The sequence below is a fragment of the Clarias gariepinus genome, chromosome 19 (genome assembly GCF_024256425.1).
Source record: "Clarias gariepinus isolate MV-2021 ecotype Netherlands chromosome 19, CGAR_prim_01v2, whole genome shotgun sequence".
Classification (NCBI taxonomy): Eukaryota; Metazoa; Chordata; class Actinopteri; order Siluriformes; family Clariidae; genus Clarias; species Clarias gariepinus.
The window spans coordinates 3849342-3909811 of record NC_071118.1 but is presented as its reverse complement, the minus strand read 5'-3'; the positions used below and the strand labels follow the sequence as shown (position 1 = coordinate 3909811).

At 38.4% G+C, this 60470-nt stretch overlaps 5 protein-coding genes across 7 annotated transcripts; 2 read left to right on the top strand and 3 right to left on the bottom strand.

Annotated features, from left to right (window-relative positions):
* Positions 1–1604: 1604 nt before the first annotated feature.
* On the top strand, positions 1605–7382 carry pcyt1bb (phosphate cytidylyltransferase 1B, choline b). Its single transcript, XM_053478649.1, has 8 exons — positions 1605–1738; positions 4510–4609; positions 4714–4830; positions 5701–5852; positions 5977–6055; positions 6148–6290; positions 6385–6573; positions 6680–7382. The coding sequence occupies exons 1-8, from the start codon at positions 1661–1663 to the stop codon at positions 6797–6799; spliced, it is 978 nt and encodes a 325-aa protein (XP_053334624.1). The 5' UTR covers positions 1605–1660; the 3' UTR covers positions 6800–7382.
* A 16-nt stretch (positions 7383–7398) lies between these two features.
* On the bottom strand, positions 7399–19859 carry pdk3b (pyruvate dehydrogenase kinase, isozyme 3b). 3 transcript variants are annotated; one of them, XM_053478645.1, is made up of 11 exons: positions 19667–19859; positions 16854–16995; positions 15668–15739; positions 14851–15035; positions 14410–14499; positions 14187–14294; positions 12841–12917; positions 12669–12770; positions 12206–12319; positions 11997–12110; positions 7399–9717 (listed from the first exon to the last, which is right to left on the bottom strand). In XM_053478645.1, exons 1-11 carry the CDS (start codon positions 19767–19769, stop codon positions 9571–9573), a joined length of 1254 nt encoding a protein of 417 aa, XP_053334620.1. In that variant the 5' UTR covers positions 19770–19859; the 3' UTR covers positions 7399–9570. The 3 variants fall into 3 exon arrangements, with proteins under 3 accessions (XP_053334620.1, XP_053334621.1, XP_053334622.1); XM_053478646.1 differs by having other exon boundaries at positions 14217–14294; XM_053478647.1 differs by having other exon boundaries at positions 16854–16991; positions 19667–19787.
* Positions 19860–21869: 2010 nt separating this feature from the next.
* Positions 21870–25915, bottom strand: LOC128507611 (organic solute transporter subunit alpha-like). The gene is made up of 8 exons (XM_053478648.1): positions 25522–25915; positions 24647–24798; positions 24439–24512; positions 24117–24275; positions 23897–24008; positions 22857–23003; positions 22537–22642; positions 21870–22313 (listed from the first exon to the last, which is right to left on the bottom strand). Exons 1-8 carry the CDS (start codon positions 25592–25594, stop codon positions 22144–22146), a joined length of 993 nt encoding a protein of 330 aa, XP_053334623.1. The 5' UTR covers positions 25595–25915; the 3' UTR covers positions 21870–22143.
* A 3579-nt stretch (positions 25916–29494) lies between these two features.
* On the top strand, positions 29495–56732 carry taok1b (TAO kinase 1b). Its single transcript, XM_053478136.1, has 20 exons — positions 29495–30036; positions 41904–42132; positions 43447–43518; positions 44326–44427; positions 44536–44581; positions 44729–44825; positions 45941–46054; positions 46151–46242; positions 46329–46422; positions 46538–46619; positions 47415–47582; positions 47685–47888; positions 48017–48154; positions 48318–48554; positions 48649–48777; positions 50200–50403; positions 50508–50747; positions 50945–51157; positions 52289–52471; positions 52550–56732. The coding sequence occupies exons 2-20, from the start codon at positions 42001–42003 to the stop codon at positions 53063–53065; spliced, it is 3063 nt and encodes a 1020-aa protein (XP_053334111.1). The 5' UTR covers positions 29495–30036; positions 41904–42000; the 3' UTR covers positions 53066–56732.
* A 743-nt stretch (positions 56733–57475) lies between these two features.
* LOC128507344 (protein ABHD15) lies at positions 57476–60194 on the bottom strand. Its single transcript, XM_053478137.1, has 2 exons — positions 58901–60194; positions 57476–58602 (listed from the first exon to the last, which is right to left on the bottom strand). The coding sequence occupies exons 1-2, from the start codon at positions 59800–59802 to the stop codon at positions 57945–57947; spliced, it is 1560 nt and encodes a 519-aa protein (XP_053334112.1). The 5' UTR covers positions 59803–60194; the 3' UTR covers positions 57476–57944.
* Positions 60195–60470: the final 276 nt, after the last annotated feature.

Genomic DNA, 60470 nt, shown 5'->3' with positions numbered 1-60470 from the left:
TATCTACTGTAATGTAAATGTAATTATTATTATTTTTTTATTTTTTTAACCTTTTTAACTTTAAAAATCATCATAAATGCTTAAAACCAATGATGCTAACTGAAACTGAGGTAAATAAACTAATTACATGTAAGTAGCTTAAATTAGCTCGTTTAATTAGCTGGCTAGTTGTGTACAGTAGATTAGCCTATTGAATTAGCTAGCTAAGGTTTGTTTTCATTGGTAATCTGCTATGGTTTAACTGAATTGTGTTTAGTCCTTTTGTTAGGTTAAAACCCTTGCCTTTTGTATTTCTTGTGGAATTCTTAAGTATGTTCAAATGTAGGATTTCTTTTTCTGTAAAGAGAAGAATAATTTATATCTTTTTGAAATCTAGTTATTATATGCACCTCATTAAATACTCATTTAATTAAATATGCATTTGTTTCAATACAAACACAACAGGTTTTGCTTAGCCCTATTTTTTATATACTTTCTTAAGATATTGTCAATAAAAAAAGTACCCAAGAAGAAAAGTATTAAAATAAATGAGTGAAATTAATTAAGTCTCCTATTTACTACTAAGAAAGTAGTAAATAAGCATCGTCCTATGTTATTATATTGTAAATGCTTTTTTATCTGAGTTGCAGTACAGGAGGAGAAGGAACCGAAAGCTTTAAAGCTTTTGAAACTTTCATTGTGTTAAATGAGCAGGACAAGAACTTTTAATAATAATAATAATAATAATAATAAACAGCCCTCAAATGTCCCGTTCTTTGTCTGCAGCATTTAGAAAGCAAACAGTGCTAAAGGTAAGTTCACCATCTCAAACAGCTTTGTTGATCCACTCCACACCATCAGCCAGGATATTGCTCTCCCCACCAAAAAGCACATCTAGAAGTAATCAGTTTCCTCTGTGGACTTGAACCTGATTGCTGACTGCTAGATGGATGATGAGAAGCCATCAGTGTTCTTAAAATCAGCATGGTATGTGAATCAGTATTTTAGGAATGCAGAGGAGACCATGGCTGCTAAAAGGAGAGAGAAGAATAATGCATTACAAATGATGGGTCAGACCTCAACTTATAGAGTAAGACGTGACCGGTATGCTTTCAAACATATTACTCTGTTATAAAATATTACTTTGGAATTATCTGTCAGGAATCAGCAGAGAAAACAGAAAATTATGGATTTATGGAAAACAAATAAAATGGAATAAAAATACTTGGAATTACAAAGTGAAAGGTCACAGATGTGACCCGATTAGAAAGAAAAAGGAAGAAAAGTTTGAAATGGCAGAAGAAAACAAAAAGATAAAGTGATTGTACCAAAACTAGGCCAAACAAGCTCTATCATCTATCTGCATGTGCTGTGTGAAGAAAACAAAATGCTAAGGTTTACATTCTATGTACAGTATGGGATATAATATTTGAATATGAAAGGAGAATTCTGTATGCTTGCTTATTAAAATTTAGGAAGATTTTTGCATAAATTAAAAAAAAAGGTATTATTTTAGATAGGCCATACTAGACTGCTTGCTCCAGAATCTGTATTGAAAGTGCACTTTGAACTTTGTACATTTGTTCCAATACATGGATCACTCTAACTCTTCTTGCACGTCTGTTTGAGTTTAGTGGTACGTCGTAGCCGTGGAGGTGCCCGGCCTGGAGAGAGCCTCAGTATGGCAAAAAAGAGACGCAACGGAACCCGTGGCCAGCAGGCTCATGGACAAAAGAGACGCAGACATCCAACACTCAAGGTACCGTGAGTGCAACTTACTGTAGCTATAGACTATAGTCATGTTGGGCTTTGCTGCTTAAAATATAGGCAGTTGAAAGTGAAACACATCCTGTATATAGATGTTTGAGCAAAAGTGAAAATATGTGCAGTCGTAATAGAGTGGAAAATAAATAGATCTTAGGGTAAAAGGTTAAATATATAGAGAGAGGTGTTGGGTAAAAAGTGAAAAATAAACATCTGTTTTGGTAAACATTAGTAAACAACTAATTTATATACTTTCAATGTTAATTCAGACAGCTGTATATACTTTCATTGATAACTCAAACATCTATATATGCTTGCACTGGTACCTTAAACAGTTGTATATATTTCACTTTAAATCAAACAGCTGCAAATTCTTTTAATGTTAACTCAAACAGCTTTATGTACTTTCACTTTTAACTCAAACAACTTACATATTTCACTTTTAACTTAACTGAACAACTACCATTACCTCAAACGGCTGTGTATCTTTCAGTTTGAACTCGAATAGCTCTACTGTATTTTCACTGTTATTTTGGCTTCATATCATTTTACTTTTAAATCAAACTGCTGTATACTTTGTAATCTTAAACAGCAGTACTGTATATACATACATTTTAACTCAAATTGCTGTATAGATTTCACTTTTAACTCTAACAGCTATTTTATACATAATCTGGAACAAAGACAACTTTTTGCTCTCATGTAAAAAAAATTAACTTGTGAAATGCCTTTAAATTCTCATAAGTTGCCTACACTGCTTCCGTTTGACACATTTGTACCCTCTTGCACCTTTTTACACACCCACACTAAGTACACAGTGTTCTTGACAGCTTGTTAGTGTGTGCTGGAAAATCGGACATTGCATAATTGAGCATCTATAGATTGGTTTTGGAAATACTGCTTCCAGAACATCTCTAATCTGATGAACCTGTAAAACATATATTTTGATGTATTGACAGCTTGCAGCTGTAATAATGTACATATTGAAACCAGTCAGTGTTTGTATGCATACAATATGCATTTTATTATATGCAAACTATCCATAAATATTTGTTTTATGAAAGTACAGTGCAAATTGTATATACCATGCTTGTAACTTGATGTACATATTTTAAAAGGAAAGTAAAGTATATAATCGGTGTGTAGTTTAAAATGCATATACTAACTGATACTGGTACATTACTTTAAGTTTCGTTGGGTTTTATCTGTATGCTGTAAAGATTATGTAATTCCTTTTGTTTCTTGTGCTTGATTGGCAGCTTTAAGAGTGTACTCCAAACAGCTGATGGTCCAAGGGCCACTGACAACATCACATATCAGTTAGATTGCATGCACATATTCTTTTCATTTATTATGCATGTCTGTAGCAATTATGATTACAGTTTCTTATCAAAATTCCCAATAGGACAAGGATTATGTAAGGAAAGGCCGTATGTAAGACTGAAGTGGCACATACTACATGAAAATTGATGACACAAATTAATTAAGACATTACACAGTAAACCTACGTGTTCTGCTAGAAAATTAATCAATTCACATGATGAACTAATAACTACTATGAACTATATTGTTTGATTACACAAAGATAATATGTACAGTATATATTATATACAGAGTGTTTATTGTCATGACAATGGGATCTTATTTCCCATTGTTCTAAACAAAATTGATTTCTCCCATAATTAAATTTTAATACTACCAAATGCTATTTTAGTATTATTTATTATTATTTTTGTATTATTATTTTATTGAATGACTAATAGTAACTAACAGTTACTATTAGTTGAGCATCTGTTTTGTATTTACAGATGTAAAAAAATAAGTCTTTATAGCCTTTAAAGCTCAGAACATATTAGCCATTATTTGTTTTGTTGTTTTTTTAAATAAACACAAACACACAAACGTATATACTGTATTTGTTTATAACATATAGGGTTCAGAAATGTGCAGTATGTGTCACCTTCTTGATATTGTTAATAATAACTGTTTCAAACCTTTTTTGGAAAACAATAAAATAAAGGCCCTGATTTTGCCTAAAAATGCTGAGATTTTAATACCTTGTTTATAGAGATTGATGCTCCTCCCTCAAGTTGATGGATATGAAATCCCTGGATGCAATGATATTTATTCTCTAGAGTGAGTGGGAGTGAGAGAATATTGTTTTGGATGTGAAAGTAATTAAAAAGGTTTTGACTGCAAAACAAGGCAAATCCATTTGCCAATTTTGTTTTAAGACACAAAAAGTATTGCAAATTGATAGTGACTACTTTGTGCATGATTTCTTTGACTCACGAAAGCACAGGTTTTAGTCATTTCACCGTGAATTTATAGATGCATAGTTTAGCAAAACGCTATAAATCACCTTCCACCATTAATAAATAAATAATAAATGTGACTGTGTTTGTGGCAATGGCAATATGCAACTTGATGGAAATAATATATTGTTTGTGTTTTTGCAGTGAGTCAAACTGGCAGTAAATTAGATCATAAAAAAAAATTCAGTGTCATGTTTACCAAAATCTAACTCCAGAGCTTTGAAATGTAGGATATTTTGTGGTTTTCAAATTACAAGTTTTGTTTTAAACAAAATTTGCAGTTTTATGGTCAAAATATTTTTCAAAAGACAGTTTGTTTAAATTTGTTTTGAAAAAAACTACTGTAATATTTTCAACAAATAATTTCATCTGTCCTCTTAAAGGATGCCAAAAAATCCTATGTACAATAAGAATGCATCTTTTAATGTAAACTTATGTGTCTCTTTTACAGACTCTGAGGGAACCAGCAGTCTTTGCAAAAGGTCCATACACTGATACTGATGTCCCCCATGACAAAGTGACTTTAGCCCAGGCCCGGCGTGGCACTCCTGGTACAACATTTTTCTTCTTTTTTCTCCACAATATACTGTTCTTGCTGGTCCTGAACTCTCTTAGAGAATTAAAGAACAGAAGCCCTCTTTATGTTCTTCCAAAGCTCAGCGGCCTGTGAGGGTTTATGCCGATGGAATTTTCGACCTCTTCCACTCTGGCCACGCCCGTGCCCTTATGCAGGCCAAGAATCTTTTCCCCAACACATGGCTGATTGTTGGAGGTGAGCTTTAGACGCATGAGTATGCACTCACACACACACTGACCACTGAAAAGAGAATATCCATCCTCCGCATCTCACATACATCATATTACTTACCAGAGCAGCAGCTTGGGGCAAGACTCTGAAACTTTATTATGGAAGGATTGAATAAGGAAGAACAGGAAAAGAAGAAAAACACAGAAATAGATTTCCGATACAATATTTTAATCAAATCTGGTCAAGTTTTACCCCCAACCATGATACACAGTAGCTTGGGAAAGAAGGTGGACCGACATGGCATGAAGTTTGTGTACAGGGAGATGATGTTCGAAGTTATTACAAATTTTTATTTATATATTAAATTATTAATAATACTAATATTACCAATTATATGTACTGTAATATGGTGTGATGAGACTGGATGCAAGCCTGTACACTCAGCAATCAAGCATGGATCTCCACACAACAACAAAAAATATATGTTGAAGAACAATCAACGTTTCTAAATCTAAGTCTAAGCACGAAAACTAGAAAACTTTACTAAGAAACAATGCGCAAAACAACATGACTTAATTGGCAAGAACAAGAATAGAACAGAAAACTTCATGGTGGCTTAGCGGTTAGCATTGTCACCTTGCACCTACAGGTTCTGGGTTCGATTCCTACCTCTGTGTGTGGGTCTGTGTACATGGAGCTTGCATGTTCTCCCTGTGCTTGATGGGTTTCCCCCCACAGTCCAAAAACATGCAGATTAGACTGATTGGTGTTCCCAAATTGTCCGTAGTGTGCAAATGTGCATGTGTGTGCCCCCCCATTTTAAAAAGATTTTTAAATTCCATCATGCACCAGGCTTAACAGGCGAAACACAGTTTGTATGCATGTGTTTTTCAGTTTGCAGTGACAAGCTGACGCACCAATATAAAGGCTACACGGTAATGACGGAAGCCGAGCGTTATGAAGCTCTCATACACTGCCGCTACGTAGACGAGGTGGTCCGTGATGCCCCGTGGACCCTCACGCCCAAATTCCTGAAGAAACACAGGGTTGGTAGAGTGTGACACTTACCATTATATTGCAGATTAAATTCAAATGATCTCCTTGTGAACTCTGCTTGGTTTAAAAGTCCTTGCTGTAATTAAGACCTTTAATAATAACTTTGTTATACAGATTGACTTTGTGGCCCATGATGATATCCCTTACACTTCTGCAGGATCAGAAGATGTATATAAACATATCAAAGCAGCAGGTGGGGCCAAGCACAACACTGTACAAAGCTATTACTTAGCAGAATCTATTATGTAAAATATGAAGGAGCGTGTGGGTTTATTTTTCTTTTAGGAATGTTTGTAGCAACACAAAGGACGGAAGGCATTTCTACCTCAGATCTCATCACACGCATTGTCCGAGACTATGACGTCTACGTGCGGAGAAACCTGCAAAGAGGCTACACGGCCCGAGACCTCAACGTTGGTTTTATCAATGTAAGAAAAACTGTAAGAATTCTTTGAAAGATGTTGTCTAAGCCATTTTTTTAAGTATATTTAAACTCCACAATGTGTCACTTTCTGTCTACAGGAGAACAAGTATCGTCTGCAGAACCAGGTGGATAAAATGAAAGAGACGGTGAAAACGGTGGAAGAGAAGTCGAAACACTTGGTTCACCGTGTTGAAGAGAAAAGTCATGACCTCATCCTGAAATGGGAAGAGAAATCTCGGGAGTTTATTGGAAACTTCCTGGAGCTCTTTCGCCCTGATGGACCATGGGTGAGTGTCTGAATCATTCAGAATATAATCCTGTATGCCATCATATAAAATATGATCGATTAATAAATCCTATATAAATAAACACAGACTATTCGTTCTTCAACAGCATATGATCCAGGAGCGGAGCGGCCGTGTGCTCCAGGCCCTGTCGCCGTACCAGTCGCCCCGCACCTCACCCAGCAGCAGCCCAACGAGAGGGCGCTCTCTCTCACCTCCAGGCCTCTAAACAGGCCTACCATACCTCTACAGCTATCCATCAGCTGAAAAAGGGAATGTAGTGATGAGCAAATTTGAAATTACCATAATGTACAACTCACATTCTAACACAACAAAAACTCAAATCCAACAAACACCTACTCTATATGGACAAAAGTATTTGGCCAAACCTTGCACCTCCGAGGGTTTGATTCCTGGCCGGACTCGATTCCTGTCTCTGTGTGCATAAAGTTTGCCTGCCCTCCCCATACACACCCACCCCCACCCCCACCCCCACCCCCCATGCTTGGTGGGTTTCCTCCGGGTACTCCAGTTCCCTCCCACTATCCAAAGATATGCACAAACTATAAAAATATAGTTTGATGAGTTTGGTATGGAAGAAGTGGCTTGACTGGCCCTAACACAAAGCTCTGACTTCAACCCCATCGAGCACCTTTGGGATGAACTAGAATGGAGACTGGGGACCAGCTGGCCTTCTTGTCCAACATCAGTGTCTGACCTCATAAATGCTCTACACAATGAATAGGAACGAATTCCCACAGAAACACTTCCTGTGGAGAACCTTCCAAGAAGAGTGGAAACTGTTATAGCTGCAAAAGCTATATATTTGAATATAATGTCATTGCAGGTTTGGCCAAATACTTTTGTCCATATAGAGTATTTACAACAACTTGTCAAAGCCTGTCTGCTAAATTCCAGATTTTTATTTTTTCGCTGGCTCATTACAAATGAATCAATGTATTTGCATTTCATATTAAAGTTATACACATTACATTTTACATATAATAATTTATATTATTAAATAACAATCTGATCTGTATTTCCTGATTTTCTCAGAGATGCCATTATTTTATTTTACAATTATTTATTTCTAAAAAGAATTACTTAAATACATTTTTACACAGTATTAAGGTGTAATATAATGTTTGTGAATTTAAATTAATTGTATTTTCCTTTTCCTAGCGCCCCTTATAAACAATCTGGTGCCACTGTGCACAGCAATATAAATAACTTTAATGTAGTTCTCTCGCATTACTTACGACACTCGATTATATCGATTCCTGCATGATATACTAAATAATATGAGTTATTGAGTAGGTCATGCAGGAATCAGTACAATTGTTCATGGCCACCAGACAAACTTACATATCTCATTAAAAAAATAAATAAATAAAACACTGCTGAAAAACTTAGTTTTTTTTTTAAACTAAAACAAATTTCTCTTTTGCATTTATCTCAATTACATTTGTGATTCACAAATAAAGAAAAAGATAAGTAGAACGCATTACACGTTGTTGATATACAAATGCTATTTATTGATTTCACTTATCTAATCTATAATAAACTATTTGAGAAATATTATCATTTTTATATATAGTACTATGCAAAAGTCTTGAGCCATCCTTAATTTCTTTATAATTTATTTGTACAAAAAGTCAGAAGTTCTTGTATTATTTACTGTAGTCTTGAGAAATAATTCTCTAGGCTTCCTGAACGACTCGTTTGTCTCTTATTTTCAGTCCAGTTCCTGTACCTGACCAGTTGCAGAACAGTGTTTTTTTGTTTTTGTTTTTTTAAAGCACATGGTGACATATAAATCATTCAAGCATTAAAAAACACCCAATTTAAGGCATTAACAGGTAAAGTAACAGGCGCAGATGATGACAAATGATCAGGCCGGTGATTGGTATACTGGTGATGCTAAATGCTGAGTGGTTGGAACAGATGAGAGGGGAAATGAGATTGCTGCCGAGGTTGTTAAAAAAATAAACTATTATTGTATCTTTAGGCACTTTGCAGCCTGTTGCAGGAAAACATTTGCTCCCATTTCTTTAATGCAATCTATATAATTTAATTTAATAAGAAATGAGGGCTGGCTCAAGACTTTACAGACTATACTGTATATGGTCTATATTTATAGCCTAAAGTCAATTTTATGACCAAGTTTGTCAAACTAGCAGCTTATCTACTTAATGTAAGCTTTTCCAGAATTTCAGCAACATCTGAAAAGTTTTCCCAGATCACCACACACACACAATTATACGTCTTATGTTACTAATATTATAACCCTATTACAGAATCACACAGTACACGATCATGTCTACAACCAGTAGTTTTTACATTATTTTATATACTGTATATATTAATATTAAAATATAAGAAAGGGATCTGAATGAGTTTGATTCAACCCTAAACCCATTCCTTACTAGAAAACGATAAAATACAAACAAATCCACAATTTCTTTAAATTCTGCTAAATTCTGTGCTATAACAAGCAATGTTTTTAGCGACAGTATGAAATTGCTTTAGCATTTTAAGGATCATTGCACACAGTCCTTCTTGATAAGAGGCTCCATGAGCTATAAACATTGATAAACTCCATAAAAAAATCTGTAAATGATTGAAGTATTAAGTTTATCAGCAGGTGATTATCAGGTGGTATTATGGTGTAGCAGGCAGCTCCGAAGTTCCAGGGTTCGAGTCAAACTGAGTTTCCTCGAGTTTGTCTATGCTGTGTGTGAGGTCATATTTGCATGTTCTCCCGAGATAAACTGGAACCCCATTCTCATTATTCTTACCTTCGCACTGGTGTTCCTTACACTGGTTTTAGTTCCACCATTGCCCTGATAAACATACAGTACCTGAGAAACTAAAGATAAGCGAATAAAGATTGAAAAATGTGTCATGTAAAATCATGTAACAGCATTTTCAGCATCTGCTGTCTAATGTTCATCCTGAGCATACACTCACGAGATGGCAGTCAGAGATAAACAGGAAAGGTTAGTCTTCGTTTGGTTTGTATGCAGAGGCATCACGAGGGCCGCTGCTGGGGTTGCTCCAGTCATCCGCCTCTGGCCCTAACTGGTAATGTCTCCATGCTGACTTGTTGAAGATGGGGAGTCGCTCAAAAGACTCGCTGGACAAAGCCTGTGGATTGCAGTTTAGGCACGATCTTAACAGGAGTATTTCTCTTAATGTGAACTGACCCTCAGAATTACATAGTAAGTGTAAATCTGTGTTTAGAAAATAGATACAGTGGAACCCCGGATCACGAGTAACCCAATTTGCAAGCGTTTCGCAAGACGAGCAAAATTTTTAAATAAATTTTAACTTGAAAAACGAGCGTGCCTTGATTTACGAGCACTAGGTATAATCGAGTATTATGTGGCATGCATGCGCTTCTTGTTTTGACACTGATCGTCACATGATCAGGGGTCAGGGGTAGCTCAGTGGTTAAGGCATTGGACTACGGTTCGGAAGATCCCAGGTTCAAACCCCACAACCACCAAGTTGCCACTGTTGGGCCCTTGAGCAAGGCCCTTAACCCTCAACTGCTCATATGTGTAATTAGATAAAAATGTAAGTCGCTCTGAATAAGAGCGTCTGGCAAATGACTAAATGTAAGATCACAACTGAGCCAATGGTTCTTCTCTCAATCGTGTGCGCATAAAGAGTCTTTTATTTTGTGTTTGTATATGTGTGTAATTATAACAGGTGTGTGCACGCATAAAGCAAAAGCAGGTTTCATTAGAGAAGTTAAAGACTCATTTTTTTCTCTCTCTGTCAGCCTGCACTAATTCCGTTACACACACACACACACTCTAATGGAAACACTGCTCTGTTGAGATTCTTTTCAAAAGGTAAAGTGCAGGTTAATTTGCTTTATTTTTACTTTACAGCAGTGATTCTGTTAGTATGTGCACGCACTCGGGTGTCATTAGAGAGATTTCTTGTTTATTCTCCCAATAAAAGTGTTTCCGTTAGTGTGTGTATGCGTGTGTGTGTGTGAATAATAAATAATAATCCTTAATCCCTAAGGCCACCAGCACCGATCGGTGCATAGGGCAACGAGAGTTCTCTATTGTAGAGGACTTTTTTTCCAGGGCGGGTTGCTAGCCCAACGCCCAACCCTTCTCCTTTCTCATCCGGCACTTGGGAACCGGCAACGGTGGAGCTCTAGACCTTCGGAAACCGAACCGAGCAGTTTACCACTGCGCCACTCAGAGGCCCTTAATAAATAATTATAATAATTAATTATAAATAATTAAATTTACAATTAAAAAATAAATAATATATCATATATTAATAAAAAAATTATTATAATATTAATATTAAATAAGAGAGGATCGAGGGGGATCATTCCTCCTCTTGTCTTACTTTAGCTTCAAACATGCCCACACAGTGTGTGCGTGCACAAACACACATATATATATATATATATATATATATATATATATATATATACACACACACTTACCTGTCTGGATTTATTTTTTATTTGATTTTTTAAGTTTAAGTTAAGGTTACAGGTTAATTTGTTATATTTTTACTTTATGTTTTGTATTAATTATTTTTTTTTAAAAAAAATTTCGGGGGTTTATTACTTCTTATGGGGAAAATGTGCTTTGATTTATGAGTGTTTTGATATACAAGCACGCTTCTGAAACGAATTATACTTGTAGTCCAATGTTCCACTGTATATGTTCTTGTAATATTACATTTAAATATTTAGCAGACAGCCTTATACAGAGCGACTTACATTTTTAACGCAATACAAATCTGACCACTTGAGGGTTAAGGACCTTGTTCAAGGGCTTCACTAGTGCTTGGATACCATTAAGGTAGAACATTTTCTCAGTACACCAGAGCTATAATTAGACTGACTTCTTCACGTCTGAAACGCTGGCCTTCCAGGAACACCTTTAATGGCCCAAACATGTGGAATTGACTTAGACCGAGGTCAGGATTGTACTGAGACACCTTAGTGGGATCATCATCCATAGACATAGGGCTGTTTGCATGATTAAAATATCTTACAGAGTCTAAGAGTCTTATCCCCGTAATGTTCTTTATATCTATTAGTGTCAATCGGTTTTATCCCTTCATTCATGAAAAATTACATCACAAGTCCCTGTTTGACTTGAACGTCCATGGTCGAATTAACTATTCACAAACATATCTTTATATATTTATTTCATGAAGAAACTCCTTTTTTAAAATTTTTTTTGCTTTTTTGTTCAAACAAGAGTTTGGTTTACTGTGCAACTGTTTTATATGATTGTATATAAGCTGTCTTGTTTTACGATGTCACACACATAATAATCATTAAATCATAACCTCCCCCCGATCTTGATTGAACCCATACAAAACCAAGAACCATGAAGCTTGAATTCGTAGTGTAAAACGGAACATGTAAAACAACACACCTTTAGGTAGATGACTGCATGAGTTCCTAATCCCTCTATAGAGTAAAGGCATAGGTCTCCCTGGAAGTACCGTGCATACAGTCTGGAGATTGGCAACCCGTAGCCAAAACCAGCCTGCATTGGGAAAAAGTCTAATAAATCAACATAAAATTGCCTTTCTATCACACATTCTCACAAACAGCAATACACTGCGCGGTGGGTGGCGTTACCAGCGGTGCAGCATTCTGCGACTCGTTTAAGACGGGTGTCGGCGCTGTGGAGTACATATAGTTGAAAAGGCGCTCGATCTTCCTCAAAGGTACGCCTCCTCCGAAATCACTAATCTGAAGAGGATGAAAAAAGTATAGACAATATACGAGAACCACTCCAAAGGCTCTTTTACACAGATATCACGTTATAAAAAACAAACACCAAATGAAGAGCTCTGCTCAGAGTTTGCTGTCTCTCCAATATATTGCCATTGCCCACTAATATGATGCTTAATTGGAACTTCCTCGAAATTCCTGCCTCGACACCCAGCTGTGTGAAAAGTGCATTAAAGACCCCAAAGATGTCTTGTATTTAGACTTGAACAACTAAATGCCTTTATTAATGAATATTAAAAAAGCAAACAATACTATAAATACTCTAAAGTGGTGCTGTTGTGGAAGTGGCCTTCCTTATGTTACATACTTTTATGGAGAGATCTTCATTTCCCAGAGTCACAAGAGCTGTCACAGGGGGAAGTCCTTCTTTGTCGCTCTCATGAAGCTCCACTGTAGCTCGCATGGAATTCTACAAATTAGGGTGGCATTTATATACAAACACAGGGGAGCGCTACACCATGTAAGCTGAACACACTTGCCTTGAAGAGCTCGAACAGCATGTGGAACAAATGGGATGGCACGTAGACCACCTGGATGGGTTTGTCAGGGTTCTGGCCTAGAATGTTTTACATCAGCGAAACACATGGATCAGTATTTGACAGAACTATCTAGCATTTTCAAGATTTTCATGGAAAGAATTAGATATAACAGGGATATAGGTGGTCTTTATATACATATACATATACGCATATATGGTTTTCAATAGGTGTAAGCCATAATCAGCAAAAAAAATAAATGCTTGAAATATATGTCTGTGTGTAATGAATCTATGAGTTTCACTTTTTGAATTTAATTACTGAAATAAATAGACTTTTTGCTAATATTCTAATTTATTGAGATACATCTGTAAAACAGTTTGGACACACTTTCGTATTAAAAGTTATTTTTTTATTTTTATTGGGGGTTTTTTTCTCCCCGTCACTAGGGGGCTCCCACATTTAGGCTATTACTACCACTCAGTTGGGAGGGCCGAAGATTATCACGCGTTTCCTCCGAACCACGTGATGCCAGCCGACCGCATCTTTTCGAACTGCTCGCTAACGCACCGTTGGGGGCGGCGTAACACACTCGGAGAACAGTGCTATTCGCTCCTTCCGCCTGTGTGAGCCCGCAGACGCCCCTGATTGGCTGTAGAGCTGTGATTAATGTGGGACACATTAAGTACCCACAAAGTACCTCTGGTTCTTACCCTCTGAAAGAGCTCGGCCAATCAACTCTTTCTAGACCTCCGGCTGCGAAAGGTTACAGCATCACCCGGGAATCGAAGCAGCGCCACTCGGAGGCCCCTATTTTTATTGTTTTTAACATTGAAATTACGACAGTGCAAATATGGAATTATGTACTCAGCAAAAATGTGTTAAAGAAATCCAGAATATCTTTTAGATTTTTGATTCTTCACAGTAGCCACTATTGGCATTCACGTTTTTTGTTCAGTACATAATTAAAAACAAGTTATTTCATACTTTGCATGTCTTCAGTATTATGTACAATGTTGGCATTAATAAAAATACTATAAAAAATAAAAATAAGGCATGTCCGAACTTTTGACTGGTACTTTATATACATTATAGTTAATATACTGTATATAGTATAATGTATAAAAAAATGTCAACATGTTATATTGTGAGCCACCACACAAAAATGGACTCATCACGTTTAAGTTGTAGCTGTGTCCTGGCAATAAGATTGAGATAAGATCACTGTTGTCATTCCACAATGATATACTATATGGGCTAAAGACAAGTGAAAAAAGCAGACCAGAGCTTCGCTTATTATAACTACTTATTTCCTATCAGATAAATATTAATAAAATAGAATAATACACCAAAAATACTGCAATGTTTCACAAGCTCACAGTTGAATTCCTGGACCTTTAGATCAGGTGCCGTCATGTAATATTGTTCGCAAAGCATCTTTGCAGTCTCGTATGCATCTGAAAACATGAACAAACAGTTTGGAATGAGAAGTCATACAATAACCACAATTGTGCATTGAGACTGAAATAGTACAGGGGATGTTCATGTTCACGTGGTATAAGTTAGATGTACCTCTCACGACCTCTACTACATTGCAGGAGGGGTCGATGCTTCCGATGTGTTTGGGATGGGCGTGGTTGATGCCGTCACTGAAAAGAAGAGCTGCAATGGAATGCATTCAAATTTAACTGTGGAAGAACTAATTGCGTGATGGGTCAGTATACAGTATATGTCCTCACACTGGCGACTTTATAAGGAACATCTGAACACCTGGTTGTTTAAGTAGCCAATCATGTTGCAGCAGTGCATAACACCATGCACACACAGGTCAAGAGCTCCAGGGAATGTTAGTGTCAAAAATACAAATGTGATCTAAATGACCTATTAAAGTGGCCGAAAGGGAAGGTTTTAAAACAATGCTTCATTACACTAACGATAGATTTATTAATCGCATATTATTTCAGTTACTGAATGACCATGAGGTTTTCAACTTCTGGGTATAAAAGCACGCACTATGCTGGTTGATGAGCATGCGGAAGGAGATGCGACTGGTGTAGAATCGATCCAGGAAGTACTGCACGTTGCTGCTGATGTACGGGTCGAACCCAAACTTCTCCTTGTACTCGATCACTCCCTGGGCCATGGTGGGAACCACATCGTTGTGTCTGTTCCGGATCTGGATGAGGTCTCCTAAAAAACTGACAGTTTAAACATGTAAGGAAAAAAAACCTATTTAATCCAATCAGCTTTAGGAAAAGACGATCCACTATCATATAAGTTGTGGGTTTTAAGGCATTTCAAACACAGCAAAAATCTCAAAATCTCCAAAAACAGTTATATCTAATGCGTACAGTATTGTGTTACCACATGTGTGATGTTTTTTATTTAATACCACTAATGATGCAGTAAAACAATTAAAAACAACTTCAATTGCTAAAAAAAAGCCCAGATTTTAAGAAATTAAAAAACAAATTTTAAACATTTTATGTAGTCGGTGAACTTAAAATACGTTAGTTACCAAAATCTATAACTTATACAGACATAAATATATAGAGGTCCTCATTGTCTGATTGTGATATACAGTAGGGGCTTGTGAGCTTTGGTGGACCTCAGGGATCTGTTACCAAGAGGTACTGTAATTGCTGAGGTGAGACAAAGTGTAACCATAAAGACCCAGATTAAGGGTGCAAAAAAAAGAGTGCACTGCCCAAATTAGAGTTAATGGGAACCAGGCTTTTAACCGGGTTTTCCCTGTTGGCATCGCCAGAAAAAAAAACATCACAAGCCTTATACTGAAGATCTCTGTTTGGGTGCAAACAGTAATACTCACTCATGAAGGGTGCGAGGATCCTCTGGGATTCGGTCCTCATAATCTAACAGCTCTTTAAAGCTCTGACTGTACCTGTGGGATCAAACGAATGCTTTTTTTTTTCCCTGAGAGCTTTAAGGACATGATAAATGTACAAATAAAAATATTACTCAGTTATATACTGCATAGCAAATAATAGTCTTGTTTTAAAACGTTTAAATTACTGGCCTGCATCAAGCAAAGAAAACGACCAAGAAGATTGCTGAAAATGAATGGAATTGAGTTATCCAACAGATTATTAAAACCAGAAAGGATAGTCCTGAATCTTCAACATGTGATGGAGATAAATGATTTTTATCACACAATGTGATGAGAAGTCACAGGATTTGGACTAAACAGCTGTGTGTCCATAAGAAAACCACTCGTTAGTGAGACGGATCAGAAAAAAAAAGTTTTCGGTTTGCTAGGGAGCATAACGATTAGACTTTTTTCCATTGGAGCAATGGAAATAGGTCACCTGGTTGAATGAGTTCAGATTGACTCTAATCCAGAGCAATGGGTGCATCAGGGTAAAGAGGGAAGTGATGTACCAATCATGCCCACTCTACAAGCCTCTGGAGGCGGTCTTATGATCTGGATTTGCTCCAGTTTTTTAGGTCTAGGCTCAGCAATGTTATGTGGCAATAAAATGAAGTCAGCTGATGTACTGAATGTACTGAATGACCAGAAGGTGATGGAACCAAATATTATAGTGTGACATCTTATATTTGGGCCATGCAGTCAACTATGCTTATAAATAATCATAGTTTTTTTTATTTTTTTTTTTTTTTATAAATCTCTGAATCTTCATTTGGAATGAGGGGAGGAGGGGGCAGTAGAATTACAGTACAAGGAGAAAAAAAAAACACTGTAAAATAAAAGTGATACCTAAGATAAGTGCTGCCACTGAAATAGTACCCACCTCTAGGTGGTGCCCAAGGAATTTAGACATGCTGACATGCATTATAAACCCTATACAATACTGTATGTTTTTATTCCAACTGAGTTTTTAATCCAATTTTAGGAATATTGTTAAAAAAAATTTTAAAATCCAATTAATCGCTGATATTCCATCTTACAATCTCCAAAGCTTTCTACTGCACTACTCAAGTGTAAACTACTGTAAGTGAACTTCAACATCCTGCCTTTATTAAACTCCGCCTCTCACCAGCTCTGGACCAGCTGGACAGACGGCTGGTTTAGCAGTTTTGCAGGTAACAGAGTGACTTCTCTCATGGTATTGGCCAACCGAACAGGCAGTTCTTTCCTCAGGAACATATATGAGGTCTTTTCACAGGCATTCTCTCTACCTGAAAAAGTGAGAGAGATCGAGAGAGAGAGAGCGAGAGAGAGAGAGAGAGAGAGAGAGAGAGAGCATATAGTTATAGTCATTTTCTCAAATTACATTTCATGGTATGTGCATCTGCCCCAGCGCTGCCCCTCTGTTACCCCTCAAAGGTCAGTGTCTAGTGATCTTGCCAGGAAAGTGTTCCACATTAAACACTGGTATCAGCATACACTTTTACTATCTTTAGGTGAGTCATCTGCCAGGACCACATGCAGATAAAGGATTTAGATTAAAAAAACAATATCACTTTTATCTAAACCCGATGGTAAATGTCTCGAAAGCTTATTGAATACTTGTTTAATATGAGATTTTATTTTTATCATAAACAAACAGTGAATATGACCGATCATTTTACAGTCATCTAAGACTCTAAGTTAGCTGAACTGGCAAATTATGTTTTCTTTACTGCAGTAGTTTTCGGTAAAATAGGCCTGTATCATGGTGAGTTAGGACTAAAAGGAAATTCGAAACCATGCAGGGCAGCAACTCTACAGGAACGGACTTGTTAACTCCTTCATGTGCTAACTTGTACAGTATGTTATGTAAATTAAACTCCATTACCTAGCAATAGCTTGAAGGTGCGATGGCAGCATGAACTGTACACTTAAGCACAATTATATTTCTTTGCCATGTCATCGTCATTTATGTTAATTATAAAAAAAAAAAAAAAAATGTTTATCACTTAAATTATTAAATTATTAAATGTACACTAAAATGTATTTAGTTGCAGCATTCACCGATCAGCCATAACATTTAAAACCTTAAAACATTAAGCCATATATTTTGTTGGTTCCTGTTGTGCCACCAAAACAGTTCTGTCCCGTCAAGGCAGGACTCCACAAGACCTCCGAAAGTGTGCTGGGGTCCCTGGCAGCAGATCCTTTTGGTGCTCTATGTTGCAGAGTGGGAACTCTATGGATCAAACTTGTTTGTCCTGCACATCAACTTAGAGATCTGGGATTTTAAACTTGAACTCCCCGCCTGATAAACCCGATACACCGCAAGCTGTGATGCACTGGGTGTTCTGATACCTTTCTATCATAGCCAGTATGTACTTTTTTCACCAATCTATGGTTTTGAACCAGACAAGAAAGCCTTAATAATCAATGTTAACGTTCTGTCGTGTTAATGTTATGGCTGAAGGTAGCATCATGCATACTGTATGAGTGCACACACGTCCTCAACTAATTATATGTTTAAAACTGTTGCAGTGCAGTCCAAGTTCCTAATAAAACAACCAAATGCATTTTAATTTTCATTAAAACGTAATCTAATAAGTTTTAAACACTTTCTATATTAACTTTTTTCTCTCAGTCTTGCCCTTAGGCCGTCTCCCAAGACTGTGTGGCCATTGGGAATACACACAGGCTTACACACTGTTTCAGTACTGTATATTACATTTAGTGTGTACTATTAGTATGTTTTTAATTATAAATATATGATGTATGTCACATTTCTTATATTGTACTTTTTTTTTAAGTTTAAATAATATATACTTTTATTTACCAGCATATCCACCAAATTGACACGAATATATAACTATATACAGTATACTGTGTATATATATATATATATATATATATATATATACTGTATATATATATACAATATATATAATATCAGGTCATGGTTTGCAACACAAAAGAGGATCATGTAGAAATGATTTTCTAACATTTTCCACCAGGTGAAAAAAATTCTTACAAAATATTATATGTAAAAAATTAAAAATATTACAAAGTTAAACAGAATTTAAATCAAGTGGACAAACATGTATAACGAAATGTTTTTTTGAGCGATTAGGGCACTTCCTAATAAATGAAATATTTCCTGTAAGTAGAATAGTAGTTGGATCAAAGAAAATTACTTCTTGTTTGCTTATTTATTTATGGATGGGTTGATTTCCCAATCAGTACCCCAAACCCCAGACACTGGATGCAGGGCCTGTCCTACGCCATGATACAATGTAAGGGTTGCATCAGGAAGGACATCTGGCATATTATTGGATAGGATGTTTTGTTGATGTTTTATTTCCGGAGCCAAAAGACAAACAACAATATTTCTAGGGACCAATCAATCAATCACCCACTCATAATCTACACCATTTTTTTTTCCTGTGTACAGGGTCACAGGGATCCTGGAGCCTATTTCAGGAGACTTGATGTACACCATGGACGGGGTGCCAATTTATCACAGGGCACACACCTACATACACTCACATGGGCAATTTGGGAACACTAATTAGCCTATGTCTTGGTGACTTGGGGAACCCACCAAATGCAAACTTTATGCACACAGACCCTAGGGGGGAATCGAACCCATAACCTGGAGGTGCAAATAACTAAATAATCATGGTGATTCAACATCATATGATGAAATAAAAAATAAATAAATTATTACATATTTTTTTTATGTAATAAAGTTTATCCCAAACGGTATGTCCTCTTTCCATAGGCTACATATAATGTGGACAACTTTACATATGAAGCAGGACCCTACAGAAGTTATATTAGGTATAAGAGTCGAATCTCCACCACTGTCTATGCAAGGTCACTTATACAGTATAACTCGAGGTTAAGCAACACCCCTCTGAACACCTGTGCCCGGGACAAGCCTGTGCGTCATGGGCTACTCACCGAAATCCAAAAACTGCTTGATGGACATCGGAGAGGGCGAGAATCGGGAGTAATACTCTATTTTGTGCGTGACATCTTTTAATAAGACGTTAAACAGCTTCATGGTGACGAAATAACCCGCGTTCAGCGTGTGACCGCTCCGTACATTCAGTCATTAAACACAGACAGACATGACACTTTCTGTTTCCATCTCGTCTGCTCACCGCCTTATTTTTTTACCGCCTTATTTTACTCAGGCGAGCTCGAGTTAAACCTTTACACGTGATATGGCGGCGTGCCGTAGCTGGCCAGAGGGGGCGCTCTCACGCAAACCGCGGAACTCACTCGGAGAAAACATTGAGATTACAGCCGGTGCCAAAAGTTTTGCAAGTGACACGAAATCAGCTTCTTCAGTGTTATTAGATTTTTTTTTTCGTCAGTAAACTGAAGGACAACTACAAGCATTTCATGAGTGTCAAAAGCGTTTACAGATATTTCCATCGATATTTGCGTCCATCACCCTTCTTCTTTTTCAACACCTCTGCAACTCAGCCTGGCATGCTGTTAGTCAACCTGTCAGTCCTGACTGATGGCAGCATGATCAGTGCTTGGAGTTCGGTGGCTTAGTGGTTATAGCACTGGTGCCGGGTTCGAATCCCCTGCCGCAGGTTTGTGTGCATGGAGTGTGCATGTGCTTATAACCCCGTGCTTGGTGGGTTTCCTTCAGGTACTCAGGTTTCCACCTACAGTCTAAAGACATGCAGGTTAGACTAATTGGTGTTCCCAAATTGCCCGCAGTGTGTGTGTGTGCTCTGTGATGGATTGGCACCCTGTAGGCAATGGACCCAAAATTTTGATGTTTTGTTCACAGAGTAACAAAAGTGATAACTAATATTTGTGTCATTCTTAAAATGTTTGGCCACAGCTGTTCTTCCATGTGCATTTGGAAATCAATTTAAGACAAGCTGTATTCTGTACACACTCGGTCGAAAAGGTTTCTGGACCTTCCCTGGTAACTGGGGCGCAGGACTCCAGTCACCGGGACATTTCAAGACATCTGGACTTGTACTGGTCTCTGTGAGGTCATGTTAAAAATCCCCTCGGCTTGCTCTAATCATTTTGGTGCATGCATATTTTCTCACACATTTCTTACTGATTTCCCTAATTTTCTTTTGGTTCTTTAAAGCTGCTTTGTGACAATTACCATTATTAAATGTGCTATATAAGTAAAACTAAATTTAATTAAACTGATTCGAATTTACAAATAGCCCTGGTCTGGCCCCTCAAACTTGATTTGTTTTTTTAAAAATATTACGGCCTAATTATTGTTTTAAAGCATAAACAAACTGCAACATTTTTTGATATGATGTGAACGTTCCCGTGCCGTTATGCCGTTATGTTATACAGTATACGGTATTTTCTTTATCGTTAATCTTGACTCAATCTTGTCTTTTCCTAGCCTTGGACTTGTGGCTGTTTTGAATACCATTACCATATTATTCATGTCCCACAATATTGATTTGACCTTTATCATTTGATTTTTTCCCCAATAATTTACTATTTTTCAAAATAATCATAATTATTAGTGAGTAATTAACTATTTTTTTAACCTTGTTTTATCTACTGCTTTCTGACTTGAAGGTAAATGTTTAGCAGAAAGAAAATGCACACATAAAGAGATTTGAGTTCCTATAATAGCTTATGACAGTCATATAATTAACATCAAGATATTATGTTTTATTTTAGCAAAAAAAATGGATATTTGACAAAAGACATAATGTGAAAGGTACTTTCACTTTTACTTATATTGCTTCCTTTAAAAAAAGTATACAAAAAGTCATGTCAAAATTTTAGAATAACATTTGTTGCATCTTCCGTTCTACAAAAAGAATGAAAACGAAATGCAATGTCTTTATAAAAGAGACTTAATGGGTCTTGAACAAGAGATAAAAAATAAAAAATAAATGTTACATCTAGATCAGAATGCTAATAGCAGAACTGATAAAATTGTGTTTCAGTTTAGTGCACAGATAAAGAACTCACTCACTCACTCACTCATTATCATTACTGCTTAATCCTGTATTCAGGGTTGCCGGGGGATAAAGGACTGTGTTAATATAAATATCTAAGTGATTTATTTCTTCGTTCATAATAAATGTGGGGGGAAAAGATAGATTTAATGTATTCGTGTAGAAACGACTAGTTTCAGTATTTTTGCTTGTCTGTAGTTGCATAATTTGTTGAATCTAAAATATATTTAATGAAAAAACTTTGATCTAATGGAGTTGTCTCAGAAGCAAGATGGGAAAATCTAGGGGGAAAAAATATTTAAAAATCGTTCTAAAAAAGGAGGTGATGTGAGTAGCAGGGGTCTTCTCCATGCTCTGTTTTTAAAAAATATATATACTATATATACCAAACATCAAGTGATATCTAAAATAGCAAAATTCAAAAACACTACTATATAAGGCACTGAATTATAAATATATTTTTCCACGTCAGACAACATGCTCCTCATCCAAGTTGTGTTTTAAGCTGAGTTTAACATTGATGTTATTTTCACTCTCACAGGACTCCAGCTTGACAGGGTCATACGAACGTCTGTACAGCGTCCATGTGAAGACAGTGATGACGAACATCTCCACGATCATTAGCTGCTGACTAATCACTATGGAGAAAAACAGTTCCTGACATTAGACCCATTTAACATGGTGTATGTAAATAAATATATATAATTTTATTTTATTTTTATTTTTTTATTATTGATTGATTATATTGTACAGTATAATTGATATAATTAATAAAGTACATCCCTCACTCCTTTACTATATTAAAGTTATAATATTTATTTATTTTAGTTAAAAATCCCTAACTAGATACTAGATACTCACTAGATCCTCGGGCTGCAGACGAGAAGGGTGGCGAACAGGCGATTGTTCCATTAAGGGACAGGATATTAATAATCGCTGACTGCAACTGACTCAGGATTAAGACCAACTAAATGCATATGGACATGAGGACTTACAGTATACATCTCATATTGGAAAAACAGCAAAAATATTCTGAGACAAGTTAATACCAACTTTGCAAAGAGGATGGGAGTTCTGAAAATGGCGCACCACTACAGTAGCAGTGACCAGTTTCAAATTAACTGGTTATAAACTGACTCTGTGTGAGTCACTATCACTAATCAATCAGTACACACACTCACCTGATACATGGCATACTTGGGGATGAACTTGACGGTGCTTAGTGAGTTTTTTATGTACATGAACATGATGCCTACTGGCCACAAGGAAGTAAGGGTCAGAACTCCTATGAATGGGTTAATCCAGATAACAGCTCCTGTTATCTCCAGCTGTGTACAAGCAGAGAAGATAAAAGTAAAGATGCAACACTTACTCAATGGTGAAATAAATGTGATCTTAGTCACTTTGACTTTGTGGCATGGATGTTAATGCTTAACAATCTAGTACAGATGTTTCAGAAACTGCTAAACTTCAGACAGTCCATACACAAGAGTCTCTAGAGCTCAGAATCCAGATGGAAAATACATGACAGGAGGACTAGGTTAACTACAACAACTACTCAGTGAGCATTATGGGAAGCTTTTCTGCACACCATGGTTGTAAAGAGTAATTACTGAAATTTGAAAATCAAAAAATTTACTACCCATGTTGCCCCAAAATTCATTCCTCTTGCAGCAATACGTATAAGTCTGTAACAAAGTGTTTCCATAAATTCATCTGCTATTGCTTGATTTGTTTGCAAGCCATCATGCAATTACCTTCTAGCTGAAAAAGGAAATCTGAATGCAACTAACTCTTGATATGCTTTTTTTTTCTTGATATGCCATCCTGATATCCAGTTGCTGATCATCAGGAACAATATACTAACTATCTTTCTTTTTCGGACCATCCGATCCGCACACAACTTGACACAGGTTTAACACCAGATGCCCTCCCTGATGCAATCCTCCTATTTATTTTTGAGTTTTTTTAATCCAGGCTTGGGACATCACTGCATGCAGTGGCTACCGTAAGTAGCATGGAGTGTAGCAATCCGCCAATAACAGGGTTTGAACCTGGATCCCTCAGATCCCCAAATCAACAACCTACAGTAGATCCTTGGCCGCCTGAGCCACCACTCCGTTCGATACTCAGTTCGAACATGAGTCTGGTTGTATTCTGTGTAAGGCATAAATGTGTATATACAGAATGTATATGTGCATTAGGTAATGAGTTTACATACATCAGAGGGATTAAAGATTCCATTGGTCCACAAAACAACTGAGAAAACAGAAAGAACTGTCTTCATAATGGCATACTGCAGCGATCCCAGCTTTAGCAGAAACAGCATGCGTCTAAACGAAATTAGGTCTGTTAAAGTCTCATAAAAATACATACAGGCTCTTGCATAGCATCTTCTTAGTGAGTTTACTGTATCTTTATGAGCACCAGACTGGGTTTACCGTGTGATGGGAACTCGGGGGAGGCAGAGGCAGCAACAGCAACACGGCCCCGTGCTGATCTTGAACGTCTTATTGGCCGAGTACTTCAGAAAGGCCTCGTCACCGCCACACTCCTCCAGCATTAGGATCAGACACTTGTAGATCACAACTGCAAAATATCTACACACAGAAAAACGTCATTATACCTATTGTAATATTTAACAACGAACTACTCGTCTATGGAACAATAAATCACAACGACCTATTGTAACTGAAGTTAGATATTAAATTTTACAGGTCGGTGAACTGTAAGTGATCTTGAGAGTCACTGTGAGTGTCTTACGAGTTAGAAGTCATGTCTGTGATCATAGTGCTTTTTGGGATCCACATTCCAAGACATGACATAGTAGCAATGACCTGCAAGGGACAGGAAGACGTAATACTGTATGTCACGCCATACTGTATTATTGTACAACGTACACATGATTATGTATTAAAACATTGCAAAAACAATCAAAACAAACAAACAAACAAACAAAACATTTTCTTACTGGTGCAGCACCGCTGACCCATATGATGGTGGTGTTCTTTGGATGGGATACATTTTTGTAGACATACACACACTGCTCCAAATACAGCAACAGTGATACACTAGCCAAGCATGTCAGGATGCTGTATAGAGCAATCCCAAACAAATCCAGCTCTGTGAGAAATGTACATAAATAAAATGAATGTGTCCGCCAAGAACTTTAACATTAACCTTTAAAATTAGTTTTTTTTTCTTCTTTTTTTTTCTAGAAAATTATAAACAGTAATGCTATTGTAGCATAACAAAATAGGGCTGAAAGGGCCTTTAATTGACAACTTGCAATTAGCAAAGACGATGAATAAGTTGTAGAAAAATACATTTTAGCTAGCTTTAACAATAACCTTGAATTAAAAATCATTTTGTGTCCCGCCATGTTTTGTGCGGTCTTATTATAAAATAAGTATAGATTTATATAAAAGTATATTTTTGCCATATAGTATGACTTATTGCCAAGTTTTTATGTATTAAAATTCATATTCAAAGACTACATATGGTATACTGTACATTATAGTTTGGTAATGCAAATCTTTAAATTGTTTTTCAGCATCATTTTAAACTATTGTCCACTTTATATTTTAAAGTGTCCTTGAGCTTTGGAAAGGCGCTATATAAATAAAAATTATTATTATTATTATTATTATTATTATTATTATTATTGTTATTATTATAATATTAAATGATAAAATCATTTAAAATATTCTTACTGTACATATACTGTAGGTGTAACCCATATGAATTGTGACTTAAACCTATTTAAATATTAAACATATAATAATAAAAAATCTAGAGTTTATCTCTAATTATGTACAATTAAATTAGAAAAAAAAAGACACTTACGGTGAAAAACATCCATAGCCAGAGGTGGATCGGCTAGACATGCGGGATCAATAGTTCCATTCAGATCATCCATTATAGACAATGAAATTCATACAATGCTCAGAAAAAAAAAAATCAGCTCCCAGTAATGGTTTTCCCAGAATCCCAAAACCCAAGCAAGGTGTTCAAGCTGAAATCGTCTTTAACTAAAGAATAAACACGGTGTGTATGATGCACAAACTCCTGTGTTATCTGACCAAATAAAATCTCAAGAAGCTCCTCCTCATGACGTTTCCAGTACCTCTGTGTGTCCCAGTAAAACCCCAGTGCCAAGCTACGTTAGATGGGGAGTGACAAGGGCTCATCTAAATGTAATCAAAAAATCTGAAAATCGCCACTACCGAAGATCATCACTCTTGAGGTTCTGCTTGTTTAGTTATAGGGTATATTTTTATTACCGGCTTCCTTAAGTCTCTTGGTTAATATGTCAGGCATGTGAGTCATCACATACTGTAGTTAAAGCAATGAACTTTGAAAAGGAAACTGATTTGCTGAAAAGCCAATGGCAGTAAAAGCCTTGTATCATAAAGGCACGGGGTGGATGGTGGATTTTACTCGATGCTTCCATTATACCGTACATCTTTAACAGATGGTGAAATTGTGCTTTTCCTTGGTGCTTCTGATAAACCCAAGGCTACGAGTCAAAGAAAACATCAGCCTCTGTTATCTTTTCAACATTCTCCTTGACCACTATAGACAACCTGTGCTTTTCTAAGTTATACAAAGATGAACTAAACATACACTGTACAGTGTGTGGCTTTGATTGCTATAAACACTACATTAACCCCAAATGTAAAACCCCCCAAAAAACCAAGGTAATAAAAATCTTGTGACTTTTACCATGGGTTTTAGATCTTTGAAATATTGAGATTTGGATTGAAGAACCTGAATGGAAGCATGAATGCACAACCCACTCTGGGATAAATGGTGTTCTATAAACACATTAGGTTTGCCAACTGACATTGTAGTTTGCTCCTCCCTCACATTAAGTTTTAGTACAGTATATTGCTTTAAGGTCAATCACCTCTGCTGTGCACCAGGAGGAAAATTACACCCTTACTATGCATAGACTTTAAGTGGAGAATGAAACCCAATAAAAAGAAGATCGATTTCAAAAGTAGACAAAGGGTCAAACCCATTACTCCATCTCTCATTTGGTTATTTTACTTTCAAGTATGTTGACTATCTCATTGATAGTCCTGAAGGAATATCTAAAAAAAAAAAAGAAATAAAACCTAGCACAGCTTTATATTCCTACTGTTGGGTTTCATCAAAAAGAGCATTGATTTCTTCTAAAGCCTGGTTCTTGTTTGGGTTTCTATCTCATGTCGGATGGGGTTTTCCTTCCCAATGCTGTCTTTGGCTTGCTCTTAAATAATCTAATTATAAATTGCAAAAGCTGTGACTATTGTTAAAAGTATTCAACATCCATCCATCCATCCATCCATCCATCCATCCATCTAGTATTTATACCACTTTTTCTGTGTAGGGTTGCAAGGAGGCTGGAAACTCAGGGCACAAGACTTGGCGTGCCAACTCATCGCACCGCACAAGCACATAAACTCAAACACCCAGTCACACACCACAGGCAATCGAGCAACTGTTCATGTCTTTGGACCACAGGAGAAAACCCATCAAGCATGGGAAGAACATGCAAACTCTGTGCATGCCAAACGTAGGAGAGAGTCAAACCTCCACCCCTGGAGGTGTGAGGCAACAGTGTTAAACACTAAGCCATTATGCTCATTGAATGGGGCATTAAATGAGATAAAACAACCCTGTTAAAATGTTGGTGCAACTGGGAGAGTTGTTAAGCTTCCTGACTTCTATCACATTATCTTTTGTACCATGCAGGTCTGAGTTCGCCAGTTTGGTGATGAGTCAGCTCAGGTTTGATTAATGCAACACAAAAATTAACCAGCTGTGCTGAGCTGAAATTGCTGACTTTAGTTTAAGGAATTAGGTGAAGTTTTGTAAAAAAAAAAAAAAAAAAGTTTTTTCATTTTTTTTTTTTGCATGTGAATCTGTCGTTTCATGATATTGGATGTACATTAATGTTTGCTTCAGAGAATACCGCATAAATATGCTGATGTGGCTTTGGTAGTTACGCCAGAAGGAATCTTGCATTCAGACAAGATCTGACCTTGGGAAAATAAAATTTCTACATATACAGTAATAGCAGTCATCAACATTAAGGTCCCTGACCCCAAGAATAAATCACAGTACATTGTACTCTACGTGTGCCAGCCTTTTATTATGACTTTTTCAGTGGGCGTGAATGGTTGTAGTCTTTATCATTACATTGGTTTTTATTGGCTCAGAGTTGTGAATGTACGTAAAAGGCTTCTTCCTCTTCCTTTCCTGGACTTAATAAAAATAAAAAAAACTACTAGCTGCTAAACAGTTTTTTGCTTGCTTGGTTCAGCCAGCACTATGTCTCTCTAGACATTAAAAAACATGTTGTTAGTCTCTGATCAATTAGTTCATAATCTATTAAGATCAATTACTTTAAATATGTTTTTTTTTCTTTAATTGTTCTCTATTAGAGGAGGTTCAAGTTAACAAAAACATAAGAAATCCCAGTAGCCGGCTCGCTTGTTGACACTACTCACTACTCTATTGTCCACTGTTTTTACTGTACTGTAAGATGTTGATGAATGTTTGAAGTTCACTAGATTAGCACCAGAGTGCACTTAAGGTAACAACCAAAACAAAAGACAAGCTTTCATTATGGCGTTCGTGTTTTTGCATGTTGAATGTATTGAAATTGGAAATGGTGTCATCACCACTTGCAAATTACAATGCACCAGAGCCCACTAATATAACACGCAGACACTTCTGCATTATCATCAAAACAGAACCCAAGAAATAATGTAGATTGTGATGTTTCTCATACACCCCGATAAGACATATCATTAAAACCAACTGCTAAATCTAGGTATCTAGGACCAAGACTTTAGCAGCAGATCCTTTAAGCCCTCTAAGTGGCAAGGTGGGGTCTCCTTGACTTGGATTTGTTGGTCCAGCACATCCCATTGCTCAATCAAATCAAAACTTCGGAATATGGGGGCCAAATCAAGACCTTGAACTCTTTCTCACTCACTCACTCTCACTCATCTTCTATACCTCTTTATCCTGTAAAAAGGCAGGGTACACCATGGACAGGGTGCCAATCCAACACAGGGCACACACACACACATATACACTATGGGCAATTTGGGAATGCCAGTTAGACTAATCTGCATATCATTGAACTGTGGGAGGAAACCCACCAAGCACATGGAGAACATGCAGACTCCATGCACACAGAGACGGGAATTGAACCCAGACCCTGGAGGTGCAAGGCGACAGCGCTAACCACTACACCATGTGAACTCTTTCTTCTCTTTTTTTTTACACTGTGTCAGGGGATATTATCCTGCTGGAAATATGGAATATCGCTGCCATGAAGAGGTGTGCATGTCTGCGAGGATGTTTAGGTGGGAGGTCCCAGTTAGCGTAACAACCACATGAATGTGGTTAGCACTGTCGCTTTGTACCTCCAGGGTCTGGGTTCGATTCCCGCCTCGGGTCTGCGTGCATGCATCCTCGTGCTTGGTGGGTTCCCCCACAGTCCAAAAACATGCAGATTAAGCTAATTGGCGTTCCCAAATTGCCCCAAGTCTCCTGGGATAGGCCCCTTGCCCCTTTGTGACCCTGTACGCAGAATAAAACGGTATCTACGATGAGTGCGAATGAGTTGTTGTACGTGAGACCTTTTTTCAATGACAATAAAAGACACTTAATAATACTGATATTAATAATATAATAATAATTACTGTTCTTTCCTGTGACACATCACGTTTTATTATCCTGGCTGCGTTTTGTCGCCGTCTTGTGGCCGAAAGCGGAACAGCACGCAGTGAAAGTAAGGAGTAAATCAGTGCCTGGTTGCTGAGATCACAGGCGTTTCTGTTTATTTTATAGCAATAGAGAGGAGACATTCTTGATTTTTTGGGGGGGGCTAAGAGAGAAAGGTGTCGAATAGTGTGTTTAGAAAGTGTGTGTATGTGGATTGTCCTAGAGGGAAGGAGAAGGAGGAGTAGGAGGAGGAGGTAAAAGCAAGAGAGAGAGAGAGTGAGAGAGAGAGAGAGAAAAAAAAACAGCCGCCATCTTTTGGAAGTGACTGGGAGGGAGTGTGGAGTTAGCGTTAACATTAGGGTTAGCATTACTGCATCCCCTGGCTGTCCCGAGGTCCTGATCATCCCATGCAGCACGACATTAAAGCCTGAACGACGTGAGGAACAGGAGAGTGGGGTCAGAGCCGTGCTGCCCCTTCTGCCCCTCCTCCTCCTCCTCCTGTGGGGCAGTTTGTTTGCTCCTCTCTTCCTTCCCAGGATCTCACTGCGTTGGAGGCTAGCCGAGCTAGCACAGATTAGCTAAGCTAAGATTTCCCTCCCTCAATCCTCTTTCTGTCAAAACTGGCCTGTTGGACGGGTAAGATTCACTTCCACAACACACACACACACACACTCTTTACACTGCAACGTTTTTATGTATGTGTGTGAGAAAGATAGTGTGTGTGTCCTTGTTTTTTTTGTTGTTGTTGTTATTGTTATTGTTGTTGACATCTTTCAAAATCCAAAATAGTTAGCTAATACTCATAATGCTAATGCTAGCATGCAGTCACCTTAGAAACAGTTTTAACTAGTCAGGACAGGATTACTAAACCGACTAGGTCAATTTAAGGATTTATTTTGTTTTGCTGCTTTAACATGACATGATATTATGGGATATGACATGAGCGTTTTATAGCTGCCTGGTTATTTAGCGCGTTAATTATTAGGTAGAGTTAACTAGTTCTTTTTAACGAGCTGATTTTCTTGCTTAAGGATAAAAAACCTGAATGAGTCAAGCGTTTGGATTGTGTTTTCCTGGGAGGGAGATTTGCAGTCAGTGTGTGTGTGTGTGTGTGAGAGAGAGAGAGAGTGAAGCCAGCAGTCACCACACCTGTCTAGAAAAAGACAACAAGAAACAACAGAAATGAAAGTAATGCAGTGATACTGTGTGTAATACTGGTTTAATCTGACGTCATGTGTCAACTCGCGTGCACGAGACTGGTGTACATGGTGGTTACACTGCCGAGGCTCGCGCGGGCGCGCGCTCTCTCTCCCTCTCTCTCTCTCTCTCTTCCTCCATCTCTCTCTCTTTCATTCTTCACACATTCTATCACTCCACTCCCACCCTCTCTCTCTTCCTCTTGTCTCTCCCTCCTGTCTCTCTCTCCCTCTCCCTGTATCTCTTCTTCCTGTCTATCTCTCTCTATCCCTCTCTCTCTTCTGTCTCTCTCTCCTGTCCCTCTCTCTCCCACTCTCTCTACTGTCTCTCTCTCCCTCTCCTTCCTGTCCCTCTCCCTCCCGCTCTCTAATGTCTCTCCTTCTGACTCTCTCTCTCTGTCTATCTCTCTCCCCTTCTTTGTCATATCTATCTATCCATCTATCTATCTATCTGTCTATCTATCTATCTATCTATCTCTCTCTCTGTCTATCTATCTATGTCTCTATCTATCTATCTATCTATCTATCTATCTATCTGTTTCCTGTTTATCTTTCTCTAGTCTCTCTCTCTTTCTCTCCTGCTCTCTGTCCATCTCTCTCTCTCTCTCTCTCTCTCTCCCTCCCTCCCTCCCTGCTTGTTTCTCTGGCACTTGGACATGCCTTCTGTCGCATTCAAGTCAAGCCTAGCCTGTCACGTGCACTGCATGTCCAAAAGAAAAGGCAAGAATCGAAGCGTGAAATTCCATGGCTATGAAGCTGAATAACGCGTTATGACGATGTAATAACCCACACTCGGTCTGACGTCAGCACCAGTGTTTAACGCTGAGCACGCGCTGCATTCCTCATCGCTCTGTACTGAAGTGAGTGCCAGCTTTTCAGCATCACTATTATTCACAAACACAGTGAAGGTGCACTACTTATCACAAAGAGCAGACAGTCAGTGGTTTAGAGTTATAGCTGTAGATCAGCCTAAGTGCATTATATGATTCTCATGCATGTTGTTCAGGTTTTAAAGGTGAAGTAGGTGATTCTTTTTTCGGTTGTTTGTTTGCTTTGTTGTTGTTTTATTCATACTTGTACAAGGGTCTGACTTCTGGTCCAGAATGCTTTTTATGATTTTGTTTATTTATTAATTAATTAATTTATTTCAATCCCACAACCTGATATGCCTGAGACATCATGGGGGTGGAGCTTTGTGTACATACATGGTAATCAATTAATTCAGTTATGCATCATGATTATTTTTATGTTGCAATTCATGTATCGCCTCACAGACATTAAAATTTATTTATTTATTTATTTTTACATTTTCCAGTTATTATTATTTTTTAAATAGTTTTGTGTGGTGGTAAAATGATGCAGTTCTTCAATACTAATCTGAGATCGAAACTTATCCGACAGCAGTTTCTCACAAAGAGTATTGTAACTAAGGTGGAGAAAATTGTAGGTTTTGCCATTCCAATCGATTTATGTCTTTTAAAAATGTATTTTAAATTTATATTTGTTTGCATTTAAGATAGTAATATGGTGCAGTTCGTCTAGAATCCTACAGGAGTTGCATCCTGTGTGGTTGGATGATTTGCTCTGGTTCGTTAAAATTTTAACAAAATCTGAAAAAGATATATTTTGGATCAGGATGGTTATAAAATCGCAAACAATAGGAATCGAATTAGCATCTAGGTATCGTAATATCGTATCATGTGATCCCTACTGAGAATGAAGGGGGAAGGGCTCAGGAATTATACTTATTTATTTATTCAAGTCTAAGCACCACTGGATGAAAAACTGACTTCCTGTCCTGAATGCTTGTTTGTAATTGGATTGGTTTCTGAGTAGTTGTTTTAAAAACGCACTACTACAAACCTTACCAAATTCACCTTTAAATGTGTAATAGGCACTTTTATTTACTCGTGTATACTGATAGCTTGGAAAATATGTAAAGGTTAAAATCATTAGATTTAAGATATATTCAGGCTGTCTGAATTAAACTGTATATTTTAAAAACATATTTATTGTGTTAAAACTATTCGAATAACATGACAAATCTCTCAAATCACCCCCCTACCCCTCAAAAAAAAATAAATAAGTTTAACAACTGCATTCTTAACAAATATTTGCTAATGTTTCTGGAAGGTGTCCTTAGTCATGTGACTAAAGCTCATTACAATATGTTAGAAAGAAACCGGGCCAAAAAGAGGGACGCAAGCAAACAGTAAGAGATTCTTGCGAAGAGGAGACGCTTTTTAATCACAGTAGAGTTTGCATAAGAGAACAGTTTGGAAGATGATAATCACCTGATTTTAATGCACTTCACATGCATTTGCATTTATAAATCTAAAGCATTTATAAAGAGAAGTACTTCCTGATTCATATAAATGCTGCAAGTCATGCACAGTTTTAATTGTCTGCATCACATTTTTTTATTTATTTGGTTTATTTGCAGTCTCAAAAAGTGTTTAATGTACACATGAAAATCTAACATAGCCTAAAGGAAATGTATAAGATAAAACAAATACATCTTTAGTGCTTCTGTGAAATTTGCAACCCAGCTTCTTCTTATGAGACCCTTAATTTCGGTAAGGAAAAGACATTCTCTTTCTTTAGTTCTATTCTAGATTGGATTAGTTTATCACAGGGACATAAGTAATCCTTTTTTGGATGTGGACAGCAATAAAATGTCCATATTAGGAACAAGTATGTAGCAGGTTGTAATTTCCTGGGATTGTGATTATGCAAGGGGTGTTCAAGTCAAACCGGGACTTGTGATGGAATTTTTGGTGAATGAAGGCGTATAGACAGATAACTTCAAGCACGATGATGAGACTCATAGCACCGGTGAAACGTTTGAACAGCGCAGACTTTTTTAAAGATGGCCGAATGATCGCTATAGGCTCGAGGATCCAGGTGTCCACTGTCCACTCACATTCCCGTGAGCATTTAGCGATCCTTGAAAATCACCTGATAATTTTTCACCAACTTACCCTATCTGTGGGAAGTGTACACAGAATCATTCACCAGCACCACTTGCACGGTACAGTCCTGACCTCGGATTTCCACATATCGGGTCTGTTAAAGGAGTTCCTGATAGGCCAGCGTTTCAGACTTTGACTCCGGCATACTGAGAGAACTTTCTACCTTGATGGTGTCCAATATATATAAAATGGACTTTTTACTTTCATACAGTAGTGTTCTGTTATTCTGCAAAATCAAAAAGTGCAAAAAGATGTATGATCATGCTTCATTCACAGCATAGCGTCCAAGCAGTCAAAGTAGTCACTTGAGTAGAGAAGAGACGCTGGGTCTTGTTTCAGGTTGAACCAAAATTGCAGCAATGATAAAACAGTAATTACTGAATATGCCGCCTAAATACTGTTCTTTTCCCCCCACTTAACATGAGGGGCCATCTGCAATAAAAAAATGTACAGAAATACAGTTCTAACAAGAAAAGAGTTAAATAATCAGACAAAACATCAAATTTAAACCCGAAAACCTAGTCACCGTGGTGGTGCACACTGTATCTTAAAGGTCCCGTATTCAACTCTTCTTTTAACAAGTTAACACAGGTTTCAAAGCCCTTTCAAAGTTTAAGTCCTATAAATACCTCACACTTTTTTCTGTTTCAGTCCTCCTTCTCTTCCAAACGTGCCGTTTCTGTTTCTATGTAAATGAGCATCCGCTGAGCCACGCCCACCTAGAGGTCAGCAGAGCTGAGCAACAAGCCGGTGGGAGTGGTTATCCTAATGTGAGGTCACATTAGGCAGAAAATCTGATAGACTGGTTTAAACCCTAGACAAAATAGAAAGCAGGGAAAGTTTTTTTTTTTTTTTTTTATGGAATTTTGCATAATCAGTTACCTTAGCTGCTATAATGCTTTTTTATGTTGCAGAATCTTTACCTGATCTTATTTGAAATTTATTTAACTACATTTGCCTTGATTTTTTTTTTTCTATCCAAAACTAGTCCTATTTGGTATAAAACTCAAACAAACAAACAAAAAAAGACCCTGGTTAACCTGATCTAGAAATTTTCACAAAACATGATGGTTATCCTGTGAATCACTTTTTAGACCTGTGTTTCGTCTTGCTCTAGACTGAAACCTCTTTAGCCGCAGTCGTGGCTTGTTAGCAGGAAGCGTGGGTCAGCGGTGTAGTCTTGGCCTAGTTGAGGAAAGCAAGTAAGTTTTGAAGACTAGACTGAGGAATTTGTGTGAGGTCGAGGTGGTTAAAGGTGTTTCACCAACTCTCAGGTCTTCAGAGATGAGACGTGTCGCTTTCTCATACTGAGCAGAACTGCGATTTTAAAAACGAAGTAAAAACGCTATACGTCTTTAGCTAGTTTTTTTTTTTTTTTTTAGATTTGGTGTCTTATCTTGAACGGTATTGGCTGTTCTTTGTAACATCACAGTAATTTTCTGAAGGACCCATAGACGCATGGAATTAAATCTGAGCTAAGAACGAAAACCCTAATCATCTTTCTCTTGACTGAGCAGCTCCTGAGTGCCCGTCACTCTGCTTGGACTTCTTTAGCGCCTGCCGTTGGATTGTGATGACGTTTGTATGAAGCCTGCACAAAATTCTGACTGAATACCTCTAACAGGATTGTTGGCATTTTACGGGTGATTATCTCACTGTATTATTTAACAGTTCGTTCCTGCTGGAAAAAAACAAAAAAACAGGTGGCAAAAAAGGATGAAAAATAAATAAATAAATTAATTAATAAATCCAAGCGTAAGAAAAAAAATTCTTATCAGATCATCAGTAAAGAATGCTAATCATGTACCTTTGTGTGTAAATTCTCGCCTAAAGTTTACATTTGCCTGAAATCGTTTGTCTTTTGAAGGATGATATGTGACGGGGGGGAAAAACTGGAAGGATCGGTAAGGGTTTGATCAGTTCCAGTAGCAAGGCAGAGATTTAGAAGAAACTGTAAGTGTATGATGTAAAGACATACCAGAGATTGCTGAGATGCCTCCTCGGATTGTGAAAGCATTCCTTGCGATCGACCCGAACACTACGCAACACCTCGGTGCCTTTTTGAGTTCACGTAACGTGTGTTTTCACTGCCAGGTTTTGTGTATTTGTGTATTTTTAAAGCTGTAACTATGAGTTCAAGGTTCTAGAACTGTACACACAGGGACTCCTCTCGGTAGATAAGGCTGTGATATATATTTTTTCCATGTTCAGAATTGTGTTTAAAATATTTTAAACATTTCAGTTATTCTTTTAAATACAGTACATGCCTTGTAAGTGCTGATTGATTTAATATAAATAATTAAGTGAATAATTAGGTTATCTTAAATACATATTAACTAACAAAGACACACAAGACTTGTAGTACCTTTTTTTTTTTTTTTTTTTTTTTTTTAAAGATTTTTAACTGAATTCTTAACCGGGGTTAACGTTGGATTAGGGTTGGTTAATGAGTTTTTGAAACTTGTGGGACTTTAACCAGTGTTAACCTTCATCTGTTATTTAACTCATATATAAGTCATGACAAGGTGCTTAAGGTGAGGAGATTATGTATTTTATGATTTCATGCCGTGATTTGACACTAATTCGGTATACAGTAACAGCCAAAATCTGGAGAAGCACTTCTAATTCAATTTTATTTTATTTTTATTTTTGGTGTATTTTCTACATTCTTGAACAATACCAGACATTTCAAGACTATAAAATAACGCATATGGCATTAGGTAATTAAGTAACAACAACAACCACAGTCAGATGTTATTTGAAGCCATGAAGGTAGACTGATCTGGAACAGTTCGCGTTTAGACAGATCGAATCAGACTTTCAAGCCAGTCGTATTTGAGAACGGAATTTTGAGGGTTCCTGAGTAGGGTTCCTGAGTAGGGTACAATTCAATCGTGCCTAATGTGGAAGCAGCCTAATGTACTGTAGCAGACAAATTTTAATATCAAACATATTCTGGATGCCTTCAGCGTTGTTTTTACAATGGAGAAAAAAAATAAAAATCAGGACAATTCAATTTTATTTGTATAGCGCTTTTAGCAATTTTCATTGCCGCAAAGCAGCTTTACATAGTCAAAAGAATTATTTAAGTTTGTATGAAATGTGAATTTGTATGAATCAAAATGGTCAGTTTGTCCCTGGTGAGCAAGCCGAGGGCGACAGTGGCAAGGAAAAACTCCCTGAGATTGTAATAGGAAGAAACCTTGAGAGGAACCAGACTCAACAGGGAACCCATCCTCATTTGGGTGAAACAGAAAGAGTAAATGATCTGCATTTATACAGTGTGTAGGGTGGGAGGCAGTTCAGCTATAATAGCTGATGTTAATTGATGTTAATATGGAGTCCAGGTAGTTATTGAAGACCCAGGTAGACTTGTAAGAAGTTCCAGTCATGAACTATCGAACTGTCAAGTCCCCAGAAAAACAGTTGCCAACACCAGTCAAGGCCAGAACCATTTTCTAGGTGGAGAGAATCATTCCCAGACACCAGACGCATCCCAGAGAGACACACGGGGCATCCATGTGACGAGATCTTCAGCCAGAAGCGGGGCACCAGGATGGGTCAGACAGGTCCGGAGGGCAGAGGGAGTCTGGATCACTGGCAGCTCAGGAACGACATGTGTAGCTCGACAGAGAGAGAGAGAGAAAGAGTGAAAGGGGGGGACAGGAGGAGAGAGGAAAAAGAAAGAGGGGGGGAAAGAGAAGAAGAGGAGAGATGGCAGTTAGGTATGGTCACAGTCACACAATGTATAATGTGAATGTATATTAACTGTAGAGTGCAAGCAGAGACTCCGGCAGGACTAACTATGACAGCATAACTAAAAGGGAGAGCCAGAAGGAAACACAAACATGAGGGCTTCCTGACATGTAAAGCAAACAATCACCTCACCGTCAGCAAACCTGAGTGATCAATGAGAGTGAGGAAGACAGCATCCAAACATACCAGTTCACCATAATACTCTACGTCCATGAGTCCCCCAGATCTGCTCCTTTACCTATGGCAAATCTATTTATAAAAATGCTTGGCTAAATAAATAGGTTTTTAGCCTGGACTTAAACACTGAGACTGTGTCTGAGTCCCGAACACTAACATGGAATTAGAAGGTGTGTCTAAACTTTTGACCGGTACTGTAAATATCCACAAAACATTATTTGGTTGGAGGTGAATCACAATTGTGCTTGGAATCAATTTCAAAGCGTTGAGACTGGATCTTTCTTTTCACTGCAGAATCAGTGACTGCGTTAGGGATTGACATAAAAATAGATGGGAGTTTGATGACTTTATAGACAGTCACTTAAAAAAACTAATGATATCCACAGCAGTAAAAAAGAGTTTATTGTGTATGCAAAAGAAGGCAGATAGCGCTTTCTTGTGATTTAAAAAAAAGTGTTAAAAAGTTCTATCTGTGAACCATAGCTTAAACAAACAAACACAGATGAGTTATTTTTATAAAAATGCATCGACTAAACATAGGCTCTGACTGTGTCTGATTTCCGTGACTGAAGAGCTTTGTGTTAATGGCCGTAAGACAGTGTAATAACTGTACGTCTTATAAAATGGGGTCGTTTTGATCCGTTATGTTGTTCATCATTTCAAGTGCAGATGACTCCCCCCTGGTGCAGGCTCTTCACGAAATCATGACATCATGTGACGTGTGTGTGCTCTCGATGTATATTTAAACTTTAAGTTGTGCAGACTAGGATTTCAAACGGTGCAACTGCATCGAATAAATAAATAACAGAACGCTTAGGTAAACAAGGTGAATCTTACATTCCCACAATCATCATCACATTAATGCATAACGGTGCATCCTTAAACTCCTGTTAATAAGTAAATAACTTGATTCATTACAAGACAGAGGTCTCAATGAAGAAGCTCATTTCTAGGGTCACTTCACTGACCTCAGGTTACGCTTTGTTGACAAGTTAACATGCCGTGGTCGAGTTTTTAAACTCCGCATGGTTTCCAGTCTGTATGTTTTAGCAAAAAATTCACATATTCAATTCATATTCAGTAACTAGCTTAATAATTTCGATCAACCAGAAAACACACACACAACATGTCATAAATGTTGTTAGTAATCACCTGACTAACCCAGAACCGCCTACTTGTACAATTCTCGCTTACTAGAGCTGTTTGATTTAATCGATTATTAAATTTAATCAATCTTTATCGGGTGATTAAGTCAGTTTTAAATTCAAAATTGATTGATACTTACAGATACAAATTATTTCAAATAAACAATAAATTGTCTAAAGTTAACAAATTCTTTAAAAATATAGTACAGCTTACACAGAAAATACAAACCTCTTGCATCTTGCGCAAAATACAATACTTGTATTGTCATTGCTTCTTCTTCTTTTGATTTTTATGTGCAGTTGGTGCAATGCAGCCACCTACTGGACTGGAGAATAGTGCACAAGATTGGCCAAGAAAAAACAAACACACACATTAGCTTTAAACAATCAAGAAAATTATGTTGCGTAGTATGTTTAATGCGTGGTAGCTACTTTCAATTATTTTTTAGCAAATTAATACCTTTAAGAACTTTTAAGACAAGGCAAACAATAAACATAATGCTGTTAATTTAAATCAAATTGAAAACAAGGACAAGCCATAAGTGACAGAGTCCTCATTTTCCATTCAGAAGCAGTTGCTAGATTTACAAACATTGCTGAATAAATGGCCAAAGGTTCCCAAGTGTTACAGTTGATCCCAGAAATTAAAAAAACAAGAATTTTGGATGTGGTTAAACCAGTGCCTATTTTTATAGTTACTGTAAAACCCCAAATATGCTCCAGAAACCCTTTATTTTTATTTAAAACTTAGCTTAATTCATTAGCCTTAAAAAAAAGAGGTAAACTCGTATTTACTGTATGTAATGTACTGTACTGCTGTATCTTCCGCCGTGCTAGAATCTGATGTTGCCCCCACTGTATATGTACTTTAATTCATAGAAGTGTTTTCTTTGGTATCAGTACTGTAGGGTAAATACGGTAATAATTCACCGTCCCAAGCCTACAGTTGCTTTGTGTTGTCTTTACAGTACTAAAAAGATTATACAGAATTATATTTTATATGGAAATTTGGCTGAATTTGTTAATATTTATGGTACAAAATTGGTAAATTATATTCTTCGTGAGAGTTCAGCATCAAAAAGCATGAGAAATTGTATATAGCAATGAAAAATGCTATTAAAAAATGTTGGAGGATATTTGCGGTTTCTGCAAAATTGCCGGGGTTTCTGTGAGCACATCGAATAAATATTTTTTTACAATTTTATTTGTCACATACACAGTACGATATGCAGTGAAATGCTTATACAACGCCTGTAACCTTATATATATATTGTTTTTTTGCTTTTTTCTTTGTTTTCGTTTTTTGATGTGACATAATTAATAATAAATAATGCCTCAATTTCAGCATATCTTGCTTGCCATAATAATTTCATGCATTTTCTTCATTTATAGTTTAGTTTTTTGTGTTCTTTATGTATAAAGATAGATAGAAAGAAAGCAGTTTGTTTTGTTGTTGGGTAAACAAGTCATCAGCAATAAAAATCCACTTCAGTAAATTTCCCTAATCCCCCGCCCCCCCCAAGTCTAATAGAGCACATGAACATTTCGGACTGTTTGTGTTTTGTTTTTGGGTTTTTTTTGGTAGTCACCCTCTCGGGCTTGTGACTTTAGCTACTCACATGTCTCACTGAAAATGCTTTTAGTGTCCAACACACACACACACAGACAGATATTCATTATTAATTCCAGGGCTCCTCTTTACTACATTAGCACATGGAGTGTATAATGGCTCGAGTGTTACATGAACAGAGTGAGATGACAGAGCTGACTTGTAGGCATGTTGTAAGCTCCGTTTGTCCCATGCGTATGCATTTAAAGCCGCATAATGAACACGGACAGACGGCAGGTCTGCGTCACAAGGCTGCTGTCGTAATAAGCTGACTGACTGCTAACTCACTACCGGCGTTCACCATGTTTTAGCAGATCACTCTGTTCAGCCAGAAAAAATGTCCTCATTTGTGGATTCATGCAGTTATTTTTTAAAGGCAATCTACTGTGCCAGACACCACACACACACACACACACGGGTTATACAGCCCACGTCACCTGGACTAACCTGTGGTCATTATGCGAGGTTTAGAGGATTACAGGGCTCATGGTATGTCCATTCTTCCACAAACTCCTCTCTTAAAGATTACCCTACACAGCTTGAACTTTTGGCACTTAAGTACTTTATGTAAAGGCTGCAGGATCTGTCAGTCACGTTATTACTGATTATCATTTCACCCATTAATTTTCACTTTCAGAAAGCCACAAGGAAACTGTTTGGTCAGTACCAGGCGGTGGATCTGGGTCTGATCTAACTAATTGCTGTATCAGATATGACTCCTTTCCCTGAACTTTAGGATCTAATCCGATCAATTAGAAATTGCTGTATCAGGTCTGACTTCGCCCCCCCATGGACTTTAGGATCAAATCCCATCAGGCAGAAGTTGCTGTATTAGATCTGTCTCCACCTCCTAGACTTTAGGATCTAACCTGCTCAGGTAGAAATTGCTGCATCAGGTCTGACTCCGCCCCCTGAACTTTAGGATCTAATCCAGTCAGGTAGAAATTGCTGTGTCATATCTGACTCCACCCACACACATCGCTGTATTAGATCTGACTCGCCCCTTACACTTTAGGATCTAATCTAAAAAAAAAGGTAAAAATTGCTGTGTCTGATCTGACTCCTCAGATCTGATTATTTCTATGGTCAAAAGAGAGCTAATTACTATTAGACTGTTAAACAAAGCTAATTTTACTGATGAAAGTCTGTGTTCATCTGAGATGGCTCACTCTTACACTTAAAGACTTATATTCTTAGCTCTCATTCTTTGCGAGACTGTTGTGCTCAGATAATAATAATATTAATAATAATAACATTTGATTTGATGGCACCCTTGAGGACACACTTATAATTTGGGGGGGAAAATGGCATGAAAGAAAAGAAAGACACACAGTGACGAAAACTATATCAGACATTAGTGAAAACATTTAGTACAATCCAGAGTGAGTGGACCAGATTAAAAAGATATGTTTTAAAAGCAATTTAAAATTTTGTAAAGGATCCAAGAAAGCAAATATGTTGGGAGAAGTGACTTCCAAAGTTTTGGTTCTGCAAAAGAGGAGGCCCCGGTACCTCTGGTGCTGAGGCTGACGTTGAGAACAGCATTCTTTTAAAACGCTTGATTAAGCCACAGATTGATGTTGTTGATTGCGTCCTTGTGTTTTAATAATAGTGTGTGTGTGTGTGTGTTTGTGTGTGTTCGCCACAGGTCCCTATGCACACACTGCCACTCTCTGGCAGATGAGTCATCATCGGGGTCTTGCGTGTCGCAGTCGCACGGCCAGATAGTCCCCTGCGAGCGCAGCATGCCCTCCACCAGCAGGGCAGGGAACCTCAAGGACCCCGAGATCGCAGAGCTGTTCTTTAAGGAAGACCCTGAAAAACTCTTTACTGACCTGCGCGAGATTGGACATGGCAGCTTCGGAGCTGTGTATTTTGTAAGTGGTGCAAAAACCCTGCTTTATCACCTTACCAAGTTTTAATTCATATGATCTGAAAAAAAAAATGGAGAATTAGCTCATGAATATTGTACAAAAATAATATTTACAATTATATACAATATCATATAATAATGTGTAAGTGAATGTACAAAATTTTCTATATGTCTAAATCATGTCCGGTATAGTGTATGTGTGTGAAAATGGCAATAGAAAATGCCGGTCCTGTAAAGCTATCCTGTTGGTGAATACCATAAATAAAAAAAACAAACAAAAAAACATACAGGTTGGCATTTTGGTTCTGCATTATACTCTCGCGACGAGTGACCGTCCCAACGTTCCGCGAGGTTCTGCAGGTTCCGCGAGCTTCCGTAACAAACATGTTTAGTTTTTCCCTGCGGAAAGATTGGAAACATAATCACTAATCCAAAAGTCCACAAACTCGTGATGAATCGTGATAAACCATTCTTATGGACACTTTTTGGCCACTTAGACAAAAACTCACTTTGTCAGACATATGAACGAATCCGATTTACGAGCATTCCCCCGGAATAGAACTTGTTCATAACTTGGGACTCCCTGTACAAAACTGGATATTAGATTTAGTGCTTAATTAATGTACTTAAAAGCCAAGAATATTTGATTTGCCATGACAAAAATATATATTAATGGCTTAAGAAATGGGAAACATTTATTACTGTTGTTGAATTGTTTAAGAATATACATACATAAGAACAAAATCAAGTACTATATACATTTAGAAGTACGCACAATGTCTATTTGGGCACGTTTGCTTAAATTGTTTTGTTTTTTGTGCGCGAGTGCATCTTAATAGCTATGTGAGCTGTGGATAAATATAATGCAAAACAACCATACATGAAATTCTTAATGGCTTGGAATTGAGTAACAACTAATCATTATTGTCAACCCTAAATTTAATGCTTCCAAAGGGAATGAACAATACAATTTTTGCTGAATCATGGTAGATTTTGATCAGGATCTACGGGCGGGAGGCAAAAGAGAAAAGCTGGTTGTGCTCATCTCTCTGGGTGGGATGGATTGTTGTTACTCTTTGAGAGCCCTCCATTACCGCGATACTAGCCAACATGTGAGGGTGTGTGTGTGTGTTTGTGGAAGAGCCTAGACGGCACTTTCCGCTGTATGTTTTATGAAAACAAAAGACCTTAAAACGTACACTGGACTTTATACTTTACAATCATATGGTTATTATTATACTCAGCTGTAGTTGTATACCAGTTTTCAGATTACTTATTCATTTGTTTGTTTGTTTGTTTAACCTTTGTCTGGCTGCAGGCACGTGATGTGCGGACCGCAGAGGTGGTGGCCATTAAGAAGATGTCCTACAGTGGAAAACAATCCAATGAGGTGAGTAAGTTTGGGCTTTTTTACAATCTAAATATAAACTCATAAAGAATGACAGTTTTCAGCTTTACGCAGTTCTTTCTGTCTCCGTTTTATCTTTTCGTCAAAACACATTTAAAACCCGTTACAGCAAACCTGCCGGGATTTGTACAATTAGTGAGCTCCGGCACGTTAACTCTGGACCCTGTGCAGTCAGGTGTATGGTGTTCAAGAAACAATTCATTTCGGCATTATGGTGGCCTGGCCCAAAAAAAAAAAGTTGCACACACTAGGTTTTGGTTTGATTCATAGATATGATGCCCTGGTGATTCAGTACATTTAGGTCGTCAGCTGACTTCGCTTTATTGCCACATAACGTTATTACGTTCATACTGAAACTTAAACAACAAATGTGTAAGTGATCTCCGTTCATGATTTGTTTTTCTTTTCCACAAAGGTTTTATTACACAGGATGTGTCAGACAGTTTATAACCCAATTCCAGTCATTCCAATCCCTTCCCCTCAGTTGTTTTCTTTGCTTGATGCAGGCCGTTAGTTTGACCCTTCCTAAAGCGTAACTTTTTTTTTTGGGTGAGACGGTGTACAGTATGTCAACAGATTTGCTGATAAGTAAAACGGAATGAATTGCATTTCTCATCATTGCTTTTCTGTTTATGTTATTCCTGGACCAGTGGCAGGCTGGTACAGGTGGTGTAGCCTGTTTTTTTTTTTTTTTTTTTTTATCAGATTTTTCTTTCTTTTGCTAGCAGTGTATTAATATCAACTAGAAATGTTTAGTGTAGTGATTTTATTGTTTTCGTTTCCTATCAGAAATGGCAGGATATCATTAAAGAAGTGAAATTCCTTCAGCGAATACAACACCCGAACAGCATAGAGTATAAAGGATGCTACCTACGGGAACACACAGCATGGGTAAACACTCCTTTATCTTCCTCCCTCTCCTTCTTTAGCACACAGACATCCTCATTCTTCTACATTAACCTCTAAGTACTGTATGTTTATCCTCATTCTCTTTTTCAGCTCGTAATGGAGTACTGTTTGGGTTCAGCTTCCGACCTCCTTGAAGGTAAACCTCTAAAACAATGTGAAACACGGATTTCGAACGATTTCTCCGCCATCCTGAACATACAGTATTTAAAAGTTGTACATGCTGTACTTTCTGTCACATTTTAATTTTTGGATTCACTTTTCCTTTTACGTTTCTATTTTCCAGTCCACAAAAAGCCCCTTCAGGAAATCGAGATTGCAGCTATTACCCATGGTGCTTTGCAGGGGCTTGCCTACCTTCACTCTCATAACATGATTCACAGGTGAGTGAGCCTTGGGGATGCAACCGAACAAGAATGCATTATTAGAATTAGACATAGAATGTCTTCTTAATAAATTCTGATACAAATAGTAGGTGCGGATTTCATTTCTTTTTTTTTTAACTCCTTCCTAGAAAGTTTACAGTGCGTCATTATTAAAGAAAGGTCTAGGAAAGGTTTAGGAAAAATCATCTAGGTATTGGAATTAAAGGTCCCGTATCGTACTCATTTTTAAACAAGTTGTCACTAGTCTTATAACGCTCTCCAGCTGCAATGCAACTCAGTTCCTGCATTCTGGCTGGTTGATGTTTATTCTCTTCCACTCCTTTTACAGTCAGGCTGTTTCACTGTCTGTAGCTTTTAAATTAACTTTGATGAAGTGCATTTTTCTAACCAATTAGAACGCAGGATTTGGAAACGTCCAATGTTCAGAACCTTATCAAGCTTCTCCCACCCATTTTAAGGTTTTTCCACCCCCCAAAAAAAGGGGAGAATAGTTATAACAAATAGTTAACTTAAAGATAAAGAAGGTTAGCAGAAGACAGGTTAAGATGGCAGCAGTTGAGCTGAGCATATGAGGTTACAAAAGTAAGGAAATCTGATTTGCTTTTTTAAGCCCTGGCCAGTACAAAAATAAAAAAAAGTATAATAAGTCTCCTTTAAATGCTGAGTTTGACTAGAAACAAGGTCCGAATTTGATCCTAACCCGGTGCAATCGTAGAAAATACTTGTTCTGATCTGAGGTTTTGAAAAATGATACTTTATGACCACAGACCTTCCAGAACGGTCATGATTAATCAAAAAAAATTTCTGCAACTGGCTGAGATCAGTTCTAAACATGAAGAAGTTCAAGAGTTGACTATTGTTATGGTCTGCGGAATGCTATTTGTTGTTAGAATTTGCTTTATTTTTAGAGTTTCCCGGGGAAAATCGTTTCTTCCAATCCAGATCACAACCGCTTCCTGTTTAAACTCGAATTTAGTTAAATATAGAAGTATTTTGAACACTAACCTCATACAGGCGAAGATAATGGAGATATCTCTTTCTGCTTCCATGTTTTTGTATAACCGCCCACTTAAAAAAAATAATCCCTTACAGTCTTATCTTTTACTTCTCAGGGATATCAAAGCTGGGAACATCCTGCTGACTGAACCTGGCCAGGTCAAACTGGCAGATTTCGGTTCTGCCTCCATCGCTTCTCCGGCCAATTCTTTTGTAGGGACGCCATATTGGTGAGCATAGATCAGATCATGTCCATCTGATTAAACCATCACTATCTGAACGCACCGTTTCTGATGCCTCGTCTCGCTCCTCCTTTCTCCCTCCAGGATGGCTCCAGAGGTGATTCTGGCTATGGATGAGGGACAGTATGATGGAAAGGTAGACGTCTGGTCCCTTGGGATCACCTGTATAGAACTAGGTAAGATGGTTCCTAGCTTTACAGTTCTACATACAGTAATGTAAGTTTAGAGTAAATTTCATCGATCTTATTTTCTTCTCTTGCAGCTGAGAGGAAGCCTCCTCTGTTCAATATGAACGCAATGAGTGCCTTATATCATATAGCGCAGAACGAGAGCCCAACTCTCCAGTCTAGTGAATGGTGAGTCTCCATAATGCACATAAATCACTAATAGTCTGTGATGCACCAGCAATACACGAACGTCTGAACAAAGCTGAACGTGAAAAACTGTAATGCTTTGTTTTCTGTTTCCCAGGACGGATTACTTTAGAAATTTCGTTGACTCTTGTCTTCAGAAAATCCCCCAAGACAGACCGCAATCAGATGACCTGCTACAGGTGAACACTGCTCATAAAACTAAAAATTTTTTTTACTTAGTTCTACTAAATCGTGATTAGGCAGTAATTAACACAGTATGTGGCAAGTACTGAAAAAAATTAAATAACGAACAACATAAATCTGTGAGGTTATTTCTCATGAAATAAAATGAATACACACACTATTTGCGTGTTGGTTTACCAGGGTATGTGTAATGTAAGAGTTTAAGGTGTGTATGCAGCGGCCTCGCTGCTTGATGATGACACGACCACTTTCGTATGAGCGGAAATAATACTCAACTATGAATATGTTTTTCTCCGCCGAGAGACCCATTTATAACAACAACTGCACAACACAACTTCCTTTTCATTACTGGAAACACGTGCATCTGGAGCTTTGCCCCGTCGTTGAACGCAAATGCGCGTTGGAGTTTCATTACTGTACATTTTGGTCGAATACTGTATAATGTGATGTGATGAGTAATTTAGTCACAAGTGATTTAATTATTTGCTGTTTGCACTGATTATCTAAGACTGGTGGTGCACCAATTTATGTTTTTCATTTGACATACAATAATAAAATCAGTTGATCTCATCCCAATATACAGTAGCATTTCAGATCTCTTCCCCCCCCCCCCCCAATAACAAGACTTTCTATTAGTTTAGCACATCAATAGTTCTCCTTCCCAAGTTCCTAAACTTGTCACACAAACTTAATACTATTTATCCACCTAATGCCTGCCATATGCATTATAGCAACTATTAAGTAGTACTATTTAGTCGTTTGACTATTTGACTTACTTTCTTTGCACACAGCATGCATTCGTTCAGCGTGAGAGACCAGAGACTGTCCTGATTGACCTGATCATGCGGACCAAAGACGCGGTCCGGGAGCTGGACAACCTGCAGTACCGCAAGATGAAGAAGATCCTCTTTCAGGAGGCCCACAACGGGCCCGCTATTGAGACCCCAGAGGGAGATGAGGTCAGGATCGTGCACATAGTTAAGCATTTCCAATAAGTTTCTCTATGAAAGGCTGCTTAGATTTTAGGATCTCATGATGATTGTGTGTGCTTGTCCATGCAGGAGCCCGACCACGGGGCCGGACGTACAGGCACAGTGAACAGCGTAGGGAGTAACCAGTCCATTCCCAGCATGTCCATCAGCGCCAGCTCTCAGAGCAGCTCCGTGAACAGCCTTCCTGACGCTGCGGACGATAAGAGTGACCTGGACCTGATGGAAGGAGACCACACCGTCATGTCCAACAGCTCTGTCATACACCTCAAGCCTGTATGTTCGCGTGCAGCTTTTCAGTTCTGTGTTAATGAATCATTTCCCGTCTCAAATAATCACTTGTGTAGTCATGTAGTTGTGGATGCTAGTAAGTCTGGTTATTACTTCACTTTGGTGTACGACAGGAAGAGGAAGAGGTTTACCGAGATGACCCGGAGGCACGCAGTCATCCCCCCGAGCCCCAGGCAGCCTCGGCACAGCCGCCCCCGCGCAAATACCACCGCAACCGCGAGCACTTCGCCACCATCCGCACAGCCTCGCTAGTGAGTCACTGTTCAGCTCAGCTCACCTCGTTCACTCATTCTGGGAGTGGATTTAGTCATAATTAAATAATGAGGAGCTTGAATGTTCTATAGTGTTCTCGATTATTTAAATTGGGGAGATGTTTGTTCGAGGCGTAGCTGACTAGGTCTCTGCTCTCTTCAGGTGACGCGGCAGATGCAGGAACACGAGCAGGACTCCGAGTTACGAGAGCAGATGTCCGGCTATAAGCGGATGAGACGTCAGCACCAGAAGCACCTGATGGCCCTGGAGAACAAGCTGAAGGCCGAGATGGATGAGCACAGGCTGAAGCTGGACAAGGAGCTGGAGACTCAGCGGAACAGTTTCGCAGCCGAGATCGAGAAACTGGTCAAGAAGCACCAAGCATCCATGGAGAAAGATGTAAAGCATGGGGATTCCTACAAAAACAAATATCTCAGTTTACGGACGTGTCACGTGAGATCAATACACATTTGTATGTGTTTGTGTTTTAAAGGCCAAGTCCTTCGCCAACGACGAGAAGAAGTTCCAACAGCACATCCAGGTCCAGCAGAAGAAAGAGCTGAGTAGCTTTCTCGAATCGCAGAAACGAGAGTATAAACTACGCAAGGAGCAACTGAAAGAGGTTTGACTTAACACTTTCACAGAGTGACGCATTAAAAGTTCAGTTGCGCTGCTGCAGATGGTCTAAGATAGAGGTCGGGAACCATAAACACTCAAAGAGCCATTCGGACATAATTTCCACAGGAAAGAAAACACCGGGAGCCATAAAACACTTTTTTTTTTTTTTACCTTTATGCTACATATGAAGGACCTACAGTGTAGTGTCTTTAATTTATGATATCGATGAACTGCTATAGAGAAAACGAAATTAAATTTTTGCATGCAACAAAAACATTTCGACAAAAAAGACGCTGGGTCGAAGGTTACTTTTAAACAAAATACTGAACGTCTATTTGAGTCCTCCTCGTATTTATAAAATAGGAAGAAGAACTTAAAAACAACAGGGGGTTGTCGCACATCAGTGGTTGTGACGCATATTTGAGCAACAAAAAATAAAACGTGTTTTATTTAAATGTTACAAGATCACCATAATCTTTAAATTTAGAATTATGTTTAAAAAAAACTAATAAAATGAAACACATTTAATTTAAATACTCATTATTTACTTTCCAAAGCCAGAGGGAGCCGTACCAGAGTGATGAAAGAGCCACTGGATTAAAAAAAAGCAATATGCACTAAATTGTGTGAGGGGGGGGGGGGGGGGGAAAACCCTACCTTTCAGGTTTTCATGACGATCTATAAAAATGTTCCATTGGTCTCTGAAGTAATATGTGGATGTTAAAGACAGACAAGATCTGTTAGTGTGTCTTGGCTGGAGTGAAACTCGCTATTGTTGTTGTGGTTGTTGTAATGAGCTCACATTTATAATAATAATAATAATTATTATTATTATTATAAATAAATAAATAAAAGAGTTGGAAGTAGCGGAGATGGTGATGATGTTGAGGTTCTCTTTGGGAGTGACTAGGATGGATAGGATCAAGAATGAGTCCATCAGAAAGACAACCCATGTTAGATGATCTGGAAGATAAAGTCAGTGAGGCCAGATTGAGTTGGTTTGGAGGAGAGATTGTGAATATATTGGTAGAATGAGGTTAAGGTTTGAACTGCCAGGCAGGAGGAAGACCAAAGAGGAGATTTATGGATGCAGTGAGAGAGGACATGAAGTTAGTCGGTGTGAGAGAAGAGGACGCAGAGGATAGAGTTAGATGGAGGCAGATGATTGGCTGTGGCGACTCCTGAAAGGGAACAGGCAAAAAAAAAAAGAAAATAAAGATGAAGAAATTTGAAAAACAGGGCTGTAAAAGATTGAGGAATTATTCAGTAAATTATTATTTAAGACAGGTTTAAAGGGTGAAGGAAACAGGTTTTTAAAATGAAACCCCATCCATAATAATATAAAAATTGTTGCTGTGAAATGCTAAAAAGATTTTTGTGCAGTCTTGTTTAAGGCATCGCACCGTCTCCTTCACATTGTGCGCAGGAGTTAAACGAGAACCAGTCCACCCCCAAGAAAGAGAAGCAAGAATGGCTGTCCAAGCAGAAGGAGAACATCCAGCACTTCCAAGCTGAGGAAGAAGCCAACCTGCTCCGCCGGCAGCGGCAGTACCTAGAGCTCGAGTGCCGCCGCTTCAAACGCCGTATTCTCATCGCCAAACACAATGTAGAGCAGGACCTCGTGCGAGAAGTACGTCAGGCATCTACTGTAGCCTCGACATTAATCATATAACCGTACAGAAATAATAACAGCCTTTTATCGTGAGAAAAAACATTTTTTTCCCTCTAACACAGGAGCTGAATAAGCGTCAGACGCAGAAGGACCTGGAGCACGCCATGCTGCTGCGTCACCACGAGTCGATGCAGGAGCTGGAGGTAAGACAACTGGGCACCATCCACAAAATGAGGACCGAGCTCATCCGTCTGCAGCACCAGACCGAGCTCACCAACCAGCTGGAGTACAACAAGCGCAGAGAGAGAGAGCTGCGCCGGAAGCATGTCATGGAGGTCCGGCAGCAGCCCAAGAGCCTCAAGGTTAGTGGAACATTTTAATGTGTTTATGAATAACTACTGTACGGTTTTCCTCGAACCTGGCAGTTCATCATTAACGCATAATAGCTTTGTTCTACATTTCATATTTTTGTCCCGCTGTTGTTTTTGTGCTGTCTTGTTCTCTCTCTCTCTTTCTGTCTTGCTCTTTCCCCCCTTTTTTTCCTGCCTTTGCGCCTCAGTCCAAAGAGCTACAGATCAAGAAACAGTTCCAGGACACGTGTAAGATCCAGACACGGCAGTACAAGGCCCTGAGGAACCACCTGCTCGAGACCACGCCCAAGTCAGACCACAAGGCTGTGCTGAAGAGACTGAAGGAGGAGCAGACGAGAAAACTGGCCATCCTCGCCGAGCAATATGATCACTCCATCAACGACATGCTGTCCACGCAGGCTGTGAGTAAAGAGGGACGGACAGCGTCCGCAGTGTCAATATCTCGAATATTTTAGTAATGAGTAATCGGATTAAATGTACTTTTGCTTAATTAAACAGCAATGTAAAATATATAAGAGAAACAAAGATTATTTTGTTTTCTTTTTAGAAAAATCCACTTTTATTTTTTAAATGCATACAGCATTTTGTCAAAAATGAACATCGTCATTATCCACAATACAAGGAATAGCGTAAAGTTGACTGAGATGAATTAAGTGCATTACAGTGTCATACATTCTTATTTTAAAGCCTTTTCTTAGATGCAAAAACTAAAAAAAAGCTCTCCCAAATGATTTTAATTATCGAATAAACTAAGGCACACATTAAAATAAATAGTTATACAAAAACACTAAGGTTTGCAACTTAACTTTCAGGACTAAAAGTTTCTAAATCTACAGCTCAGGCATGACATAAGCCTTTACTGACGATTTCTGTCGTTTTCTCTTGCTGCTTTCTTCTTCTCTTGGCTCGCTGATATTTTTATCACTCCTTTCCATTTTGCATCCTGCAACAGAACACTCCCTCAAATCAATACACAGCTAACCGTTTGCATCTCCTTTTCTTTTCTCATTTTTGGGTGACGTAAGCGCTTCTTTATCTGTGTTTAGTGGCGGCTTGCATCCGAAAGTGTGCTGTGTCACGCCAAACAAATAATTGCTTTTAAAATTAATTCAAAGAAGCTTCGAGGCAGAAAATTTGGCTTCAATCAATTTTTGTAATCGAGTTACTCGAGGAATCGTTTCAGCCCTGGTGTCCGTATTTAAAAATCCAGTTCTGACATGATGAGGCATTTTATTTCTGCTGTAGTTTGGTGGAAAAACTTGTGAGGAGCTGAAGTTACATGCATTTTAATGCTCTTGGTTACTAATCAGACCAAGCTGCCACTGTTGAAAAATCAAAAATCCCATAACCCTATCCACTCCAGCGGCGCTGACCCTGCACCCGAGACTCCAGCTTCCTAACTGGCATATGCAGAAAAAATATTTTCAGTGCAGTAAAGTAAACAATTAAATCTTAATTTTTAAAAAAAGTTAGTAATGACTTGGTAAACAAAATACCGCAACGTCATTCCGTCCTCTGTCCTGTTTCTTCAGCTGCGATTGGATGAAGCCCAGGAGGCAGAGTGTCAGGTCCTGAAGATGCAGCTTCAGCAGGAGCTGGAGTTGCTGAACGCGTATCAGAGCAAAATCAAGATGCAGACCGACGCACAGCACGACCGCGAACGGAAAGAGCTAGAGCAGAGAGTCTCGCTGCGCAGGGCCCTCCTGGAACAGAAGGTGCGTACCGTATGCAGCAGATATTCCGTGTGACGTCGCAAGTCGACCATGCGATCTTAACGACTGATAATATTTCAGATCGAGGAGGAGATGGTGACGCTGCAGAACGAGCGCTCGGAGCGGATCCGCAGCCTGCTGGAGAGGCAGGCGCGGGAGGTCGAAGCCTTCGACTCGGAGAGCATGCGCCTCGGCTTTAACAACATTGTGCTTTCCAACATGGCCACGTCCGATAGCCACAGTTTTCCAGGTGCGCCGGGGGCATGGGGTTCGCCTCACAGTGCCGGCTCGCAGGCGCAGGGGCAGGGGCACTGGAGCAGCCAGCACGGCCATCATCACCATCATCACCACCCGCACCATCAACACCATGCCAGCCAGAGCGGCTCCATCCAGCAGCCCTGGGGACACAGCGGGCATTCTCCCTGGGGTCACCATGGTTCAGGTGGCAGCCAAAGGTCCAGCAGCGGCGGCGGCGCACGGAACAGCCCTCAAGCGTCGCGCCGAACATCTGCGGGAGCTCGTAGCGAGCAGGGGATGAGCAGGAGCGCCAGCATCGCCTCTCAGATCTCCAATGGCTCGCACCTGTCATACACCTAAGCCAGCCCACTGTAACACCCCCATTCCCACCCCTCCTCACTCAACACGCACGCACACGCACACACGTTCTCCGAGAGGGGCATGAGGTACACCCAGGTCAGAGAGAGGATACACAGAGCCCTAGAGGGGTATTTGCTTTCTCGCGTTCCCTCTTCCACACTTTATTTTTTTGGAGTCGTGAAAAAAAAAACGAAAGAAGAGAAAAGCACCTTATATTTTAAGGTTCACAGGTTCAGAAGTATGAGTTTTGCGAATCTGATTGAACTATAGGATGCCCTGTATATGTACAGTATATGTATATGTATATGTGAAGTCAGGTTAGCAGTGATGAATGTGTTTAAGAGAGGATGAGTTTGAGCGTCTATGTAGGCAGTTTATGTATGCATCATGTCTTTTAGGCATTATAAAACATTAATCAGCTCATTGCACAGAAAGAATCCAACCATGAGGACACGCAAGGTGCACTAATGACGGAGATGTACCGAGATGTGAGCTTCAGTGCCGTCGTAGATTTGGGGCATGTAATCTGTTAAACAAATTGATTTTAAAACGTTAATAAATTTTAAGCCCCTCTTTGTTGTAATGTAAAAGCGCGAGGCGCCCTCGTTTAAGGAAAGCTCTTTTTCCAGTATCGAGACTTTCGGGAATTCCAGCCTGGATTTTATGACTTGTTTCCCCCCCAGAATGTTTGCCAGTTCGGTTCGTTAGAGAATGTTCTAGTCTGTGTATCTTCTCAATGAGAACCATTGCGGTTAAGCAATTACGGTTTGGTGATTTGAGACGATTGGTTTTAACGCTAAGGTTTTTTTTTTTTTAAGTGGAACAAAGAAGCTGACCGGATGTGAAAGGAAGCCAGTGAGTATTTCTCCAAGTGGTTAAATGATTAAATCATTAACAGCATTGAGTAGTTAGTTCTGAAAGATTGTGTTTTAACCATCAGAGACGGTGGGAATCTCCCGGATACCTTCAGTGAATGAAGAGAATTGTTAAGGTTTTAAAGAAAAGTGCAACAGGAAGCTGATAGGATTCAGAAGGAAGTGGTAGGTTTTTTTTTTTTTTGTTTTTTTGAGTATTTCTTTAACTAATTCTCAGAAACCTTGGCAAGGTAAACACTTCATCTGTGTGTTTTTGATGTAAAATGTGTCCAAGTGTTTATAGAACCTCGGTTACTTCTCACCACTATTTCTCAATCGAAACTTTTTCATTGTCACCTCAAGATTTCCATTGATGTGAGAATAGAGAGGTGTAGCAGTGTCGTTTTATATGTACAGCTCATTATGTCCACACTTATTTTTTCCTAATACAAGCACACTACATGAAAAAAGTATTTATTTTGCCCTGTTTTGGGCTGTTGAATGGGTTTCGAAGAGCTAAATAAGGAAGTGGATGTTGGAAATATCATGGGAAAGAGTTCAGCGTGAATATGATTATACTGATAGTTGATTTGGGTAAAACAAGATTTAAGTGTGTATCAGTGTGTGTATGTTCTCCTTAGGGAGGATAGAAGATATTTGATTCTTATCTAAAATGCCAAAGTTAACTTTGATCCCAGCTATGCAAAGAGAAGCTTTTTAGCATCTTCAAAGAAAAAAAAAAGAATGTTTTGATGTGCTGCTCAGTGTCCTCTCTCTTGGCCTCGGACCTATGGCGTGTTCCCTTCTGTCCCTCTCCGGGCTCGGAGTTAGGGCAGAATATGTGGGTTTTGGGGGTGGGAAGGTCTCTTTCAGGCAGGTTTGTGACCAGTGAATGTTTTTTGCTGGGTGAGTGAGAGCCCTGCCGTCACGTCTGCGATGCCTTCATCACTGTCACGTTTGTCCCAGAGCTCCCTTCAACTACCGTTTATAATTACATGTACAAAGTAATGTTTAAGGGAAAAAAAATAATGCCAGAAAGTGTGTGTGTATATATATGGCCATAAATAGAGTACTGTACACAAGTCTTGAGCAACCCTCATTTCTTCATATTAAATGAAATGCAATGATATAGATTAAGATTATAGAAATGGGGACAAATGTTTTACTGTGACCGACTGCAAAGAACCCAAAGATACAGTTTAAATGTAAAAACCTCAGCAGCAACCTTATTTCCCCTCTCGTCTGTTCCAACAACCCAGCAGAATGCCATCACCAGTATACTTATTTACCGGCCTGATCATCAGTCATCATCTGCACCCGTTTCTCACTGGTTTATGCCTTACGTTATATATATAATTTTTTTTATGCCTGAAGGATTCATAGGTCACCTTGTGGCTTAACAAGCAAAAGAAAAAAACAACAACAACAACAAAAAAAAACATTCCTCTGGAACAGAGGAGTGCAGGGACTGGACTGAAGGCTCTAGGCTTCCTTCAGGGAAGCCTAGAGAGGGGTGTCAAGACTTTTGCACAGTACTGTAATATGTTAATATATATATAAACCATGTTTATGAAATAGTGAGGAGACAATTTTAAAGTGGGATGTATAGAGAATGTCTGTGTATATTGTACAAATAGAAAATGTTTTAAAAGAAAAAAAAAGATATATGAACCCAAGAAAAACCCAAATTTAAAGCTAGATTTAAGATTAGCTGCTAGAACGTGAGAGGGGAAAAACAAAACCCCAGATATTTAAAGCGAGATATCATAAGATAATGCAAAAAAAAATCAAGCACCTTGCATCCTCTATGACGTAAACAGCATCGCCTCCCCCACTCACACACACACATTTTTGCTCCTCAGGCTTGTGCTCTTATTTCACCAAAAGACATTTGTGAATCTTACTTTATTCCATGATCCAAGGACGTTTGCCTCATTTTCCATTAACTGCCATAAAACAAAGATTTGGACTTTTTCATCTGCTTGTCTCCGTGGTCATTCAATTAAAGTGTTGTACGTGTTCCCAGGTGTGTGCATGGCATCACTTATTTCATAGAGATGTCAATAAACTCAACTTTATTTTAGCATTGCGTATTACAAGCGACTGAGCCATTGCACTTTCAGGCCTCAAAGGATCGGGGCTGGATTATTAAAAAAAAAAAAAACAGAGTGAGTGAGAGAGAGAAAGGGTGAGAGAAGCTAACATGCCAAAATCACTTCACAACCTCATAAATACTGTTACTGGACAGGATCAGGAGAGCAGCCACAAGACCCCAAATTCAAGAGATTATTACAGCTGGACACTGGTTACGGTCTGTCGCTCTCCTGTAAGGTTCAGCAGCATGGAAAGGACAGCAGTGCGCCCTCTTGTGGAAGTGTAATCTTGTGCGTCACATCGCTACAGCCCTCATCTTTCCCATGTTTTAATGATCCTTTCTAAAAGCGTGAGAACAAGGGGAAACGAGCGGTAACGAGGCGAGGGGTGTGTCTGTACAGTTACAGTGTGTTCACCAGTATTCCTTCAAATTATTGATTCTTTTTCCTTTTTTTTATTTTTTATTTCTGCTTCAACATTACCATAACGATCCATATATAACCTGTATTAAAATGTATAGATTGTGAAAAGCTGAATGTCATGAAAATTATAACAACGAAATGTATGGCTATTCACAACAAGAACAAAAAAAATGTAAACAATAAATCTAAAAACTGTACGGGGACAAATGTAATGTTTTGTTTGTAATTACTCCTTTTGTTGGCAGAGGGCTACTGGATAAAAAAAATCATCTGTAATAAAGTAATTTTAATATATCAAGATTTCGGTGTGTTTCTTTGCTGGTATGTGAGAAATTGAGAAGGTGATTTTTACCAAAAAAAAATTATATATTTTTTAAAAATGTGGGCCAAACTGATCATTTAAAGTTAGACATATTTCCTTACATTCTTTTATTTCTTAAGTTTTTCGATTCTATAAAGCTGCTTTTTGCAACAATGACCATTGTTAAAATATCCAAATAAAATTGCAAATATATTACAGTAAATATGGGTAAATTTTTTAATCAGGTGTTGTTTCACCAGTTTTCATTTCAAGATTTAAATGGATCATTTCAAATAAAAGATCATTTTAAAATAAATATTTAACATTATGCCGATAAGACATGACTTTAAAGTTTTAAATTTCTAAAAATATGTTTATCATTCATTTATTGTGATTATCTTATAAGGAAAATTCCTAGATGCTGTACATTTTAACTATATTTAAGATATTTATAAATATCTATTAATAAAATACAAATTTTACATAGAGTAAATTATACATGTCTAAATACAGAGATTTTATATTTTTTATGCAAAGTGCATAAAATAAGAGACAAACCTAATAAGAAAACAATAGAGCAGAAGTTATTAAATAATCCATGGTGTCATTATTACTAGCTCCGACCATGTAAAATGCATGCATGCTGTGTTTTGATCCACCATTCATAAAATTCAATTCACATTTCCTACCTTCTGTCTTAATCTTGACTTCCCCATAGCTTTAGCGACCTGGAGTCAGTTCCAGGTATTTAAAATGGTTTATTTACTGAACAGAAACAATAATTTCATGTTCCTGCTCCACCGGTTAAAAAGCACTAAAAGGGGTGGTTAATAATATCACGTGTTTACGTGACATAACAGTCTACTCTGCTTATTGAAAGCCCAGAAGAGAGAGAAAACCAAACACTGTATTTAACCAGATGGATTTATTTGTTGTGTTTTCAGGGAATCCTTGAACTTTTTAGTGTTTGTAGCAATGAGAAATCTTACTGCAAGCACATGTCTAGATTTAAGGCTATACTTTTTCGAAAGCACACTGGAATTTAAAAAAAGAATTAATTAACCAGCAAAAAAATAATGGTTTCTAGAACACAAAATTTTTAGCTACATTTAATTTTCAACATATTTTCAGCTACATTGGCGTTTCTTTGGCGTTTGCATTTTCTGTTCACTCTTAACATTTATAATCTCATCTTTTGGTTCTCCTTATTATCGAGTGTATGACCTAGTCCACATGAACGTCTCCTGCCCTTCAAAGGTGTTCAACCTTGAATGAGACGACAGTCGTCCCTGTAAACCCAAGACAGACCTCTCTCTCCGCAGGATTGTAGATCTCCTCCTTCTATATGCCATGACGCCTGTTTTATGCCTAAGCCCTTGGACAGTTGCATCCCATCCATCAAACTCTGCCATGAAGCATTGCCTTTCCTCAACTTTAAAGAACTCTGTGACAACCCGAAAATATTCCAGTACAGCCTTGTGGCTCCAGGAATCGCCGCTCTGAGGGCCCTCCTGCAAGAAGCCACAATGGCTTCCCTGGGATGTGAGGGCCAGAAAGAAATATGGGCTGTTCTGGAAGATGGACATGGGTAAGGTGGAAGCTGGGGGCAGTAAAGGGTCATCACCGCTGCAAATGCAAAGCACAGGAACAGCAACTTCATCGGCATCTTTCAAGGGTTCATTACGTTCCCAGTATGCAGCCCAGTTAGTACGTACAGATCCAAGCTTCATATGCTGCTCCAGTGTGTCGTTTTGACTAGCGTCTAATAATCTGACTGAGCAGAACATCAACTTTTCCATGTCTTGAAGAGAACGACAGCTGAAGATTTTCGCAGTATCCATAACAGAACTTAGAGCAGTTGCATACCTGGGTATAGGGACAAAGTTGTTGAGCTAGGTTTACCTTCAATCGTTAAAGACCAATAAATAACAAACACGTTAAATACCCCAACTTTCACCCTACCCCACAGTGCGTGACACCTTTGGGGGTTATAAAGGGGGATGGAAGCCACTTAAGTTGCTATTTCGATTGAGTTATTACTTTCATTAACTAAAATGCTTTCCATAAATAATGTAAACTGACCCTGATATCCACCACCTTGATAACCTTAAATTTTGCTTTAAGGTTCCCGTCATTTAAAAGCAGATCTGAAAACATAATTTACCTGCTGAGTTGCTGTTTGCAGAAAAGCAGCGCTGCTTCATGATACAGTTTTGGGCAAGGTGTCTCAAAGAACAGTTGGCCATGGAACACTGGTGATATACAAGCAGCTGCTACCAGGTAGGTCGATGAGCCACGTTCCCCAAGATAAGACAGCAGCACACCAGACCCAGAACCTTCACTCACAGCAAACAGACATGAAGACGGATGGTGGTTCTGAATGTATGTTACCGCCTGCACCATATCAAAAGGATCCCCAAACTCCTGGAAGCGTGGGGTAGCGAGCGGACACCCCCCATGACCACGCCGATGGAAGATTACAGGGTAGAAACCTTGCTGTAAAGCTAAGCGACACAAGCTCAGTAAATTCTGTGTGATCTTCCCCCAAGCATTAGGAATCAGAATGAGAATGGGTGGAGTGCTGAGACTGCAGCCGGGAACTCTTTCTCTTGGATGATGTTCCAGCTTAGCCTGGTCTTTCAGCCTGACAGCCCAATCCAGGGCTATGATACCACCATCTTGTAAAAGTAAATGATCCCGGGAGAAAGTTATTCCACAGTGTTCTAGCGCGTCTCCTTTAATGGGGCATATGAAATTGAAGAGGATTTGGAGATGAGGGTCTGCTTTTGGCCACCTAGCCATTGGCGCACATGATAAAGCTTTACAGTTCTGTATGATATAGTTTGCTAGAGCTGTTGGTTTGTATATCAGCTCGATCTTTGACTCCTCGGAGTGCAAAGCATTGGGATGTTGAAGCTTCAGTAACGAGCAGATTATAATCCATATATGCCAAGTTAGTTGCTTTGTTCCTTTCTCCACAAGACGAAAAATCCACGCTGATTGAAAAAGCTTAGCGATCAACAACAGGAACATGGACGGCATCAGGCAGAAGAATAAATCCCACATGACTAAATCCCTTCCACTTTCTTCCACCGAGCTTCAGCCCTGAAAACAGAAGCGAGCACTTTTCTCTCCTGCTCAGATCCATGCAGACAGAGAGAAGGTGGGAAGAAACCAAATACTCACATGGGATCAGTTCTTCAAAACTAATTTTTCTGCTTCTTGTCCACTGAGCAAACCATATACAAGGGAAATGAAGCTAGGTGGAAATCAGATGAAGTCTTTATTAATTGAAGGACTTCATTTAGTTCTTTTTTCTTTACAGAGCTGAAAGATGTGAAAAGTACAAACCCCCTACAGAGGCTGAGGGCAAGGACCTGGAGGGCATCTGTACAACCTTTGTACCCTGACTGTTTGTTTACGTAATCAAAAGGTTTTGTGAACTCAAGCAAGCTGATGTTAACAGATTCTATTTTTTTTATTTAGTATGGTTGTGTCGGTATTAGTGGGCTGGAGAGAGAAATATTTGAAGGAAGGAAAGAAAGAAGGAGAGGAGGAATATAGAAAAGAAAAAGCAAGAAGGAAGGATGTTGATAAGGAAAGTAATAAGAAAGGAATGGAGGAAAGAAAGAAAAAAAGGAATTAAAAGAAGAAAATAAAACAAATGAAGCAATGAGAATAAAATGAGGAAAGAAGGAAAAAAGAAAGAAGGATAGTAAGAAGGAAGTTATAAA

What these genes read in the sequence shown, in the direction of transcription:
- pcyt1bb (XM_053478649.1), top strand. Translation starts at nt 1,661, where the DNA reads ATGGCAAAAAAGAGACGCAACGGAACCCGTGGCCAGCAGGCTCATGGA. An exon ending in GCAGACATCCAACACTCAAG is followed by an intron (nt 1,739 to 4,509) that starts GTACCGTGAGTG and finishes TCTCTTTTACAG; the next exon opens with ACTCTGAGGGAACCAGCAGT. An exon ending in CACATGGCTGATTGTTGGAG is followed by an intron (nt 4,831 to 5,700) that starts GTGAGCTTTAGA and finishes TGTGTTTTTCAG; the next exon opens with TTTGCAGTGACAAGCTGACG.
- pdk3b (XM_053478645.1), bottom strand. Translation starts at nt 19,769, where the DNA reads ATGAAGCTGTTTAACGTCTTATTAAAAGATGTCACGCACAAAATAGAG. An exon ending in CATGCTCATCAACCAGCATA is followed by an intron (nt 14,500 to 14,850) that starts GTGCGTGCTTTT and finishes ATTCCATTGCAG; the next exon opens with CTCTTCTTTTCAGTGACGGC. An exon ending in ATGCAGTCATCTACCTAAAG is followed by an intron (nt 9,718 to 11,996) that starts GTGTGTTGTTTT and finishes TGCAATCCACAG; the next exon opens with GCTTTGTCCAGCGAGTCTTT.
- LOC128507611 (XM_053478648.1), bottom strand. Translation starts at nt 25,594, where the DNA reads ATGGATGATCTGAATGGAACTATTGATCCCGCATGTCTAGCCGATCCA. An exon ending in GGGTCAGCGGTGCTGCACCA is followed by an intron (nt 24,513 to 24,646) that starts GTAAGAAAATGT and finishes TGTCCCTTGCAG; the next exon opens with GTCATTGCTACTATGTCATG. An exon ending in GTCTGCAGCCCGAGGATCTA is followed by an intron (nt 22,314 to 22,536) that starts GTGAGTATCTAG and finishes TTTTCTCCATAG; the next exon opens with TGATTAGTCAGCAGCTAATG.
- taok1b (XM_053478136.1), top strand. Translation starts at nt 42,001, where the DNA reads ATGCCCTCCACCAGCAGGGCAGGGAACCTCAAGGACCCCGAGATCGCA. An exon ending in GCTTCGGAGCTGTGTATTTT is followed by an intron (nt 42,133 to 43,446) that starts GTAAGTGGTGCA and finishes GTCTGGCTGCAG; the next exon opens with GCACGTGATGTGCGGACCGC. An exon ending in TTTGTAGGGACGCCATATTG is followed by an intron (nt 46,055 to 46,150) that starts GTGAGCATAGAT and finishes TTCTCCCTCCAG; the next exon opens with GATGGCTCCAGAGGTGATTC.
- LOC128507344 (XM_053478137.1), bottom strand. Translation starts at nt 59,802, where the DNA reads ATGTGGGATTTATTCTTCTGCCTGATGCCGTCCATGTTCCTGTTGTTG. An exon ending in TGCAAACAGCAACTCAGCAG is followed by an intron (nt 58,603 to 58,900) that starts GTAAATTATGTT and finishes CCCTATACCCAG; the next exon opens with GTATGCAACTGCTCTAAGTT.